The sequence below is a fragment of the Rana temporaria genome, chromosome 10 (genome assembly GCF_905171775.1).
Source record: "Rana temporaria chromosome 10, aRanTem1.1, whole genome shotgun sequence".
NCBI lineage: Eukaryota > Metazoa > Chordata > Amphibia > Anura > Ranidae > Rana > Rana temporaria.
This window is the reverse complement of record NC_053498.1, coordinates 89,329,713-89,401,801: the sequence shown is the minus strand read 5'-3', so window position 1 is coordinate 89,401,801 and position 72,089 is coordinate 89,329,713. Positions and strand designations below refer to the sequence as shown.

At 46.2% G+C, this 72,089-nt stretch overlaps 1 protein-coding gene and 1 pseudogene across 1 annotated transcript; both read left to right on the top strand.

The window, feature by feature from the left end:
• The first annotated feature begins 3,389 nt into the window (after nt 1-3,389).
• LOC120915842 lies at nt 3,390-5,649 on the top strand (annotated as a pseudogene).
• Nucleotides 5,650-17,846: 12,197 nt separating this feature from the next.
• KDELR1 (KDEL endoplasmic reticulum protein retention receptor 1) lies at nt 17,847-66,169 on the top strand. Its single transcript, XM_040325679.1, has 5 exons — nt 17,847-18,024; nt 55,121-55,221; nt 58,738-58,896; nt 63,172-63,424; nt 65,430-66,169. Exons 1-5 carry the CDS (start codon nt 17,934-17,936, stop codon nt 65,462-65,464), a joined length of 639 nt encoding a protein of 212 aa, XP_040181613.1. The 5' UTR covers nt 17,847-17,933; the 3' UTR covers nt 65,465-66,169.
• Nucleotides 66,170-72,089: the final 5,920 nt, after the last annotated feature.

Genomic DNA, 72,089 nt, shown 5'->3' with positions numbered 1-72,089 from the left:
GGCACCTGCGCAGCCAGGTCCTGGTCTGAGTCTGAACATTCCCCTGGGGATAGCGGAGGGAGGGGGCACTTTTCACCCCCTTTACTGCCACATGCCGCTTCCACCCTGGCCACAAATGTCTCCAGGACTGCCGACAAGGAGTCTATAGTGAGTGCAGAAGCAGAGGTACCAGCTGCCTCTGCCAACTAGATACTGACTCCTTTAAACCTGAGGAAAAAAGCTCCCAGGGCCCAGTTCAGAATGAACACAAAAGCCACCCACCACTCCTGCTGCGCTGACCGGGGGGGGGAGGTGTACAGGGGACTCACCACCGGAGAAGAACTGCTCCGCGCCGCTGCCTGTGTCCCGCACACAGCGTGTGTGATGTGTGGAGAAGTCGTGAGGTAGTGGAATGCTGTGAGGAGAACGGCGTTGCGCGCCGTGAAAACCACCGCTAGAGGCCGATAGACTCAAGCAAGATGGCCGCCGAGCGTCCACGTGGAGCCTGGTGCGGCTACAGCAAAATGGCCGCCAATGAGATTTTCAATGCTAATTGAAAAACCAGGTGTCCCCACCCCCGCCCCATCCCGACAGCATGCACAGCAGAGGGAAAAAAGGGGGAGCAGGGAAGGGAGGATACCCAAACCCCAGGAATGCCCAGCCGTACCACCCCACCTCAGAGGAAGGGACTGTACTTACCTGTCCTTGCGACGACTCACTGGTGCATTCCAGACAGGCATACAACCGCAATGGAGGTAGCCGTCAGCCCGGTCCACTGTGAGTGAGACAACACTACAGCTCAGTCATGTGCGGACCTCGGAGCAAAGCTCACTGGCCACCCCAGGAGTCATGGGGCATGTCGTGGCAGACCCAGCCTCTTTGCAATGGTGAGCCCACGCTCGCTGGCCGAACTGAGAAGACTACAAGGATCTATAATATCCAGCCTGTCTCTCAGCCGACGGTTGTAGAAAAATACAAATAAATAGAAAAATAAAACAAAATCCTTCTTCGGGCGTTGGGCCCAAAGGGAGCCATACGTCCTTCTCCTTTGCTAGGCAGAACGAAACTGAGGCTGCATGCTGCTGGGAGGAGGGTTATGTCCGGAGGGACCGCCCCCTGGGCGGGGCTGTTCAGCTCTCGTTTTAAAATGACATGTATATGTATCTAACATGTTCTGCCTAGTCCTCTCCTGTGAACAGGGAACATAACCCACTTTGTCATGAATGAAGAGGCTGTGTCCGTCCATGGACGACAAGAGAAATACTATTACCAAAGCTCATAAAAGCATTAAACAGAGCGGCCACGGAAGGAAGACTCCCTGCGTCAATGCTGGAGCTATTATAGTTATACCAAAAGAAGGGAAGGACCCCTTCGATCCTGCAGCATATAGACCAATTTCCCTCTTATGCTCCGATGCCAAGATAGTTGCTAAGGTTTTGGCATCGAGGCCTAATAGGTTTATTTCAAAATTGATCCATCCAGATCAGACGGGATTCATAGCTAATAGATCTATCAGTATGAATATCAGAAGGACATTTTTAAACTTACAAACCCTTACGAAGATTGAGGGAACAAGAGCTGTATTGTCACTGGACGTGACCAAAGCGTTTGACAGTGTAGAATGGGGCTATATCTGGAGGGTGCTGGGGAAATTCGGATTTGGTCCGATATTCATCGGCTGGATAAAAATGCTTTATGATAATCCTAGCGCCAAACTTAGAATTAATAATGAACTCTCAAAAAAGATTCTCCTGGAGAGGGGGACGAGACAGGGGTGCCCTTTGTCACCCCTGCTCTTCGCTCTAGTGATGGAACCTTTGGCGATAGCCATAAGGTCAAGCACTGAGATAACCGGATTTCAAAGGAAGACGAGAGATGAAAGAATCACGCTATATGCCGATGATATTCTCCTTTAACTGGGAGATACGGAACAATCATTGGTAAAACCAATGAGTATAGTAGAGGAATTTGGTAGCTTTATGGGCCTAGAGATAAATTGGGAGAAATCTGATCCATTACCGGTAGATCCAATTGGAGAAGTTGTGGCACTGGGAATGCCACAACTGACGGTGGTGGACACACTGAGATACTTAGGGATATTGGTGACGAAAGATCCCAATCAATATATAAACAAAAATGTAACCCCCCTACTGGCTAAATTTAAACAAAAAATTTATATTTGGAAACGGCTCCCCCTGTCAGTGGCTGGTAGATGTAGCTTAATTAAGATGATTTGGCAGCCACAATATAATGCATAACTCTCCAGTTTGTATCTGCAGAAAATGGTTTAATAAAATCGAAATGCTTTTCAGGGAGCTAATATGGAAAGGGGGACAAGCCAGGATTTGACTTCGTACATTACAGCTCCCGGTAGGGGAAGGAGGTCTTGCAGTTCCCCACCCTGAGAGTTACTATTTATCGGCACAATTGCAACAACTAATGGGTTGTAATACCCCGGGGAGGGGGGCACCCCTAATGGTAGAATACAGGCATACCCCGCTTTGCGGACACTCACTTTACGTACACTAGTGAGTACGGACATGCCCGCGAGTGTACGTAAAGTGCCTCACAATTACGGACATTCCCGCGCCGCCGCAGTATGATCTGGAGGGACGGAGCTGCCGCCCAGAGTTGTGAGGGAAGAGACAAAAGTTCCTGTGAGTTGCCAGCAAGCCAGCCCAGCATTGCCCTTCGGCACGAGGTACCCGCCAGCCAGCCCGGCATTGCCTGTCGGCCCACCGGCCAGCCAGCCTAGCATTGCCTGTCGGCCCAGAGGTGCCCAGCATTGCCTGTCAGCAATCCCAGCGTTGCTCAGAGGTGCCGCCAGCCCAGAGCTGTTCACCAGCCACAGTCTGCATAAACGTAAGTACAGTACTGTACAGCCCCCCCCTGCTATTGGCCCTGACCCCCCCCCACTACCAGCCCTGGACCCACATTACAGCCCCTGACCCCCCCCACTGTTCTTTTCATTGTTACAGGTACCTATCGTGCCTGCCAGCCCAGAGGTGTCCGCCAGCCAGCACCAAGGCCCAGAGGTGCCCGCCAGCCAGCACCAAGGCCCAGAGGTGCCCGCCAGCCAGCACCAAGGCCCAAAGGTGCCCTCCAGCCAGCACCAAGGCCCAGAGGTACCCACCAGCCAGCACCAAGGCCCAGAGGTACCCACCAGCCAGCACCAAGACCCAGAGGTGCCCGCCAGCCAGTACCAAGGCCCAGAGGTGTCTGCCAGCCAGCACCAAGGCCCAGAGGTACCCACCAGCCAGCACCAAGACCCAGAGGTGCCAGCCCAGCATTGCCCAGAGGTGTCCGCCAGCCAGCCCAGCATTGCCCGCCAGCCCAGAGTTGTTTGCCAGCCAGCCCAGAATTGCAGTCTGCATAATCTTGTTTGGATTGTTGCAGGTACACATTGAATAATGGCAGATAGTACCAAAAAAAGCCGTAAATCAATTAACTTGGATATGAAGGCTAAAATGATTAAATTGTATGATGAAGGTGTAACTCAAGCTGAAATAGGCCGAAGGCTAGGCTACACTCGGACTACAGTTAACACCGTCATGAAAAACAGAGAAAAACTTCTTGCAGAAATCAAGAGTGCTACACCTGTTAACACAACAACAATTCGAAAAAGGGATAGCATTGTTGCAGACATAGAGAGAATCTTAATACTTTGGATAGAAAATCAGACTACACGTCATGTTCCTGTCAACCAGGCAATTATACAAACTAAAGCCTTAAGTCTATTCAATGACCTGAAGGCTAAGAAAGGTGAGACAGCAAAGAATGCAGAATTTTCTGCAAGCCGTGGATGGTTTGATAGGTTCAAGAAAAGGTCTAACCTACATAACATTAAAATACAAGGAGAGGCAGCTGCTGCAGATCATAAGGCTGCAGAAAGCTATCCAAGCGATCTTGCCAAAATTATTCAAGATGGAGGCTACTCCATGGATCAGATTTTTAATGTGGATGAGACTGGTCTATTCTGGAAGAAGATGCCTGCAAGAACCTTCATCGCAATACAGGAAAGATCAATGTCAGGCTACAAGCCAGCTAAAGATAGAATAACCCTTCTGTTAGGTGGCAATGCTTCTGGTACCTTAAAGCTAAAGCCTTTGCTAATTTACAGATGGGAAAATCCAAGAGCTTTGAAGAACTATGTTAAAACTAGGCTTCCAGTGCATCGGAGAGCTAACAAAAAAGCATGGGTTACTGCAGCCCTTTTTGAAGATTGGTTTGACACCTGCTTTGTTCCAGAGGTGAAAGCCTATTGCAAGGACAACAATATCCCTTTCCACATTTTGCTGCTTGTTGATAATGCCCCTGGACACCCTCGAACACTAGATGAGCTGAACCCTAACATTCAAGTGCAGTTCCTACCACCAAATACTACCTCACTACTGCAGCAAATGGATCAATGCGTCATTGCCACCTTCAAGTTAAACTACTTAAAAAGAACATTCATTAAGTGTATTGCAGCAATAGACAAAGAAGAAGGAGAAGGTAAAGAAGTCCTATCCAAATTCTGGAAAAGCTACAACATCTTGGATTGCATTAAAACTGTGAGGCCCCGTACACACGTCCGAGGAACTCGACGTGCCAAACACATCGAGTTCCTCGTCGAGTTCAGTGTGGAAGCCGCCGAGATCTCGGCGGGCTGACTTTCCTCATTGAACAACGAGGAAATAGAGAACATGTTCTCATTTCGGCCCGACGAGTTCCTCGTCGGCTTCCTCGCTGAAAAGTGTACACACGACCGAGTTTCTCGGCAGAATCCAGCTCCGACCGAGTTTCTGGCTGAATTCTGCCGAGAAACTCGGTCGTGTGTACGGGGCCTAAGAGATGCTTGGAATGACATGAAGGAAACCACAATGAAAAGGGCCTGGAAAAAAATATGCCCACAGTTAGTTGATGATTCAGAAGGCTGTGACGATCATGTAGCTACTGTTACTGAAAATATTGTAGATATGGCAAGGCAGTTAGAGCTGGAAGTGGAGCCAGAAGATGTTGCTGAACTGCTTGCGTCCCACACTGAGTCCCTCAGCAATGAAGATCTTCTAGAACTTGAAGAGGAGAGAGAAGAAGGATGGGGTTGAGATCATTCATCAGCCTGAAGGTTTAACTTCAAAAATTCTCTTTGAAGCTTTCCGTCATCTTGATAGCGCCATGGCTCTATATGAAAAGCATGATAGGGATTTTGAAAGAAGTTCCAAAGTCAATGCTAACATCTCAGGGGCGTATGCCTGCTACAAAGAAATCTACAGGGAGAAAAAGAGAGCTACACTTCAAACCTCCATAGAAACATACTTTTCTAAAAGTCCATCAGCACGCAGATCATCAACATTGACTGACAGTCATTTGGATCCCAGATCATCATCAACTGACAGTCTGTTTCCAGCTCTGACATCACCACTGTGTCCTGCTCCTATTGCTACTTGTAGTACACCCAATTCTCCAGCAAGAAAGCGCCTAGTTTTTGAAGACTTGACTTGTGAAACAGAAGATACCTGCATACCTGACAGTCCATTTCCAGCTCTGACATCACCATCAAGTCCTGCTCCTACTCTGATTTCTTCTTGTAGTACACCCATTTCGCCAGCAAGAAAGCATCTCACCTTTGAAGATTTGACTAGTGAAACAGAAGATACCTGTATGCCTTCACCGTTCCTACCACAATGAATTCTCTCAGCTGCTCTGGCCTTGCAACAACAATGAGATGGGGTAAGCTTACAATTTGTATTTGAATATTGTGTTTATTTTAGTTATCAATGCATTATTCAAATCAGTTATGCTTGTAAATGACTATTGCAATGCAGTGCACACATTTAGAAGTGAAAAAAGGTATTGCTTCACTTTAAGTACATTTTCGCTTTACATACATGCCCCGGTCCCATTGTGTACTTAAAAGTGGGGTATGCCTGTAATGCTGAATGGAGCTGCACATGATACTATTATTGAAGTATTAGAGGCAGATTCCTTTAGATATAGGAACCCAACAATAAAAATGATAACTAAAATATGGAAAACCTGCGGGAAATCCTCCAGATAGGAAAGGTGGGGGAATGGGAAATGCATGGTATTAAAAGGCTGAGACAACTGTATAAGGGTGATAGGTATAGGAGGTTCCTGGACTTGAGGGAGAATTTTAATAGAGCTTATTATACGCCTAAGCGCCTGTTCAAGTACGGAAGAAGACCAGACGATAAATGTCCTAGGTGTCAGGGGCCTGGAGACCTAGTACACATGATGTGGCGCTGCCCAAAGCTGTTTCGGTACTGGGAGGGAGTGCTTAATATTTTGAGCGGCACATTTGGAACACCTTTGGAGATGGAGGCCACACTGTGTGTACTGGGATACCGGAAGGAACGGGAGGAGAAGAGGAGTATAACAGTTGCAATTTTGAGATGTTTGTTTCAAGCCAGAAAATTAATAGACATGAGATGACAGGCGACAACGCCCCCGGCAGTAAGAGAATGGATCAGGGTAATAAATGAGTCAATCTGCAAAGAAAGAGCAGTCTACATAAAAAGAGGTAATCTTAAGGACTTTGAAGAGATGTGGAAGCCATGGTTGGAGAAAGGGGGTGCTCCTCTCTAGGGGGTAAGAACCACAGTAGGGGTGGAGAATAACCAAAATATAATATCTGATTGAAAAGCCAAATGCGTGATATTCCAGTAGAGTCATGGTTATTGTAGTCTCGGGACTTAGATGGGGGGGGAGACAACCGGACGAGGTAACTGCCCTATGAAACCAACGGTAAAGAGACTAATGGAGTAGCACTAAGTGGGGAGGAATAAACAGTGGGGAGGGATGAGAAAGAGTATAATTATAATTTCGAAAGTGGGTAAAATAATATATAGACCTCCTAGCCCGGTAGGCTCTTCTACTCCAGTAAATGCTATTTCTTGTTTTCCCCTTTTTTGTTTTTTCTCTCTCCCAATATGCCAATTAAGGTGATCTCACTTTCTGTATCTGTACTAAGATTATGATACACCTGACCATGTTTGAAGTATATATCTCAGTGGGCATTATACTGTGGGCACGAGAGTTTACATTAATGGTGGGAAGTGGTTCTGAATGTTTGGGCAGACTGTGGAATGCAGGATTTCAGATGTGGCCCGTTGGCCTAGTGTTTGATTGTGTTGGGGGGTGAGGCGGTTTCTCGCCTACCCGGCACTGTGTAAACTTTGTCATTGACAGTATATGGTTTCTGTAATCTTCTGGTGCCTCTGTTCTAGCATATGTAAGGTACTTGTATCCCTGTGATGATATTTTGTAATTGTCATATGTTCTGATCTATATTCCTGTATCTTATTTTTTTTGGCACAATAAACCATTTTTCTGATTTAAAAAAAAAAGATTATGATACATATAAGGAATACTTTTTTCCTGTTTTTAACGAATTGTTAAATGCTCGTAGGAGATTAAAAAAAGAATAAAGAATGAAAAAAAAATAGAGTAAAGGGGGCTAAATACAAATGCAGGCCACACTTTTCAGATATCTATTTGTAAAATATTTTGAAAACTATTTATCATTTTCCTTCCACTTCACAATTATGTGCCACTTTGTGTTGGTCTATCACATAAAATCCCAATAAAATACAAAATGTGGAAAATTTCAAGGGGTGTGAATACTTTTTCAAGGCACTGTATAGGTGCTGTGTGGGAAACGCAGCAAAATCCTGTGCGTTTCCTTCCTTGCGCCTTTTATTTGTATGATTTGATGTAAATGAATAGCTCAAATCTCACCACACAGACATCACAAGTGATTTGAATGCAATGCGATTCTTATTCGAATCACATGGGTTGTCCTGCACCGCATATATGTGAACTGAGCCTTAAACGTTCATATCAGGGGTTGTGCTTTTGGTTTTCTTTCGGCAAATTGCCTGTTGAGAGGACTACAAATCAGTTTCCAGTAAGAGCTATCATGTATCGTATTTTCTGGATTAAAGAGGAGTTCCACCCAAATTTGGAACTTCCTCTTAACCCACTCCTCTCCCCCTTACATGCCACATTTGGCATGTAATTTTTTTGGGGGGGGAGTGGGGGCTTCAGCACGAGTGGGACTTCCTGTCCCACTTCCTCCTTCCTGTTGGCGACTAAGCTTAGTCGCCTTCAGGAAGTGGCTGCTGTAGGCGATCGCCTAGGACACGTCACAGGTCCTAGGCGATCTCCTGGCCAATTACAGGGCGCGGCGCCGGGCCGCGCCGCTCGCGCATGCGCAGTGCCGCGCCGCTCGCGCATGTGCAGTGGGTGCCCGGCCGTGAAGCCGAAAGCTGTCACGGCCGGGTGCCCACACTGAAGATGAAGACGCCGGCCGGGGAGGGGGGGAGAGGAGCGGAGCCTCGGCCGGCGCGTCGCTGGAGCAGGTAAGTGCCTGGTTATTAACCACTTACCCCCCGGACCATATTGCTGCCCAAAGACCAGAGTACTTTTTGCGATTCGGGACTGCGTCGCTTTAACAGACAATTGCGCGGTCGTGCAACGTGGCTCCCAAACAAAATTGGCGTCCTTTTTTTCCCACAAATAGAGCTTTCTTTTGGTGGTATTTGATCACCTCTGCGTTTTTTATTTTTTGCGCTATAAACAAAAATAGAGCGACAATTTTGAAAAAAATGAATATTTTTTACTTTTTGCTGTAATAAATATCCCCCAAAAATATATAAAAAAACATTTTTTTTCCTCAGTTTAGGCCGATACGTATTCTTCTACATATTTTTCGTAAAAAAAATCGCAATAAGCGTTTATTGATTGGTTTGCGCAAAAGTTATAGCGTTTACAAAATAGGGGGTATTTTTATGGCATTTTTATTAATATTTTTTTTACTAGTAATGGCGGCGATCAGCATTTTTTTTTTCGGTATTGCGTCATTATGGCGGACACTTCGGACATTTTTGACACATTTTTGGGACCATTGGCATTTTTATAGCGATCAGTGCTATAAAAATGCATTAGATTACTATAAAAATGCCACTGGCAGTGAAGGGGTTAACACTAGGGGGCGGGGAAGGGGTTAAGTATGCCTGGGTGTGTTCTTACTGTGGGGGGGGGGTGGCCTCACTAGGGGAAACACTGATTTTCTGTTCATACATTGTATGAACAGAAAATCAGCATTTCCCCTGCTGACAGGAACGAGAGCTGTGTGTTTACACACACAGCTCCCGTTCCCCGACGTCCATTTACGTGGTCTCGCCTAGGAGAGCCACCTTGTGGACGTATAATGACGGTGCGGCGACGGCAAGTGGTTAAAAGCCAGCAGCTACACTTTTTGTTGCTGCTGACTTTTAATAAACATACAAATGGCTGGAATAAGCTACATTGTGTGCGATAGCCGCTTTATTGTTGATAACATAGGGAAGAAGAGTGTTTTATGTTAGAGGCTTCAGGCTCACGATGTTATGGAAATTGCTCATGGGAATGGACAGCAGACACAGGTAAATAGCTAAAAATCCTACTTATGTAGCAATTCATATTGTGTTATTCGTAGTGTTCTCTGATAGAAGAAAAGCTGCTAGTGTAAAATTGCTATATATAAATGTATATAAAATCCATTCTCAAAGCCTCTGTCTAAATGGTATTTCACATCCCGGGATCAGGTGATGGGGTCTTAAATCTCAGCTCTGTATTCACCTCACCAATCCCTGTTTATTCCAGGGGGAATTGTAATGGTGGAAAGGCTGCACCAAACTGTAGGATGAATTACCTTATCAATAAGCAGCATTCACCTGTATATACCTTTAATTGGTACGATCCATGCTGGCTGGTGTAATCCCCAAAATCTCTCATATACACTGGAGATCACAAGGGGGTTTTCATGACCACATGACATCATATAGATGGACAGCTTAATCCAAGTTATGGGAAAATTGGGGCTGTCTGAGGATGCTTTATGGCCCCAAAGGGGCTAATTTATCATGGTGCTACAGCATGGGTCACTAATCAATTTATACAGAGCTACTGAATGGTATGAGAACACTGGGGACTGGCGAATGCTTCAGGGACCAAAATACTGTTCCTGATTATGTGATCACCATGGTGAGCTAATCCTAATGCAGACAGGCACAAGTGTTCATGCTTTTAGTAATGTTTAGATCTTGGCTGCCATTTTTCTAGGCCAGGTGAGAAATGGAAACAAGTTCCTGGTTGGTAAAGACAACACAGACTCTGCCTTCCTACAAGACTTTAACCATTTGCCGATCAGCGATGTACCCGTACGTTACTGGACTTCAAGCGGGATGATGCCATTCAGCTGCAAGCATTACCCCAGTATGTTCTTTTAAAGCTGATGGTCGGCTCTCTTTTAAAAGCAATCCCACGGGATTGCTTTTACAAGCAGCACACCCCTCCCGAGGCTTTTTGTGTTCGATTAATTGTTTTGTTTTTTTAATCGATTAATCAACTTATTTCGATTAATTATAACGCACATACATTTTTCGGATCACCACCATATATAGTCCCCACTGTAATATCCACAGACATCTCCCCCACTGTAATATCCACAGACATCTCCCCACTGTAATATCCACAGACATCTCCCCACTGTAATATCCACAGACATCTCCCCACTGTAATATCCACAGACATCTCCCCCACTGTAATATCCACAGACATCCCCCCCACTGTAATATCCACAGACATCTCCCCCACTGTAATATCCACAGACATCTCTCCCACTGTAATATCCACAGACATCTCCCCACTGTAATATCCACAGACATCTCCCCCACTGTAATATCCACAGACATCTCCCCCACTGTAATATCCACAGACATCCCCCCACTGTAATATCCACAGACATCTCCCCACTGTAATATCCACAGACATCTCCTCACTGTAATCCACAGACATCTCCCCACTGTAATATCCACAGACATCCCCCCCACTGTAATATCCACAGACATCTCCCCACTGTAATATCCACAGACATCCCCCCCACTGTAATATCCACAGACATCTCCCCACTGTAATATCCACAGACATCTCCCCCACTGTAATATCCACAGACATCTCCCCACTGTAATCCACAGACATCTCCCCCACTGTAATCCACAGACATCTCCCCCACTGTTATATCCACAGACATATCCCCCACTGTAATCCACAGACATCTCCCCACTGTAATATCCACAATCACCCCACTGTAATATCCACAGACATCTCCCCCACTGTAATATCCACAGGCATCTCCCCCACTGTAATATGGTCCACATCTCCCCCACTGTATAGGAAGATCACAGCCCCCCCCCCCCTCCCCCCAAGTCAGTAAAAAAATAATAATAATAATAATTAAAAAAAAAATTATTTAAACATGTTCCTTTAAATAAAAAAAAATCGGAAAAAGGTCCTTATGTGCACCGGGCACAGTGCAGTATGAGTAGCGCCATGTCTGTGCAATCGGCGAAAATAGCGGCCGACATCCCCCCCGCGCTTATTAACTTGTTTTTTACCAGAGACTGCGGACATACTGCACAATATTACCAGAGACTGCGGACAAACTGCAAGAAATTACCAGAGACTGCGGACATACTGCTATTGTGCAGTATGTCCGCAGTCTCTGGTAATTTCGTGCAGTTTGTCCGCAGTCTCTGGTAATATCGTGCAGTATGTCCGCAGTCTCTGGTAATCTTGTGCAGTATGTCTGCAGTCTCTGGTAATCTTGTGCAGTATGTCCGCAGTCTCTGGTAATCTTGTGCAGTATGTCCGCAGTCTCTGGTAATCTTGTGCAGTATGTCCGCAGTCTCTGATAATCTAATGCCCATTTTGAGTCCTTCATTACTAACAGTGTAATTTTTTAGTTTGTTTGCACCAATCTGTAAGGCTGCGCTGTATACCATGATTTGTGATGCTGGGGCTATATACTCTGTCCTGTGATGCTGAGATGTATACTCCTGACACTATGGGTGGAAGCAAGTAGAATACAGGCGACAGAGTGGGTGGATTCTATGAGGTGTGGCTTATGAAAAGTGGGAGGGACCAAATGTGGAGGGTCGGGGTCTTGCGCCCCCCCATCCTAAAACGTCACCAGCCGTCACTGCTGGTGTAGCACCACCCCCGTAGGAGCTGCTGGTTTAGATTGGGTTTTGCACGTTACCTCTAGATTCGTAGTCAGGGGAGGAAAGTCTGTAGAAATTGTCCACATTGTCCATCTGGTCACCAGTCATCTCTATGCTTCCTGCTTGCGCAAGACGATTCCTTCTCCGGGCCCCCGATGGCACAGGAGAGCCCGGAGAAGCACCGGATGGCGGCGGGAGGGGGGATGTCCCTTCCCGCTGCCTATAAGAACGATCAAGCGGCGGAACCGCCGCTATGATCGTTCTTATGGTGCGCAGGATCGCCGGCTGAAGACATGGATATCTGAATGATGCCTCTAGCTGCAGGCATCATTCAGATATCCCCCGGCAAAGTCCAGGACGTTATATGACGTCCACCCAGGATGGGAGATCCCATCTGTGGACGTCATATGCCTATTGGCCGGTATTGAAGTGGTTAAATGACGCTTTTTAAAAACAACGTTTTTTTCATGCTGAAAAATGATCGTGTGTACGCGGCATTAGGTTTTAATTTTGCTGCATAAAACTTGCGAAGAAAGTGGAAGGTAGAAGGAGAGAAGGGGAAGGTTCAGGTACGTGGCTCAGAGCACACAAAATTGACTAAAGTTACAGTATTCACCACTCTCTCTGAAGTGGGTATTTCTCACCCGGATAGACCCCTCTCACATGGCCTAGCAGCCGGAGTGATGCACGGACAGTATAAGAACAGTCTCTGCCACAGACCGTCTGAGAACGAAAGATGGATAGTCAGGGATCCTCTGCCACAGGATTTAATTCCCGAACTTCCAGCCTTACAGTAAAAGAGCCTTTAAGCCGATTTGGCGAACTGTCAGGCCCCGTACACACGACCGAGTTTCTCGGCAGAATTCAGCCAGAAACTCGATCGGAGCTGAATTCTGCCGAGAAACCCGGCCGTGTGTACACTTTCGGCCGAGGAAGCCGACGAGTTCCTCGTCGAGCCAAATAGAGAACATGTGCTCTATTTCCTCATTGTTCAATGAGGAAAGTTGGCTCGCCGAGATCCTCGGCGGCTTCACACAGAACTCGACGAGCAAAACGATGAGTTTTGCCCGTCGAGTTCCTCGGACGTGTGTACGGGGCCTAAGACAAATAGAATAGTGGATCCCTTTACAACGACGTCACCAGGCCTATCCCGAGACATCAGCTTGCTTTGCTTGGTCTCCTCCAGGGCAGGCCCTCCCCCCGGTTTCCTTCGTTAGCAGCTTTCCCCACTTGGATGGACAGCTGGGGATCCCCTGTTAATTTGTAGGCACCAGCCAGCATAGCTGGGCCTACTCCATGGAAATGCGACCTCGGGCCAATGTGGTCCCGAATTCGAGAGGCGAAGGACCCCGAAAAACGGCGTCTGCCCCTTAAGTATCCGTTCCTGGCATGCACAGCGGGGCACCACTTCCACTGGGCTGCTGCCCGAGAAGGGTCACACACCATGGTTTGCTTGTGTTCCAACATGGGCCTGAGGTGGTAACGCCACCTACAGGCAACAGGGGCAAATTCTACCAAGCACAACCATAGCCAGAACAGAGGACAATTTCAATGGAATTCAACTAAGTCTGAGCCCAACTATTGACTCAGACGCCCTCTAAATTTAGAATAGCGTCCCAGTCATTGGGAGCGGGGCGCTACACTGGTATTGCAGTGTGTATACTGGTAGTACAGGGTGTGTGTATACTGGGAGTAAGGATGAGCTCCAGCGTGTTTGCATGGTACACATGCAGAGCCTGCCAGGAAGTCTGCACGGCGATGCGCTAATCACAGCCAGGGAGACACTGTCCCGATGCTCGGCTGCAGAGATCGGAAAATGTCTCCCTGGCTGTGATTAGTGCAGCGCCGTGCAGACTTCCTGGCGGGCTCTGCATGTGTACCATGCAAACACGCTGGAGCTCATCCTTAAAGCGGTGGTTCACCCATAAAAACGACTTCCCCCTATTACACTGCCCCCCCGCATTACAATACGAATATGCCATTAATTTTTTTTTGGCTGCTGTACATACCTGGGTACAGCTATTCACCCGTGTCCTCCGGGTTGCGAGTCCCGCGGGAGTGGGCGTTCCTACCATGGCGGTGATTGACGTTTTGACTAAAAAATGAGCTCCCCCCGTCGCGTAAGCCGCGTCACGACTGGCGAAAGGAGCCGAACTGCGATGCGCAGGCGCAGTATAGCGCCGACTCGCCGTTCGGCTCCTTCCGCCAATCGTGACGCTGCTTACGCGACGGGGGGAGCTTGTTTTATACTCAAAACGTCAATCACCGCCATGGTAGGAACGCCCACTCCCGCGGGACTGGCAACCCGGAGGACACGGGTGAATAGCTGTACCCAGGTATGTACAGCAGCCAAAAAAAAATGAATGGCATATTCGTATTGTAATGCGGGGGGGCAGTGTAATAGGGGGAAGTCGTTTTTATGGGTGAACCACCGCTTTAACTGGGAGTACAGTTTGTGTATACTGGTATTGCAGTGTGTATAGTGGGAGTACAGGGTGTGTGTATACTGGGAGTACAGTTTGTGTATACTGGTATTGCAGTGTGTACAGTGGGAGTGCAGTGTGTATAGTGGGAGTACAGGGTGTGTGTATACTGGGAGTACAGTTTGTGTATACTGGTATTGAAGTGTGTATAGTGGGAGTACAGGGTGTGTATACTGGGAGTGCTGGGTGTATACTGGGAGTACAGTGTGTGTATACTGGTATTGCAGTGTGTACACTGGTAGTACTGGGTGTGTATACTGGTATTGCAGTGTGTACACTGGTAGTGCTGGGTGTGTATACTGGTATTGCAGTGTGTACACTGGTAGTACTGGGTGTGTATATTGGTATTGCAGTGTGTACACTGGTAGTACTGGGTGTGTATACTGGTATTGCAGTGTGTACATTGGTAGTACTGGGTGTGTATACTGGTATTGCAGTGTGTACACTGGTAGTACTGGGTGTGTATACTGGTATTGCAGTGTGTACATTGGTAGTACTGGGTGTGTATACTCGTATTGCAGTGTGTACACTGGTAGTACTGGGTGTATATACTGGTATTGCAGTGTGTACATTGGTAGTACTGGGTGTGTATACTGGTATTGCAGTGTGTACACTGGTAGTACTGGGTGTGTATACTGGTATTGCAATGTGTACACTGGTAGTGCTGGGTGTGTATACTGGTATTGCAGTGTGCACACTGGTAGTACTGGGTGTATATACTGGTATTGCAGTGTGTACACTGGTAGTACTGGGTGTATATACTGGTATTGCAGTGTGTACACTGGTAGTACAGTGTGTGTATACTGGTATTGCAGTGTGTACACTGGTAGTACTGGGTGTGTATACTGGTATTGCAGTGTGTACACTGGTAGTACAGTGTGTGTATACTGGTATTGCAGTGTGTATACTGGTAGTACTGGGTGTGTATACTGGTATTGCAGTGTGTACATTGGTAGTACTGGGTGTGTATACTGGTATTGCAGTGTGTACACTGGTAGTGCTGGGTGTGTATACTGGTATTGCAGTGTGTACACTGGTAGTACTGGGTGTGTATACTGGTATTGCAGTGTGTACACTGGTAGTACTGGGTGTGTATACTGGTATTGCAGTGTGTACACTGGTAGTACTGGGTGTGTATACTGGTATTGCAGTGTGTACACTGGTAGTACTGGGAGTGTATACTGGTATCGCAGTGTGTACACTGGTAGTACTGGGTGTGTATACTGGTATTGCAGTGTGTACATTGGTAGTACTGGGTGTGTATACTGGTATCGCAGTGTGTACACTGGTAGTACTGGGTGTGTATACTGGTATTGCAGTGTGTACACTGGTAGTACTGGGTGTGTATACTGGTATTGCAGTGTGTACACTGGTAGTACTGGGTGTGTGTACTGGTATTGCAGTGTGTACACTGGTAGTACTGGGAGTGTATACTGGTATTGCAGTGTGTACACTGGTAGTACTGGGTGTGTATACTGGTATTGCAGTGTGTACACTGGTAGTACTGGGTGTGTATACTGGTATTGCAGTGTGTACACTGGTAGTACTGGGTGTGTATACTGGTATTGCAGTGTGTACACTGGTAGTACTGGGAGTGTATACTGGTATTGCAGTGTGTACACTGGTAGTACTGGGTGTGTATACTGGTATTGCAGTGTGTACACTGGTAGTACTGGGTGTGTATACTGGTATTGCAGTGTGTACACTGGTAGTACTGGGTGTGTATACTGGTATTGCAGTGTGTACACTGGTAGTACTGGGTGTGTGTACTGGTATTGCAGTGTGCACACTGGTAGTACTGGGTGTGTATACTGGTATTGCAGTGTGTACACTGGTAGTACTGGGTGTGTATACTGGTATTGCAGTGTGTACACTGGTAGTACTGGGTGTGTGTACTGGTATTGCAGTGTGCACACTGGTAGTACTTGCAGTGTCATCTTAAGAGCATTATAGGCCCCCGGGCAATACAGTGCACTGGGGCCCTGTCTACACAATTACGCACGAGAATTACTGACAAAAATCATAACATTTACTGGCAGAACCACATTTTTTACTGCCACTGCAAAAAAAAGTACCTAAAATTACAGTTTTCAGTGCCCAACAATGCAAATGTCAGTATTTAAACTATAAACATATAGCTAGTGCTATTAGAAATGTGTTAAAGTTAAACAAAAGTAAAAAAAAAAAAATGTCTTCATTGACATGAAGGTCAGGTTACTATAACCCAGCCAGCACAGAGTTTCCTCTTACATCCGAGTCTGCAGGATTCCCCCTTACAGTGAAAGGGAACTCCTTTGTAAAGGGGAACGCTGCAGATCACGATCTAAGGGGGGAACTCCGATGTGGAGGGGGGCTATGGTGACCAGAGACAACCTTATATCAGAGTCCACTGCTTTCTCTTTCCCACTTACATCAGGGTCCGCAGACTGAGTTCCCCCTTGCATTGTAAGGGGGAATCCTGCAGACTCTGATGTGGGGGGTACTCTGGTGACCAGAGACCACCTTCCTTAGATTAAATACACTAAGGTAAGGGGGGTCACTAATATAGGAGGGGGAACCTTAATATCAGTGCCCCCTTACATTTTTGCATTCACTCCCCCCTTACATCAGCAACCCCCCCGCACTCGTGGAGGACCGGATCTTCTCTGTGATTTCCGCAAACTGGGCATGGGCAGTTCTAACCCGTCACTCTCCATAATTTTTTACTGGGGTTGCTGGGCAGCCGGTGGGGCCCCCCAGGCAAGCGGGGCCCCCGGGCAACTGCCCAGCGTGCCCAATGGAAAAGATGGCCCTGAGTACTTGGTGTGTATACTGGTATTGAAGTGTGTACACTGGTAGTACTGGGTGTGTATACTGGTATTGCAGTGTGTACACTGGTAGTACTGGGTGTGTATACTGGTATTGCAGTGTGTACACTGGTAGTACTGGGTGTGTGTACTGGTATTGCAGTGTGCACACTGGTAGTACTGGGTGTGTGTACTGGTATTGCAGTGTGCACACTGGTAGTACTGGGTGTGTATACTGGTATTGCAGTGTGTACACTGGTAGTGCTGGGTGTGTATACTGGTATTGCAGTGTGTATACTGGTAGTACTGGGTGTGTATACTGGTATTGCAGTGTGTACACTGGTAGTACTGGGAGTGTATACTGGTATTGCAGTGTGTACACTGGTAGTACTGGGTGTGTATACTGGTATTGCAGTGTGTACACTGGTAGTACTGGGTGTGTGTACTGGTATCGCAGTGTGTACGTACAGGGTGTGTGGTATGAGTTGAGTTGTTCCTGGTTCCTGTAGGGGCAGAGAGTATCCCGGCAGGCAGTCGTATATCTCCCCTCCTCTCTCTCTCTCTCTCTCCTCCCTCACAGACGAGGCCTAGTCGCACACAGTACACACCGATCCCCGGCCCATCCTTTCCCTATCACAATGAACATCTTCAGGTTCCTGGGGGATATCTCCCATCTGTCCGCCATCATCATCCTTCTACTGAAGATATGGAAGTCTCGCTCCTGCGCTGGTAAGAGCTCACCCACTCCCCGCAATGTTACCCGCTCCGCCCGGTGGGAACTACAACTCCCAGCATGCCGTGCGTGCAGAGCTTAGCACTTCCACATCATCAGAGGGTCCTGGGCTGGCCAGCATTGCTGTGATCTCCCTGGGATGGGGGCAGGGATGGGGGGATAGTGTGATCAGATGGTGGGGGTGATGTGGGTGACATGAAGTATATACATGAATATATGGACACTGGGAGGGCTGTGATTTCTGTCCATCCAGCCCTGAGAATCACACAGCTCAGTCATCTCTGTCAGGACAAGGGGACCTGATCTTTTGTTTCTGCTGCAGTCAGATAACACTGACAGGCCATGTCCCTCCCCTGGATGGTGATTGGATCAGGAAAGAAGCAGCAGACTGGTGGGCTCTGTCACTCTGCTCTCTCCTCCCATTGGCCTGTTCCTTGTAGTGCAGCACACCAGATTGGCTCCTTGTACTGCTTCTTCCTCCCCCAAGTCTGAGCTCTGCTGTACATACACAGCAAGATTCTGACACTTGTATGTGATGAAATACATTGGAGTAATGTCTGTATAAATGTTTACAGAGCTGAATTATTATTGTGTCTGGAGTTCCGCTGTGAAGCGCTAATAAACCTGAAATCAGAAACGTAATATATTTCCACTTTCACCTTCCCGGAATGATGGCCGCATTTGTTTTCTTTTTCTTACCCCTGGTGATCTGGCCAGCAATCTGTTATTTTTTAGCATCCTTAATCTGGGAGGGTATACTTGTCAGACTATGGGGGGGGGGGTATACTTGTCAGACTATGGGGGGGGGGGGTATACTTCCCAGACTATGGGGGGGGGGTATACTTGCCAGACTATGGGGGGGGGTATACTTCCCAGACTATGGGGGGGTATACTTGCCAGACTATGGGGGGGGGGGGGTATACTTCCCAGACTATGGGGGGGTATACTTCCCAGACTATGGGGAGGGTATACTTCCCAGACTATGGGGGGGGTATAATTCCCAGACTATGGGGGGGGGTATATTTCCCAGACTATGGGGAGGGTATACTTCCCAGACTATGGGAGGGTATACTTCCCAGACTATGGGGGGGTATACTTCCCAGACTATGGGAGGGTATACTTCCCAGACTATGGGGAGGGTATACTTCCCAGACTATGGGGAGGGTATACTTCCCAGACTATGGGGAGGGTATACTTCCCAGACTATGGGGAGGGTATACTTCCCAGACTATGGGGGGGTATACTTCCCAGACTATGGGGGGGGGTATACTTCCCAGACTATGGGGGGGGGGTATACTTCCCAGACTATGGGGAGGGTATACTTCCCAGACTATGGGGAGGGTATACTTCCCAGACTATGGGGGGGTATACTTCCCAGACTATGGGGAGGGTATACTTCCCAGACTATGGGGGGGGTATACTTCCCAGACTATGGGGGGGGGTATACTTCCCAGACTATGGGGAGGGTATACTTCCCAGACTATGGGAGGGTATACTTCCCAGACTATGGGGAGGGTATACTTCCCAGACTATGGGGAGGGTATACTTCCCAGACTATGGGGAGGGTATACTTCCCAGACTATGGGGAGGGTATACTTCCCAGACTATGGGGAGGGTATACTTCCCAGACTATGGGGAGGGTATACTTCCCAGACTTCCGATCCTCTGATGTGTGGCAGGTATGTGGCACTCAGCGGCATTACTGTTACTAGTGTAGGTCCTCAAAGGGGCAGGGGTGAGCAGCTGCACTCTATGACTGTGTGGCGTTAGTGGAGGTGCTTCTTCTCCTGGATCCTTCTACTTCTTCTGGATCCTTCTACTTCTCCTGGATCCTTCTACTTCTCCTGGATCCTTCTACTTCTTCTGGACCCTTCTACTTCTCCTGGATCCTTCTACTTCTCCTGGACCCTTCTACTTCTCCTGGATCCTTCTACTTCTCCTGGATCCTTCTACTTTTTCTGGATCCTTCTACTTTTTCTGGATCCTTCTACTTCTCCTGGATCCTTCTACTTCTCCTGGATCCTTCTACTTTTTCTGGATCCTTCTACTTCTTCTGGATCCTTCTACTTTTTCTGGATCCTTCTACTTCTTCCTGGACCCTTCTACTTCTCCTGGACCCTTCTACTTCTCCTGGACCCTTCTACTTCTTCTTCCTGGATCCTTCTACTTCTCCTGGACCCTTCTACTTCTTCTGGATCCTTCTACTTTTTTCTGGATCCTTCTACTTCTTCTTCCTGGATCCTTCTACTTCTTCTTCCTGGATCCTTCTACTTCTTCTTCCTGGATCCTTCTACTTCTTCTTCCTGGATCCTTCTACTTCTTCCCGGATCCTTCTACTTCTTCTTCCCGGATCCTTCTACTTCTTCTTCCCGGATCCTTCTACTTCTTCTTCCCGGATCCTTCTACTTTTTCTTCCCGGATCCTTCTACTTCTTCTTCCCGGATCCTTCTACTTCTTCTTCCCGGATCCTTCTACTTCTTCTTCCTGGATCCTTCTACTTCTTCTTCCTGGACCCTTCTACTTCTCCTGGACCCTTCTACTTTTTCTGGATCCTTCTACTTCTCCTGGATCCTTCTACTTCTCCTGGATCCTTCTACTTTTTCTGGATCCTTCTACTTCTTCTTCCCGGATCCTTCTACTTCTTCTTCCCGTATCCTTCTACTTCTTCTTCCCGGATCCTTCTACTTCTTCTTCCCGGATCCTTCTACTTCTTCTTCCCGGATCCTTCTACTTCTTCTTCCCGGATCCTTCTACTTCTTCTTCCCGGATCCTTCTACTTCTTCTTCCTGGATCCTTCTACTTCTTCTTCCTGGATCCTTCTACTTCTTCTTCCTGGATCCTTCTACTTCTTCTTCCTGGATCCTTCTACTTCTTCTTCTGGATCCTTCTACTTCTTCTTCTGGATCCTTCTACTTCTTCTTCTGGATCCTTCTACTTCTTCTTCTGGATCCTTCTACTACTTCTTCTTCTTCTTCTGGATCCTCCTACTTATTCTTCTTCTTCTTCTGGATCCTCCTACTTCTTCTGGATCCTTCTTCTTCTGGATCCTTCTTCTGGAAGAAGCACCTCCACTATCCAGCTTGCACGCCATACTCTAGTGCAGCTGCTCACCCCTGCCCCTTTGAGGACCTACACTAGGAACAGTAACGCCGCTGAGTGCCACATACCTGCCACACATCATAGGATCCTGCACAGCTCCACTTATGGTGCACGTCAGGATAGCACAGCGAGGATCCAGTTATCAAGCCACAGACTGTAACACAGGAGAGAGGCGGCAACACTATCAGTGACCAGAAGGTTTCTAAGACCAACAGATGACTGGACCTGTATACCCCCCCATGGTGCTGAGAGCGCTGTGATGTATAAGGAATATCCCTACAGCGAAAGAGAATCTGTCCTTAGGCCTCGTACACACAGAGGGTTTTCTCCGTGCGTGTGTATGATTTTTCGTCGAGAAAACTGCCGGGAATCTCGACGAGAAAAATAGAGAACCTGCTCTCTATTTTCTTGTCGGGATTCTCGGCAGTGTCAAGAAACCCGAGCGTGTGTATGCTTACCTGCCTCCTTGGAAACCTGCGCATGCTCGATGAGACTTTGACGCATGCGCGGTAGCTTCCAAGGCATAGGTAGGGTGAAGCAAGATGGCGGCGACGGCATCGAATGTGACGAACGTCAGAGTGAGAACAATAATTCTAGCACAAGCGCTCCTAGTTGACTCTAATGCCTTGTACACACGGCTGGGTTTTCCGTCAGGAAAACTGCGAGGAGAGCTTTTGGCCAGGAGTCCCGGCCGTGTGTATGCTCCCTCGCAGTTTTTCCGATGGGAAAACTGCCAAACCTGCTGGCAAAAAAAAGAGAACCAGCTCTCTTTTTTCCTGTCGGGATTCCCGGCGGACTTTTTCCCGTCACGAATCCCAGCCGTGTGTACGGGGCATTAGGCTCTGTTCACGTCTGAGCGATCCGAATTGTGGTAAAATCACGCACACAGAATCGCGGGAGGCCTGTACAAGTTCTTGTACTTATTTTGGGCAACAGGCTTCCCATGATTCCGTTTGCGCGATTTTTTGTCAATTAGTCAGGCGACAATTGCGGCAAAATCACGCTGCGATCGGGGGTGCCATTGGAAGTGACGGGAATCGCACGGGCATCCCACAGCGTTTCAGATCGCTCACATGTGAACGGAGCCTAAATTGATGAGCTGTATTGGCTTTTAAAGTGTTGTGTATGGTGATTTTTGGGCACCATTGTTTTTGCCGTTATCGCGGGCGCTCGCAATTTTAAAACATGGAATGTTGGGTATCTATTTACTCGATGCAACCTCATCTTTTATATTTTAACCAAAAATAGTTTTTTTCAGGTGTGATTTTGCACTAAAATTTATTTGATTATATTTTTCCAGGAAATTTGCGTTTAAAAAAAAAAACACGTGTAAAAATATCACGTGCAACAAAAATTTGCAAATGTCGCTTTTTTTTTCACAGGGCCAGAAAATATATAATGTTCTGGGGGGTTTATGTCATTTTATTGCCCAAAATTTGGATTTTTACATGTATGTGACAAAGAAAAATATTGCTCTGGAGCTGAATTGGGTAAACATCACAAAGCTCTGTCCTGCTGGCGAGGATGTGCTGGCTTTGTTTACCTGCAAAGCTCATCCCTTAGTAAAAATGGCAAACAGTGAATGCACCAAGCACTGGTTGGGCACACATTTAACCCTTTGATCGCCCCTGATGTTAACCCTTTCTCAGCCAGTGTCATTAGTGCAATGACCTTGTATATTTTTAACATTGATCACTGTATTAGTGTCACCGGTTCCTACAAAACGTTATGCCGCGTACACACGATCATTTTTCGGCATGAAAAAAACGTTGTTTTAAAAAAATGTCATTTTAAATGATCGTGTGTGGGCTGCACATCATTTTTCGGGTTCTGAAAAACGACAATTTTTTTTCCGAACATGCTGCATTTTTTAAAAACGTTTTAAACTATGTCGTTTTTTGGGTTGTGTGTGGGCTAAAACGACGTTTTAAACCCGCGCATGCTCAGAAGCACAAGTTATGAGACGGAAGCGCTCGTTCTGGTAAAACTACCGTTTATAAAGGAGTAAGCACATTCATCACGCTGTAACAGACAGAAAAGCGCAAATCGTCTTTTACTAACACAGAATCAGCTAAAGCAGCCCCAAGGGTGGCGTCATCCACATGGAACTTCCCCTTTATAGTGCCGTCGTACGTGTTGTACGTCACCGCGCTTTGCTAGAGCATTTTTTTTAAAACGATGGTGTGTGGGCAACGTCGTTTTAATGATGAAGTTGGAAAAACTTGTTTTTTTCTACATGCCGAAAAACGATTGTGTGTACGTGGCATTAGTGTCGGATTGTCTGACGCAATATGAGGCCTCGTGCACACGACCAGACATGTCCGATGAAAACGGTCCGCGGACCGTTTTCATCGGACATGTCTGCTGGGATCATTTGGTCTGATGTGTGTACACACCATCAGACCAAATTCCCCACGGACAGAATACGCAGTGACGTGGCAGCGACGTGCGCGCACCAGGAAGTTTAATGCTTCCACGCATGCGTCAAATCACTTTGACGCATGCGTGGGATTTCGGGCCAGCGGACATGTCCGATGAGTCGTACTGACCATCGGACATGTCCGACGGACAGGCTTCCAGCGGACAAGTTTCTTAGCATGCTAAGAAACTTTTGTCCGCTGGAAACCAGTCCGCTAGGCAGGAAAACTGTCCGGTAGGCCCTACACACGGTCGGACATGTCCGCGGAAACTGGTCCGACGGACCAGTTTCAGCGGACATGTTCGGTCGTGTGTACAAGGCCTCACAGTCCTCTGCTATAAAAAAATAAAAATTCCAGTATATATCGTACAGTTTGTAGACGCTATATCTTTCACGCAAACCAATCAATATACGCTTATTAGGATTCATTTTACAAAATATATATAGCAGAATACATATTGGCCTACTTTTAATTTTTTTATTGGATTTGTTTTATAACAGAAAGTAAAATGTATTGTTTTTTTTTTTTTTTGTCTTTTGTTTGTTTTATAGCGTAAAAAATAACGCAAACGTGATCAAATACCACCAAAAGAAAGCTCGATTTGTGGGGGGAAAAAAATAATTTGGGTACAGTGTTGCATGACCGCACAATTGTCAGTTATGCCTTGTACACACGGTCAGACTTTTGACCGTGCAAAAGTCCTCCGTGACCTCGTTGGAAGTCCAATGGACAAAAAGAGAACAGGTTCCCTATCTAAGGTCCGTCGGAGTTCCGAGAAAAAAAGTCAGATGGTGGCTACACACAGCCGGACTTTCCGAGGAAAAAAAGTCTGTCTGACTTTTTTTTTTCGGAAAGTCTGGCCGTGTGTCCGAGGTATAAAAGTAGCGCAAAGGCAAAAAATTAACTGGTCATGAAGGGGGGTACATTTTCCAGCTTGCAAGTGGTTAAGATCTGAACACGCACTCTGAAAAGCAAAGCATCTAGAGGGGGGGCACATTGCTTGCATGGATCACTTCCAAGACTTTCTGAAGCATTTTATTGGGTTCTGACACCATTGTTTGTGGGGTTCACTTTCACAGAGTTCTGAAGCACTTTACTGGACTGTGATATAAAATATTGTGATATAATTATGATTAATATTAGATATTGTTTTATTTTAATGTATAATGCACTTTAGGAGGTGTATTGTACTTGTTTAAAGCAGGGGTCAGCAACCTTTTTCCACTTAAGGGCCAGATTCAATAGATGTGAATGTATGGAGGGACGCATTCAGCTGCTAATAAATGAAAATAATAATCCTAACATAGTAATAATAACAGTACATGTTTTCCTCATTTTAAGGTGCTTCACTAATACAAAGCCAGTTCACCCTGAGGGAGCATGAACTTTACTTCCCCCTCCATTCTGGCACCCAGGGGTGGGTGACACCAGCCAGCCTGGTCTGGAGATGGGGTTCCTGTCCCTGTGGGTGATGGTGTCTCTGTCGCCAGGTGAGACGGTGCCCCTGTCCCTAGGGGTGATGGGGTCCCTGTTGCCAGATGAGATGAGGTCCCTGTCCCCAGGAGTGATGTGGTCCCTGTCCCCAGGGGTGATGGAGTCCCTGTTGCCAGATGAGATGGGGTTCCTGTTGCCAGGTGAGATGGGGTTCCTGTTGCCAGGTGAGATGGGGTTCCTGTTGCCAGGTGAGATGGGGTTCCTGTCGCCAGGTGAGATGGGGTTCCTGTCGCCAGGTGAGATGGGGTCCCTGTCGCCAGGTGAGATGGGGTCCCTGTCGCCAGGTGAGATGGGGTCCCTGTCGCCAGGTGAGATGGGGTCCCTGTCGCCAGGTGAGATGGGGTCCCTGTCGCCAGGTGAGATGGGGTCCCTGTCCCCAGGAGTGATGTGGTCCCTGTCCTCAGGGGTGATGGGGTTCCTGTCGCCAGATGAGATGGGGTCCCTGTCGCCAGGTGAGATGGGGTCCCTGTCGCCAGGTGAGATGGGGTCCCTGTCCCCAGGAGTGATGTGGTCCCTGTCCTCAGGGGTGATGGGGTTCCTGTCGCCAGATGAGATGGGGTCCCTGTCGCCAGGTGAGATGGGGTCCCTGTCGCCAGGTGAGATGGGGTCCCTGTCCCCAGGAGTGATGTGGTCCCTGTCCTCAGGGGTGATGGGGTTCCTGTCGCCAGAAGAGATGGGGTCCCTGTCCCCAGGTGAGATGGGGTCCCTGTCGCCAGGTGAGATGGGGTCCCTGTCGCCAGGTGAGATGGGGTCCCTGTCGCCAGGTGAGATGGGGTCCCTGTCCCCAGGAGTGATGTGGTCCCTGTCCTCAGGGGTGATGGGGTTCCTGTCGCCAGGTGAGATGGGGTCCCTGTCGCCAGGTGAGATGGGGTCCCTGTCCCCAGGTGAGATGGGGTCCCTGTCGCCAGGTGAGATGGGGTCCCTGTCCCCAGGTGAGATGGGGTCCCTGTCCCCAGGTGAGATGGGGTCCCTGTCGCCAGGTGAGATGGGGTCCCTGTCGCCAGGTGAGATGGGGTCCCTGTCCCCAGGTGAGATGGGGTCCCTGTCCCCAGGAGTGATGTGGTCCCTGTCCTCAGGGGTGATGGGGTTCCTGTCGCCAGGTGAGATGGGGTCCCTGTCGCCAGGTGAGATGGGGTCCCTGTCGCCAGGTGAGATGGGGTCCCTGTCGCCAGGTGAGATGGGGTCCCTGTCGCCAGGTGAGATGGGGTCCCTGTCGCCAGGTGAGATGGGGTCCCTGTCCTCAGGGGTGATGGGGTCCCTGTCCCCAGGTGAGATGGGGTCCCTGTCGCCAGGTGAGATGGGGTCCCTGTCCCCAGGTGAGATGGGGTCCCTGTCCCCAGGTGAGATGGGGTCCCTGTCGCCAGGTGAGATGGGGTCCCTGTCGCCAGGTGAGATGGGGTCCCTGTCGCCAGGTGAGATGGGGTCCCTGTCCCCAGGTGAGATGGGGTCCCTGTCCCCAGGTGAGATGGGGTCCCTGTCGCCAGGTGAGATGGGGTCCCTGTCGCCAGGTGAGATGGGGTCCCTGTCGCCAGGTGAGATGGGGTCCCTGTCCCCAGGTGAGATGGGGTCCCTGTCCCCAGGAGTGATGTGGTCCCTGTCCTCAGGGGTGATGGGGTTCCTGTCGCCAGATGAGATGGGGTCCCTGTCGCCAGGTGAGATGGGGTCCCTGTCGCCAGGTGAGATGGGGTCCCTGTCCCCAGGAGTGATGTGGTCCCTGTCCTCAGGGGTGATGGGGTTCCTGTCGCCAGATGAGATGGGGTCCCTGTCCCCAGGTGAGATGGGGTCCCTGTCGCCAGGTGAGATGGGGTCCCTGTCGCCAGGTGAGATGGGGTCCCTGTCCCCAGGTGAGATGGGGTCCCTGTCCCCAGGAGTGATGTGGTCCCTGTCCTCAGGGGTGATGGGGTTCCTGTCGCCAGATGAGATGGGGTCCCTGTCGCCAGGTGAGATGGGGTCCCTGTCGCCAGGTGAGATGGGGTCCCTGTCGCCAGGTGAGATGGGGTCCCTGTCGCCAGGTGAGATGGGGTTCCTGTCGCCAGGTGAGATGGGGTCCCTGTCCCCCAAAGCAGTGTTCTCTGTGTGCACGTGAATTGTCTGACGGGCCGGACATCTATCGGTGGCGAGCCGTGTGCGGGCCGTTGGTTGCCGACCCTTGGTTTTAAGGGTAAATTCACGTTTTAGGGGAAAAAAAAATTGTCAGGCAGATACACTGACAGGAAGAAATCAATGAACTACAAGCCAACATCCGCATGGGATGCTGGGAGTTGTAGTTCATCCACACACATGGAGCTGTGTGAAGGAATGACACGGTTGTATGGCCACGCTGATTATAAAAAGTGACAGCTAGTACAGGAAACCTCTTCCCTTGTTCCCTTCTTCCCCTCTTCCCCTTCTTCCCATCTTCCCTTCTTCCCGTACTGCTGCCGGGGGGGATTTGGTGCATCTCTATTTTCCAGGATAGGTCAGCAGCGAGCACCCAGATATTTTTCCCATGACGGTTGTAATTTAATGTAGAGTATCTCTGCTTTGAATCCCTTCTTTTGGATCAATTTCACATTATAGGGGTAGCTGTGCACATTAATGGGGGCCCCATCCATTACATGTAGTGAAAGGAGAATTAATAGAAGTAATTAGTCTTTGATTTTGTGTTTTGTATTTCTTCATGTTGTAGCATCATTAGACATGCAGACTGATATGTGTGTTGTTGTTAGGGCTGCTATATACAAACTCATTATTTTACAAGACGTTGAGTTTTGACAGGATACAAACAAGTAAAATGGTGGGGATAATTGAATTCTTGTGTAAGAAAAACAATTACTGATAGAATTGACTGCTCTTTTTTAATTAAACAAGATGGAAAAGCAATACAAAGCCTCTCGAGTTCCAGATCATTATTGTTTTTATATCATTTGTTTTTTGTTTTGTTAAAGGTGAACTCCGGGGGAAATTTTAAGGTAACCCTGCAGGAGGAGTTAAATGCTTCTTTTTGTATCACGTAATCCCTTGCTGCTGGCGCTCTCCTCTTCCCTCCAATGCTGCATTTTATGAGCGGGCCCTTGGCATCCCATTACTTACAATACAAGATTGCATTAGACATGATGATGTCGGAATGCGACCGATGGGGCATCAAGGAGCAGAAGTTTTGGGGGATCGGTGATATAGAGAGGAGGAGACATGTAGAAGCGAGGGATATTGTAAGGACTCCTAATGTTGATGGTGCCCAACTCTAAAATAAGCAATTGCAGTGTGGGAGGGAGGGAGCTCCAGTGTAAGGGAAGTTTTGAATTTTCCCCAGAGTTCAGCTTTAAAGAACAAGTAAACATTTCAGTGGACATATAATTGCCATATAATATATATAAATGGCAATTGGGCCAATGTGTAAAAATTGGAGGAATGTTAAAATGGAGGAGTGGAAATGGTAGGTATCATACCTGACTGGTTACTCATGGCTTCAGTCTTTGATAAGTCAAAGTATAAGGTCAGTTGACATGGCTAGGTAGCAAGAATTTTGCAAAAGTGGTGTGAATGAAACTGTGCACCTATTGAGGCTTTTTCTCTCCTGTGTTTCGTTCCATTAGCCTTTCCTGCACATTGAAAGCTTTTAAGTACACCAGACCCCTGACCCCGAATTGAAGGCACAAACATAAATACTTATCACAGTGCGACTGCCTGGAGCCTATCACCCTTTCCACAACAAGGCCCTATCCACGCTTGGAGCCTCTCACCCTTTCCACAACAAGGCCCCATCCACGCCTGGAGCCTCTCACCCTTTCCACAACAAGGCCCCATCCACGCCTGGAGCATCTGACCCTTTCCACAACAAGGCCCCATCCACACCTGGAGCCTCTCACCCTTTCCACAACAAGGCCCCATCCATGCCTGGAGCGTCTCACCCTTTCCACAACAAGGCCCCATCCATGCCTGGAGCGTCTCACCCTTTCCACAACAAGGCCCCATCCATGCCTGGAGCGTCTCACCCTTTCCACAACAAGGCACCATCCATGCCTGGAGCCTCTCACGCTTTGCACAACAAGGCCCCATCCATGCCTGGAGCGTCTCACCCTTTCCACAACAAGGCCCCATCCATGCCTGGAGCCTCTCACGCTTTGCACAACAAGGCCCCATCCATGCCTGGAGCCTCTCACCCTTTCCACAACAAGGCCCCATCCATGCCTGGAGCCTCTCACCCTTTCCACAACAAGGCCCCATCCATGCCTGGAGCCTCTCACCCTTTTCCCAACAAGGCCCCATCCATGCTTGGAGCCCATAACCCTTTCCAGAACAAGGCCCCATCCACACTTGGAGCCTCTCACCCTTTCCACAACAAGGCCCCATCCATGCCTGGAGCCTCTCACCCTTTCCACAACAAGGCCCTATCCATGCCTGGAGCCTCTCACGCTTTCCACAACAAGGCCCAATCCATGCCTGGAGCCTCTCACGCTTTCCACAACAAGGCCCCATCCATGCTTGGAGCCTCTCACCCTTTCCACAACAAGGCCCCATCCACGCTTGGAGCCCATAACCCTTTCCACAACAAGGCCCCATCCACGCTTGGGGCCTCTCACCCTTTCCACAACAAGGCCCCATCCATGCCTGGAGCCTCTCACCCTTTCCACAACAAGGCCCCATCCACGCCTGGAGCCTCTCACCCTTTCCACAACAAAGCCCCATCCACGCCTGGAAACTCTTACCCTTTACACAAGGCCCCATCCACACCTGGAGCCTCTCACCCTTTCCACATTAAGGCCCCATTCACGCCTGGAGCCTCTCACCTTTTCCACAACAAGGCCCCATCCACACCTGGAGCCTCTCACCCTTTCCACAACAAGGCCCCATCCATGCCTGGAGCCTCTCACCCTTTACACAACAAGGCCCCATCCACGCTTGGAGTCTCTCACCCTTTCCACAAGGCCCCATCCACACCTGGAGCCTCTCACCCTTTCCACAACAAGGCCCCATCCACGCTTGGAGTCTCTCACCCTTTCCACAACAAGGCCCCATCCACGCCTGGAGCCTCTCACCCTTTCCACAACAAGGCCCCATCCACGCCTGGAGCCTCTCACCCTTTCCACAACAAGGCCCCATCCATGCCTGAAACCTCTCACCCTTTACACAACAAGGCCCCATCCACACCTGGAGCCTCTCACCCTTTCCACAACAAGGCCCCATCCACACCTGGAGCCTCTCACCCTTTCCACAACAAGGCCCCATCCACGCTTGGAGTCTCTCACCCTTTCCACAAGGCCCCATCCACACCTGGAGCCTCTCACCCTTTCCACAACAAGGCCCCATCCACGCTTGGAGTCTCTCACCCTTTCCACAACAAGGCCCCATCCACGCCTGGAGCCTCTCACCCTTTCCACAACAAGGCCCCATCCATGCCTGGAGCCTCTCACCCTCTACACAACAAGGCCCCATCCATGCCTGGAGTCTCTCACCCTTTCCACAACAAGGCTCCATCCATGCCTGGAGTCTCTCACCCTTTCCACAACAAGGCTCCATCCATGCCTGGAGTCTCTCACCCTTTCCACAACAAGGCCCCATCCATGCCTGGAGCCTCTCACCCTTTCCACAACAAGGCCCCATCCATGCCTGGAGCCTCTCACCCGTTTCACAGCAAAGCCCCATCCACGCTTGGAGCCCATAACCCTTTCCACAACAAGGCCCCATCCACGCTTGGAGCCTCTCACCCTTTCCACAACAAGGCCCCATCCATGCCTGGAGCCTCTCACCCTTTACACAACAAGGCCCCATCCACGCTTGGAGCCTCTCGCCCTTTCCACAACAAGGCCCCATCCATGCCTGGAGCCTCTCACCCTTTACACAACAAGGCCCCATCCACGCCTGGAGCCTCTCACCCTTTCCACAACAAGGCCTCATCCACGCCTGGAGCCTCTCACCCTCTACACAACAAGGCCCCATCCATGCCTGGAGCCTCTCGCCCTTTTCACAACAAGGCCCCATCCACGCTTGGAGCCCATAACCCTTTCCACAACAAGGCCCCATCCACGCTTGGAACCTCTCACCCTTTACACAACAAGGCCCCATCCACGCCTGGAGCGTCTCACCCTTTCCACAACAAGGCCCCATCGATGCCTGGAGCCTCTCACGCTTTCCACAACAAGGCCACATCCATGCCTGGAGCCTCTCACCCTTTACACAACAAGGCCCCATCCATGCCTGGAGCCTCTCACCCTTTACACAACAAGGCCCCATCCACGTTCGGAGTCTCTCACCCTTTCCACAACAAGGCCCCATCCACGCCTGGAGCCTCTCACCATTTACACAACAAAGCCCCATCCACGTCTGGAGCCTCTCACCCTTTCCACAACAAGGCCCCATCCATGCCTGGAGCCTCTCACCCTTTACACAACGAGGCCCCATCCACACCTGGAGCCTCTCACCCTTTCCACAACAAGGCCCCATCCACGCCTGGAGCCTCTCACCATTTACACAACAAAGCCCCATCCACGTCTGGAGCCTCTCACCCTTTCCACAACAAGGCACCATCCATGTCTGGACCCTCACACCCTTTACACAACGAGGCCCCATCCATGCCTGGAGCCTCTCACCCTTTACACAACAAGGCCCCATCCACGTCTGGAGCCTCTCACCATTTACACAACAAAGCCCCATCCACGTCTGGAGCTTCTCACCCTTTACACAACAAGGCCCCATCCACGCCTGGAGACTCTCACCCTTTAAAACAGGCTTATATTAGATCTGGGCGATTTTTGCCCCCCAAAAAAATCTGCGATTTAAAAAAAAAACTCGATTCACAATTCAAATCAAGTTTTTTTTTTCTGATGGACACCGCGTCGGTCCTAATGAGCTGCGGACACGAGTTATTAGGCAAGGCCGCGGCTTCGGCCTAGTCCGCCATGATCCTGGGTAAAGGCAGCGGACTAGGCTGAAGCCACAGCCTCGCCTAAAAAATCCTGCCTGCCTGCAGCTCGCCGCGATCCTGGGAAAAGGCAGCGAGGCTTCGGCTTAGTCAGCGGCGTCCAGCCTCGCGGCCTTTTCCCAGGATCGCGGCGAGCAGGATTTTTTGGGCCAGGCCGCGGCTTCCGCCTTGTCCACAGAGCGCCGGACCTATGGGAAAAAAAAATCGATTTGGTCAAAATCTGAATCGATTTGACCTCCCCAACTCGATTCAAATCGTTTTTTTTCCCCAGCCCTAGTTTATATTGTCCTGCGGGATTATATACTGTATGACTACAGTATATGTAAGTCATACTTGTAGTCTTCCATGACTGGCAGCTGCCATGTAGACGTGGTATAGTGTAGTTTATAATTGTGGCCAATAAACATCTGACCAACGACCGGAGAGCCTGATCCATTATATTGTTGAGGGACTCGGCTCCGCGTTATGTGCTTTGAATCAAAAAGTAAAAATGTTCTGCATTAGCTGGTGTACCGTAAAATATCTTAACTACTCGTAGCACATCATACGATGAAGTAGATGGACGGCGGAAGTACTGCAGCTGTGAATCTTATGAGATTTTTCCCAGAAAGGTTCCCTCTGGTGTCATTTAAGGATTGTCTAGGAGAGCTGTAATTTGACATTATTCACAGATGAAAGCTTTTCAGTACTACTAGCTGATTGTATCTCTCTGATTTACTGGGACCATAAATACGAGGGCAGTAGGGTGCTGTCAGCTCAAATCAGCCATTCTTTTAGGAATATATTGTTTATTTTTTTTAAAGAAATGCAATGACCTGTTTCTGATCAGTGTCCCATTGTCCTGTGTCGTATTAAAGAAGATATCCAGCTAAATTGTTTATATGGTTTTGGTAGGAGGGTGATATTTTGTGATTTTTGCCATTCTGAATGTTCAGCCCCTTACTGTTCCCAATGGCACCATTCTGTTATCCGGGGACAGAGAGGTCAATTGAAAAGCCTCTGCCAAACGTTGCCGTTTCTTCCGGGTCTGGGGCCACCCACTCCCACTGTGGATACGACACAGAGAGAGCCAATCAGCGGGTTTGGCGATCGTTGTCAGGAAAGGCAGAACGGTGGTCTGCCTATGTAAACCAGGCAGACCGCTGTTCTGTCAGAGAGGAAGATGGAGCAGGAACACAGATCTCTCTCTTCCTCTAGTTAAGCCATCCCCCACACAGTTAGAAAGCACTCCCTTGGAGTACACTTAACCACTTTCAGACCTTAGGTGTTTTTCAGATTTGGTGTTTGCAAGACTAAAACATTTTTTTCTGCTAGAAAATTACTTAAAACCCCCAAACATTATATATTTTTTTTTCTAACACCCTAGAGAAATAAATAGTGGTCATTCCAATACTTTTTGTCAAACCGTATTTGCGCAGCGGTCTTACAAGCGCACTTTTTTTGGAAAAAATTCACTTTTTTGAATTAAAAAATAAGACAACAATAAATTTGGCCCAATTTTTTTATATATTGTGAAAGATAATGTTACACCAAGTAAAATGATACCCAACATGTCACGCTTAAAAATTGCGCCCGCTCGTGGCATGGCGTCAAACTTTTACCCTTAAAAATCTCGATAGGCGATGTTTAAAAAATTCTAGAGATTGCATTTTTTGAGCTACAGAGTAGGCCTAGGGCTAGAATTATTGCTCTCGCTCTAACGATCGCGGCGATACCTCACTTGTGTCGTTTGAATACCGTTTTCATATGCGGACGCTACTCACGTATGCGTTCGCTTCTGCGCGCGAGCTCGTCGGGACAGGGCGCTTTAAAACTTTTTTTTTTTTCTTATTTATTTATTTTTATTTATTTTATTATTTTTTTACACTGGAAACATTTTTTTTTTATTGCTTTTATTCCTATTACAAGGAATGTAAACATCCCGTGTAATAGAAAAAAGCATGACAGGTCCTCTTAAATATGAGATCTGGGGTCAAAAAGACCTCAGATGCCATATTTAGACTTAAAAGCAAAAAAAAAAAAAAAAATGTAAATTTTGTCATTTAAAAAAATGACAACAAAAAAATTGTCTCTTTAAGACGCTGGGCGTGACTGACGTTTTGACGTCACTTCCGCCCAGAAATGCTATGGGGACGGGTGGGGGCCATCTTGCCCTCACTCGTATTCCCACAGAGCAGGCTGAAGCACCCGATCGCCTCCGCCGCTACCGACGGCTCCTGCCGCCGATAACGGTGATCTCGTGGCGAATCCGCCGCGGGGACCACCGTTATCTTTTACAGGATCGCTCACACTAAAGATGGATACCTCGGTTGTGGCAGCAGCTGCTGCCGTTACCGAGATATCCATCTTTAAAGTGCCGCCGTAAAAAGACGTAAGGCGGTCGGCAAGTGGTTAAATGTCCTTATTTCTTCTGAGAAATCCTCACTTCCTGTTTTTCTGTCTGTGAGGCTTTCTCCCTGATGTGGAGAAAGCCTCTTGAGGGGGCGAGCAGGAGTGTCAGGATGCCTACTAACACACAGCTCCTTTCTCTATCTGCAAAGTTGAGAGTGTCCTGACTTGCCTGCTTGCCCCCTCCCCCCTCACAAGGCTTTCTCCACACCAGGGAGAAAGCCTTGCGTTACTGTGTTGAGTTACAGACAGAAGAACAGGAAGTGAGTATTTCTCAGAAGAAAAAAGGACATTTAAAAGCAAAATGGAAGGATGAGGTAAGTGAAGGAGGACTGCACTAAGGTAAAGGAAGCTATTTAGGGGGAAAAAAATGACCTTTACAACCCCTTTAACCCTTTGATCGCCTCTGATGTTAACTAGAGGTCGACCGATATATCGGTCGGCCGATATATCGGCCGATATTTTGCGTTTTTAAAGATATCGGCATCGGCCGATTATTTGGTAAATTAGGCCGATTGTCTAGGATCTGTGCTGGGTGGAATTCTTCCGCCTGCCTGCCCGCCCGCTCGTCGCTATCTGCTGACTTTATATTTGTTTCCGTTTAGGAAGTCTGCAGCCAACCAGCGGACCGGTAACAGCCAATCGGCGGCCGCCGCTGCAGACTTCCTCCACTGTAAAAAAAAATGTCCCCTGACGTGCTGCGCGCCCTGCCTCTGCCTACAAATTCCAGAATGCAGCACGGGCCGGTAACAACCAATCGGCGGCCGCCGCTGCCGTCATTCTCCACTCTGGAAAAAAATGTCCCCTGACGTGCTGCGCGCCCTGCCTACAAATTCCAGAATGCAGCACGGGCCGGTAACTGTCGGCCCGCGCTGCATTCTGGGGCTTGTAGGCAGAGCGCGCAGCACGTCAGGGGACGTTTTTTTCCAGAGTGGAGAATGACGGCAGCGGCGGCCTCGGATTGGTTGTTACCGGCCCGCTCTGCATTCTGGTGATTGTAGGCAGCACAACAGGGACGAATGGAGCTTTGTGGATAGAGTGCTAATATCGCCCTTCCTTCTGTTTTAGCACTGCTCAGCGCTCAGGACTCCTGAGCGCTGAGCAGTGCTAAAACAGAAGGAAGGGCGATATTAGTAGGCAATACAGAAATTTGGCCACAAGAAATGAGACAATGCTGCAAAAAAAATGTAAACATCAAAACAAAGTAGCAACTATTGAAAGTCCCAAAGTCCAATATAATACTGCAGCAGCGCCATTTCCAAACAAACGTTTGAAAAACGAAACAAACTTCTATATAATCAATATAGAAGTTTGTTTCGTTTTTCAAACGTTTGTTTGGAAATGGCGCTGCTGCAGTATTATATTGGACTTTGGGACTTTCAATAGTTGCTACTTTGTTTTACTGTCTGTTTTGACGAATGGAGCTTTCTTGTGCTAGGCTAGAAGATGCAACGGAGCAAGGAGCGCTCCGCTGGTGGGCATTGATGAGGTGGCAGTGAATGACATTGGGCTGTACTGGTGGGCACTGATGTGAGGCACTGATGTGGTGATGCACTGGTGGGCACTGATGTGGTGATGTACTGGTGGGCACTGATGTGAGGCACTGATGTGGTGATGCACTGGTGGGCACTGATGTGGTGATGTACTGGTGGGCACTGATGTGGTAATGCACTGATGTGGTGATGCACTGGTGGGCACTGATGTGGTGATGCACTGGTGGGCACTGATGTGGTGATGTACTGGTGGGCACTGATGTGGTGATGTACTGGTGGGCACTGATGTGGTAATGCACTGGTGGGCACTGATGTGGTAATGCACTGGTGGTATGCGCTGGTGGGCAATGATGGGATGCACTGGTGCATTGGTGGGCATTGATGAGGTGGCACTGATGGGCTGTACTGGTGGGCACTAACGTGGAACTTCTGGACACTGATAGGCTCCACTGGTGGGTACTGATGAGGTTGCACTGGTGGGCACTAATGGATACTGATAGGCTGCACTGATGGACTGCACCAGTGGTCACTGACAGGCTGCACCCCACCTCTCCACCCTAAACAATTATCTCCTCCCCACCTCTCCACCCTAGGTTTTTTGAGATGAAGGAAAAAAAAAAGAAAATCGGCCTAAAATATCGGCCTAAAATATCGGCCACACATATCGGCCATCGGCCACCCCGATTTCCAAATATCGGCATCGGCATCGGCCAGAGAAAAAACACATATCGGTCGACCTCTAATGTTAACCCCCTTCCCTTTCAGTGTCATTAGTACAGTGAGAGTCCATTTTTTTTTAGCACTGATCACTGTATTAGTGCCACTGGTCCCCAAAAAGTATCACTTGTCTGATTTGTCTGCCGCAATGTCGCAGTACCGCTAAAAATCGCTGCCATTACCTGTAGAGAATAAAAATATCCCACAGTTTGTAGACGCGATAACTTTTGCACAAACCAATCAATATAGTCTTTTACCAAGAATATGTAGCAGATTACATAGTGGCCTAAATTGGATTTTTTACAAAAAAAAATGTATTGGACATGTTTTATAGCAGAAAGTAAAAAAAATATATATATTTTTTCAAATTTTTCATTTTTTTATTTTTTTTTATAGCGCAAAAAATAAAAAACGCAAAGGTGGTCAAATACCACCAAAATAAAGCTCTATTTGTGAGGAAGAAAATACATATATTTTGTTTGGGTACAGTGTTGCATGAACGCGCAATTGTCAGTTAAAGCAACGCAGTGGCGTATCGCAAAAAATGGCCTGGTCATGAAGGGGGTGAAACCTTCCGGGACTGATATGGTTAATTGTACCTACAGGTAAGCCTATAATAAGGCTTGCCTATAGGTATGTACATATCTTTATATTTACTGTATATGCAGCTGATGATGTCATTGGCGCAAGCGCTCTGAAGGAACAGCCACCCGTGCTGTTCCTTCAGAGCCCTGTGCCGTGACCGGCGGTGATGAGGGCTTCGTTTGCAGATACGTTTCACATAATGTGCTAGTATGTGATGCATACTAGCACATTATGCCTTTACTTTGCAGGTCAGAATAAAATAAAATCAAGTGGTTTACTTCCTCTTTAGCCACTTCAATGCCAGGCATTTTCACCCCCTTCCTGCCCAGGCCAATTTTTAGCTTTCAGTGCTGTAACATTTTGAATGACAATTACGGGGTCTTGCGACATTGTACCCAAATTAAATTTTGATTATTTTTTTCCCCACATATAGAGATTTATTTTGGGGGTATTTGATCACCTCTGCGGTTTTTATTTTTTTGCGCTATAAACAAAAAAAAGAGCGCCAATATTTATTACTTTTTGCTATAATAAATATCCCAATATATATATTGTTTTCCTTTTCGTTTAGGCCGATATGTATTCCTCTACATATTTTTGGTAAAAAAAAATCGCAATAAGCGTTTATTGATTGGTTTGCGCAAACGTTATAGCGTTTACAAAATAGGGGGTAGTTTTATGGCATTTTTATTAATATTTTTTTTTTACTAGTAATGGCGGCGATCATCGATTTTTTTTTTCGGTACTGCGACATTATGGCGGACACTTTTGACACATTTTTGGGACCATTGGCATTTTTATAGCGATCAGTGCTATAAAAATGCATTGATTACTAAAAAAAATCACTGGCAGGGAAGGGGTTAACACTAGGGGCGGGGAAGGGGTTAAGTATATTCCCTGGGTGTGTTCGAACTGTAGGGGGGGGGGGTGGCCTCACTAGGAGAAATGACTGATCGCTGTTCATACATTATATGAACAGACAATCAGGCATTTCTCCTCTGACAGGACTGGGAGCACGCGTGCAACCGCCGGGCACGCGTGCGAGTCAGGGGCACTTTAGTGCAGCACAGAATTACGGATCGTCTGCTATGCAGGACTGGGTTTTGCTGTGTAAATCTCAGAATTGGAAAGAAACAAATCCAAAATCCTTTTTACGTATTTCATGTGTGTATTTAGCTGTTTTGCTTGAGGTTCATTTTTTAAAGCTGAACTCCAATCAGAAGAGCTGTACTGACATTGGCGTTGGATGGAAACGGACTGCAGAGAGTTCCAGATTTTGTTTTTCACAAACTCTAGCTTGAATTTGTATTTAGCCGCAGAAAGAGGAGACTGGGAAACAACGATTCCTTTCTTGGCACCGCTCACACTTCCATAAATAAATACTCAATTGTATTCCTGGTTTTGCATAGTTTATTTCCTACCCATCTTTCATTGTTTGGGAATTTCATTTGTCTTTCCTTGTAATTTTATTGATTTTTCCATTCTCACCTATTCTGTCTTCTGTTTATGTTCGTGTCGCAGCATGCTTTCATTGGAAATGCAATACATACACAAGTATGGAGCTAGGAGGTGCATATAGAATAACATGTTATTAGATTCTATACATTACATTTTTACAGCCCTTTGTGTGAGATGTGTGAGGGGATTGGATTTTTTACATTCAGTCTATTTTAGGATTGTCAAGTTTTTTCATTTGCAGAGTGAAAAAGTCACTGGCCCGGATTCTCGTAAGAGATACGACGTCGTATCTCTGAGTCTGAGGCGTCGTATCTTGGCGCCTGATTCAAAGAATCAGATACGCCAAAGTTTCTCTAAGATACGACCAGCGTAAGTCTCCTATGCCGTCGTATCTTAACTGCATATTTACGCTGGCCGCTAGGGGCGTGTACGCTGATTTACGCCTAGAAATATGTAAATCAGCTAGGTACACCTATTCACGAACGTACGCCCGGCCGACGCAGTACAGATACGCCGTTTACGTTCGGCTTTTTCCGGCGTAAAGTTGCCCCTGCTCTTGGAGGCGTACCAATGTTAAGTATGGACGTCGGAACAGCGTTGAATTTTTCACGTTTTACATTGTTTGCGTAAGTCGTTCGCGAATAGGGCTGGGCGTCATTTACTTTCACGTCGAAAGCATTGGCTTTTTGCGGGTTAATTTGGAGCATGCGCACTGGGATACTTTCACGGATGGCGCATGCACCGTTCAGAGAAAGCGTCATTTACGTGGGGTCACAATACATTTACATAATACACGCCCACATCTTCCACATTTGAATTAGGCGGGCTTACGCCGGCCTATTTACACTACGCCGCCGCAACTTTGCTTCGAGAAAACTGCACTTGCCTGTCAAAGTTGCGGAGGCGTAACGTAAATAGGATATGTTACGCCCACACAAAGATGCGCACAAAGATGCGCTCTCCTATCCGGGCCACTGTGTCATTCTCCAAGGTACGATGGACTCTTTAGTGATGCTCCTCCAGCTTGTGGTCCTTGTGTCATTGTACTGAATGGCCCCTATTACAGCGCTTATTCACAGCATAACATGTGTTGGCATAGGCGGGTGTTGGCATGTCCTCCCATGTGCTGAAAGACGATGCACCCAAAATGGCTTCATGCAGGATCTTCCATTGCATTGCAGGTCAAAGCATCGGTGTGAAGAGACTTTGTTGGAAACAATGACCGCGTACTTTGCCTACGCTGGAGAATAAAGTGTAGGGCAAGCTATTTGGTGGAAACGAACACTAAGCTTGTGCTGTATCAATCTGATGCACTGAACATCCTTGTGTTCAGTACTAACGTATGGCAGTTGTGTAATAGTTTCCAATACACCTCTGTGCAAACCTTGTGTTTAGCACCAACATATGGCACTTGTGTATTGATCTTTGACACACCCCTGTGCATTCCTTGTATTTAGCACTAATGTATAGTCTTTGGGTAGTCTCTGACATACCTCTGTGCAGACCTTGTGTTTTGTGCAACACCAACGTATAGAACTTGGGTATTAGTCTTTGATTTACCTTGTGGAGACCTTGTATTCAGCACTTGGGTATTGATCTTTGACAACCCTCTGTGCAGACCTTGTATTTAGCACTAAAGTATAGCCTTTGGGTAGTCTTTTGACATACCTATGTGCAGACTTTGTGTTTAGTTTAACACTAACGTATGGCGCTTGGGTATTAGTCTTTGACTTGCCTAGTGCAGACCTTGCGTTCAGCACCAACGTATGGTACTTGGGTGGTGGTCTTTGACTTAGCTTCTGCAGACCTTATGTTCAGCACCAACGTATGGTACTTGGGTGGTGGTCTTTGACTTGGCTTGTTCAGACCTTGCGTTCAGCACCAACGTATGGTACTTGGGTGGTGGTCTTTGACTTAGCTTGTTCAGACCTTGCGTTCAGCACCAACGTATGGTACTTGGGTGGTGGTCTTTGACTTGGCTTGTTCAGACCTTGCGTTCAGCACCAACGTATGGTACTTGGGTGGTGGTCTTTGACTTAGCTTGTGCAGACCTTGCGTTCAGCACCAACGTATGGTACTTGGGTGGTGGTCTTGGACTTACCTTGTGTTCAGCAGTGCACCAACATTTGGTACTTGGGTAGCGGTCTTCGACACACCTCTGTTCATACCTTGTGTTCAGCACTAACATATGGCACTTGGGTAATAGGTTCTATCAAACCTCTTTGCAGACCTTGTGTTCGGCACTAACATATGGGACTTGGGTAATAGTCTTTGACATATCTCTATGCAAACCTTGTGTTCATCTCTAAAACATAGCCCTTCGATATTGCTCTTTGACACATCTCTGTGAAGACCTTGTGTTCAACACCTATGTATGGCACTTAGGTAATAGTCTCTAACACTCCTCTGTTCACAGCTTGTGTTCAGCACCATCTTATGGCACTTGGGTAATAATCTGACACTTCTGTGTGCAGACCTCATGTTCAGCACTTACGTAAGTTGATGGATAGGGCAACTGTCACCACATTGCATTGGGTACTTTGAGGGTCAGAAGACAACAAGGAATTACAAGAAATTGCCAAGGCAAAATTGCTTAGGCAAGCAATCCTTTTCCCCAGAAGAGTGAGAATGTATTTTATCCTCTTGCCCTTTCCTGGTGAATATTGATGACCTAGCAAGGATTTAATGCACCTGACTGTACACAGTATGGAAGCAGTTTCATCATTTTTTTTTTTTTATACCCATATCACATTTTCGTGTGTGTGTGTGTAGCTTAAAGCGGTTGTATACCCATTATGCTCACTTTCCTTTAAATGAACAATTGCAGGTAAACAATTATTGTTCCAATGTTTGATCTCTTCTTACCTGCTTGCTGTTCCAATTAATCTTTCTTTTTCTTTTAAATTACGTCACCGGCGAATGCGCCGTTTGCCCTAATTTTCCAGAAAGCTTACGCTGCCAGAAAAATGCTGGGTCTATGCCAGGGCTGCAGAATTTCTAGTGTCGGCGTCAGCCCTGAGATCCCGCAATACTCCTTCTGCTTTCTGGAGTAAGGTAGCAACAGAATCGTCTCCGATTCGCTGCACAAGGTTTCCTTAGTATCCGGAAACAAAGATAATGCAAGTAATGCGCATGCGTGGGATTTTGGCCAGGCAAAGCTACTGAGGGCAGAAATAAAGTACTAGACAGATGTGGAAGACCAGAGTAGCAATGGCGGCGGCTAACCGCAAGCAGGAGCATTTACAAACTACCATATTTATCGCGTTATAGCGCACTCCCGCGTATACCGCGCACCCCTAAAGTTGCCCCCGAAATTCCTGTAAAAAAAAATGTTATATGATTTTATTACTTACAGTTTTGGTGTCTTCCCAGCGTCCATCGTCCGGTCCGGCGTCCGTCTGCGGCCTCGGTGGTGTCCTCCCGGCTTCTCCAGCGTGCGCCTCAGGTCGAGTCCCCGCTTCCCGCGCTCAGTTCGAACGCCTCCGCCGACATATACCGAGTGCAGTACATTCGGCAAGGCTCGGCTTCGCTCGCGCTCACGCTCTGTGACATTTATGCGTGAGCACGAGCAAAGCCGAGCCTAGCCGAATGTACTGCACTCGGTATATGTCGGCGCAGGATTTCAAACTGAGCGCGGGAAGCGGCTATCGGCGTATATCGCGCACCCACGATTTTCCCCTTATTTTAAGGGGAAAAAAGTGCGCGATATACGCCAACATATTTCTGAAAGTAAGAAACATTTTGAAAAAGAGTGTTTGTGGCTTGTTGATTGCAAACAACTAGTTGGATTTACATCATGCTTAAATGTTGTATCATCATCAGAGTTTACTAATGCTTTAACAAGTTATTAGAGCTTCATCTGGTGCTAAATGTACTTATTTATTTTACATATGAGATTTAGAACAGTGCCTATAAATGGGCAGAATGAGGAAGAGGGAGCGACACTGAAACTGGCACAGGAGCAGATAATTATGATGCAGACTTTGGCATTTTACAAGGAGTATATTGTGCAACCCAAGACCTTGTAAGACTTTGTTATCTTGGCTTGGAAAGGAAAAAAAACAAATGCGTACCTTTATGGAGACATGAGCAGAGCTATGATTTCAGCATGTCATTTGTAGCCGATATTGATTACCTTTTTATGGGGTCCTGCAGTGCTGCTTTAAAAACCTTTGTGCTCATTTTATATCTCAGTGCCGTGTATAGCACAATATTAATGTGTTTTCTTTTAGCCTTCTGGGGTCAGAACTACAGTAAAAAAATAAATAAAAATCTGGGGTGCGCAGTTTAGGTAGCTGTAAAATAAAATTGTGACCTGACAGCAAAGAAAGCAGAAAAAAATCTGTGGTGCATCGCTAGAAGGATTTCCAGCAGTAGGAATGAAGTCCTGATTCACTTTTATCAGTGGCGGTCAAGTTGAACATTATAGAGGGCCTCAAGTGCAGCCCCTTACACTTCTGGAGGGTTGCACAATAGTGGCATATTTGGGCATTTCGAGGTTCTGATTCCCCAATATAGATCTATATATAGAGGGAACCCCAGCAGGAGGAAGAAGGTTCTGATTCCCCAATATAGATCTTTATATAGAGGTAACCCCAGCAGGAGGAAGGAGGTTCTGATTCCCCAATATAGATCTTTATATAGAGCAGTGTTTCTCAATTCCAGTCCTCAGGCCCCCCCAACAGGTCAGGTTTTCAGGATTTCCCTCAGATGAAAAGGCTGTGGTGATTACTAAGGCAGTGAAACTGATCAAATCACCTGTGCAAAATAATGGAAATCCTGAAAACCTGACCTGTTGGGGGGGCCTGAGGACTGGAATTGAGAAACACTGATATAGAGGGAACCCCAGCAGGAGGAAGGAGGTTCTGATTCTACAATATAGATCTACATATAGAGGGAACCCCAGCAGGAGGAAGGAGGTTCTGATTCTACAATATAGATCTACATATAGAGGGAACCCCAGCAGGAGGAAGGAGGTTCTGATTCTACAATATAGATCTATATATAGAGGGAACCCCAGCAGGAGTAAGGAGGTTCTGATTCCCCAATATAGATCTATATATAGAGGGAACCCCAGCAGGAGGAAGGAGGTTCTGATTCCCCAATATAGATATTTAAATAGAGGGAACCCCAGCAGGAGGAAGGAGGTTCTGATTCCCCAATATAGATCTATATATAGAGGGAACTCCAGCAGGAGGAAGGTTCTGATTCCCCAATATAGATCTATATATATAGAGGGAACACCAGCAGGAGGAAGGAGGTTCTGATTCTCCAATATAGATCTATATATATAGAGGGAACACCAGCAGGAGGAAGGAGGTTCTGATTCTACAATATAGATCTATATATAGAGGAAACCCCAGCAGGAGGAAGGAGGTCCTGATTCTACAATATAGATTTATATATAGAGGGAACCCCAGCAGGAGGAAGGTTCTGATTCCCCAATATCGATTTATATATAGAGGGAACCCCAGCAGGAGGAAGGAGGTTCTGATTCCCCAATATAGATCTATATATAGAGGGAACCCCAGTACAGATCTATATATAGAGGGAACCCCAGCAGGAGGAAGGAGGTTCTGATTCCCCAATATAGATATTTATATAGAGGGAACCCCAGCAGGAGGAAGGGGGTTCTAATTCCCCAATATAGATCTATATATAGAGGGAACCCCAGCAGGAGGAAGGAGGTTCTGATTCCCCAATATATATTGTTATATAGAGGGAACCCCAGCAGGAGGAAGGAGGTTCTGATTCCCCAATATAGATCTATATATAGAGGGAACCCCAGCAATAGGAAGGAGGTTCTGATTCCGCAATATAGATTGTTATATAGAGGGAACCCCAGTACAGATCTATATATAGAAGGAACCCCAGCAGGAGGAAGGAGGTTCTGATTCCCCAATATAGATATTTATATAGAGGGAACCCCAGCAGGAGGAAGGAGGTTCTGATTCCCCAATAAAGATCTTTATATAGAGGGAACCCCAGCAGAAGGAAGGCGGTTCTGATTCCCCAATATAGATCTATATATAGAGGGAACCCCAGCAGGAGGAAGGTTCTGATTCCCCAATATAGATCTATATATAGAGGGAACCCCAGCAGGAGGAAGTAACTATGCAAAAAAAAAAAAAAAAAACATGTCTGGAATTCAGTGTTAAAGGTACTCTAGATCAGTGTTTTTCAAACTTTTTTCAACCAAGGCACACTTTAAAATCTGTCAGAATCTCGAGGCCCACCAAACCAAAAATTTGGAGAAAAAAAATTATGCCACTTTCTATTTGCACAGTGGTTCAATTAATTAAAACAACACACAATATAATACCCCAATTTGTGGGTATAGTGTGAAAGATGATGTTATGGCAGGTAAATGGATACCTAACATGTCATGCTTTAAAATTGCGCACACTCGTGGAATGATGACAAACTTTGGTACTTCAAAATCTCCATAAGCAACACCTTAAAACACCTTGTCTTATTTATTAAACTTTTTTTTTTCACTGTCCCTTTTGGATTGTTTCTCAGGCAAGACAGTGGAAGAGGGGGGACATCCCCTCCCGCCGCTTCTGAAAGCGTTCCAGTGGCTCAAAAACCACTCAGAACGCTTTTATGAGAAAGCCAGCCACTGGTTGTAAAAAAACTATACCAAGGTTATGGCTGATATTTTCATTTTAGGGCACTTTCACATTGACTAATTCCATTGCAAGCATGGTGATTTTATTTATTTTTTATATAATATACATGGGCTATGTGGGTTATTTTTGATAATGATAACTGTAAACTTCAATACTGCAGTTTGGCCGCAGCTCAGGATACCTGCGGTTTTCATGTGGTTTCTCTGAAACTTCTATTATGTAGTACATTTTTGGTACATTTTCTGAAAGCACACCAAAAATAAGGGACATAATAGAAGTCAATAAAAAAACACATGAAAACCGCAGGTACCCTTCGCTACATCTGAGCTGCGGCCAAACTGCAGGATTGAAGTATACAGTTATCATCATCAAAAATAACCCATATAGCCCATGTATATTATATTGCATTTAAAAAAATCACCATGCTTGCAATGAAAAGTGAGGCAATGAAAGTGCCAGCAAGTGTTATATAGTTTATTTTTTATTTTTAGAAACACCATGCCTGCAATAAAAACGAATCATACATTGAAAATGACAGGTACAAGTACTGTACCTGTGTCTCCTCGCTGTTTTGTTTCCTACTCGTGGTGTTCTTCTTCTCCTCCCCTCAGGGAAACGCGCGCCAGCCAGCATCTATTCCCGAGGCTCACACGTCACAGATATCAGTGCGTGCGCCCGACCCTCCCATAGCAACCGATGACGTAATCGGTTGGCAAGACGCGGTCGGAAAGGCCCGCACAGCTTCCAGAGTGCCTGTGGCAGCGGGAAGTGAGCTTTACACAGTGGACCAGCACCACTGTAATAACAAATATTAACCAAGTAGCCATCAGATAGCTGCCTATATTGGGGGTCATTTTGCCGCGGCACACCTGGGGACTATTCACGGCACACCAGTGCTCTGGATAACGCCTTATAAAACATAGACCAAAAATAAGCTCACTTGATGTTCCACTTAGTCTTTTTTAGCCATTATTCTTCTGTTTTTGATGATTACTCATAACTACAGACACACACAAGCATGTTTACTAAAGCTGAAGTTTAGTTTTTGACAGTTGTTGTCAGATTTAGCATACCTGTAAGAAAGTGTATCCCACGTCCTGCAGGCGGATGAATCCCATAATCATTTTCTCCCCAGTGATGCCTGGTCCTCTTCACGGCACTACGTTTCTGAGTACTGCAGGGGTTAATAGCTTTGGGTCTAACACAGGGCTCGACAAAACCCAGGCACCAGGTCGCAATGGCGACTGGAAATTGAGTCCTGGCGCCTGAAGTACACCGCAGCAGCTGGGACGTGGCCCCACTGTAGGTATTCGACTTCAGCCTGGGCTAGCCAAAATTGAGGCCATCGCTTTTTAGGAATCAGCGGCCTCTGGTAGACGGCTGTGATGATTGCAACTTGCTCTGGCTGCCTGCCAACTTCCGACATCATCTTCCCAGTTTGACAGCTGGGCAGGCATGTACTGCCCCCCCCCCCATGCTGCTCTGGTCCCCTCCGCTCCTCTGTTCTCCACCCAGCGCTCACCTCTCTCTGGCTTAGTTAAGCAGCGCAACTGAATGACATGCTCCTCGGGAGTCGGCACTGAGAAGCTCATACGATCCGGAAGGAGGGCTCAGGGCAGCTGCACACAGCCGTGATATAAGAGCAGCATGGGGGGGGGCAGAGGAGCACGGGGGACGGGAGCACGGGGGACAGAGGAGCATGGGGGAGGGGACAGATAGCTGACTCAACAGCTATGGCCTGGGGAGTTTCTCACTTTCCTGCCTATACTTGTCCCATAAGGGGGGGCGCCAAACAAATTCTTTGCCCTGGTTGAAATCTCTAGCAGATTCCCTACTGGTACTGCCTATAAGAGAAATAATGTAGAATGGCTAGTGAAGGGGGGGGGGCCTTGGGTGGCCGGCACGGGGTGGAGTGGGTTCATATTTCCCAATGGCCCAGACATGCAGTGCTGGGCAGCTGATTTGATAAACTGGCTCCTAACTTTTTCAGTTGGCTCCTAGATTCTAAGCAAATTTGTCAAGCCCTGGTCTAACATTGAAGTATATTGAAGTTTCTGATGGGTGTTGTCTTCTCCTCCATTGCCCAAAGTCTTTACATCGTTTTTACAGAATATAACATTCTCGTGGGGGGAGGGCAGATGAATGACAATCCTCTCCTCTATTCATAGAACAATTTCTATGGATAAGGATTTTTGTCAATGAAGAAGAGGACAGAAAGGGGTGGGTGCCGTCGGGACTTTCTTCAATGTACTGTTAGACCTGGAGCTATGAACCCTGTGAAGAAGACCGGGCATCGCTGGAGAGAAGATTTCTTCAGGAACCATCAGCCTGCAAGACATGACCTCCAGGCAAGTTGTGTGAATTCAGTTGTAGAAAATAAAAAATATTTTACTAACTGTCAGTGCTTTAAGCACTCGGATGCCTGGACTTGTGTGGGTTAGAAAGTTGGTTTTGGGCTGTGCCTGGGAAAATATAATTAGGTGCAGTTAAATTATGGGTTACCAATGTGAAACGGAAACAACACTGCAATGTTTTTCGAAAATGTCAGCGAAGTGTGACAATGCTAATTTTTGTTTGCCGGTAAACATGATTTGTATTTTTCATCTGTAGCAAAATCCATTGAGATGTGTTGAGGAGCCCGGCACGATTGCCTGTCCTTAGTCCCAGATGTGTGTAGCCCAGCATTGCATTGCACAGGAAGAAGCCGTTTTTTCTGTTCTATATACAACGCCTGAATCCTAGTACAAATGGTACTCCAGAGTCACATATGCAAAGTGGGCATTGAAATTCACACAGACGACACAGCTTACATGCCAACTACTGCTAATGATCATCCTGATATTTATCTTGTACAGGTGACTGTATTGCCACCGAATCCCTATGCTGGCCAGAGTCTTCTCTTTGGCCGTGGTCCCGTGTTCACATTCAGAGCACATCCCTTATTATGTCTGTGAAGGTTCTCATTCATCAAGGTCATGATATAGCTAGTAGTAGTCAGTCACATTCAACTGGACTTGTTCTGTAATGTTGAAGATGTTTTGTAGCACTCTATCCATTTGGACAAGCTCTGCAATAATGTCCCTTCTCTTACGATTGCTGGCCGATCTGCCCGGCTCTCCAGTAAGTCCTTGAGGGAAGAGAGCTTCAGCCATTCATACAGCGTCTCCATTGTCCAGTGTCCTTGTAGCCGTCCTTCTGATGATGGATTATATATACATATTCGCCAGCACACCAGGGATCATTTAAAAAAACGTCCAAAAATGTAATGCATATCTATTGATCCAAAAAAGCAACGTTTCGAGGCCACGCAGGACCTCTTCGTCAGGCAAAAGACGAAGAGGTCCTGCGCGGCCTCGAAACGTTGCTTTTTTGGATCAATAGATATGCATTCAATTTTTGGACGTTTTTTTAAATGATCCCTGGTGTGCTGGCGAATATGTATATATGATTTGCTTTCCGGTTCCCAGCCGGTGATCGTTTCGGCACCCTTTCACTTATTGGCCATTTCTCCGGAAGGTGTGCAATCGGAATATTTTTGAGACTTCTGATGATGGAATCATCCCACTGCTGTGCCACCACTGTAACGGTCACCACCGTTTACGATTTCCCTTCCATTAGTCACGACAGCTTATCTGACACTCCACAATCCAACAGACATCAGACTCGACCCAATCCATTCCATTCCCCAGAAATAACGAAACAAGCTCCGTTCCCTGAGTCAAAATGTATGAACACTTTTACTGGTAACTTAGCTTTCTTATATACAGTTTTAGAAACCAAGTGAACAATGAATCAACTCCACCCACACGGCACTTCAATTATATTCTTTTACATAATAACATTCAGAGGAGTTAATTATCCCCCAGACGTTACGTCTCCGACAAGTTCCCCTCACCTGCATAATACACATTCCTTAAGTAAGACGTCTGACCTTTAGACTGCTAACTCACAACACATATCTATCCTCAATAGCATCTTCACACAAAACAGTGGCGTAGCATCTCACAATGGACAATGGAATGCAATCAAAGCTTTCATCACTACAGTAGCAGACTTAGCATATCAACAGCCTAGGTTAAACAGAGGAATGAGTCATTATTGACCGGTTGTGGGTCAGCATGAAATCACTTGAATATCTCAAGCTATCCTGCAATATGAATTATCAGATATCAGTCACATCTCATGTACTTTATAATTAATATTTCCCAGTCACCCTATGCCCAAAATGGGCACAGGGTGACCCTAGACACAAGAGTCATTAGTGACGCTGGCAGAGGAGTACCCCCCCATCCTCCAAAAGTCCCTGGGTGTCATGGGTCATTCTGTTACACCTCGTACTTGCCGATAACCAACCAGTATCGGTGCAACCCTACCATTTACCACTGACAAGTATTTCTTAAAGTAGAAGTTCCACCCAAAAATGGAACTTCTACTTTTCGGAATCCTCCCCCTCCGGTGTCACATTTGGCACCTTTCAGGGGGGAGGGGGGCAGGTACCTGTGTAATACAGTATCCGCGGATATCTACGCCACGTCCGATGCCTCCTCCGTCCCCCCCTGCTGTCTTCTGGGAGACACAGGTCCCAGAAGACAGCAGTGACCATTCAGATCACACAGCGCAACTCGCACATTAGCGACTTGCAGTAGGGAACCAGGCTGTGAAGTCTCAAGGCTTCACTTCCCGATTCCCTTACGGAAGATGGTGGCGGCAGCACCCGAGAGCCGAGGGACGGATCGGCTTCGGGTGCCGACATTGCGGGCGCCCTGGACAGGTAAGTGTCCATATTTTAAAAGTCAGCAGCAAAATTTCAGTGGAACTTCAGTAAGGTTACACACGATGAGAAAATCGGAAGAAAAATTCTGTACGAGGAGCGATTGTTTGATTTTCGTATAGTGTGTTCACAACTTTCGACATACGATTCAGACTTTCCAAATGAAAATTTCCGAAGGGACAAATTTCTAAATTTTTCTCGTACGTAAACAGAACGAACGATTTTCGTTTCATGTGTACTATTTCCGTACGAGACAAATACGAAAGACTGCACATGATCAGACACAACAAAAAAAAAGCCTTTGTTGTATGAGAACTTTCGTATAATATGTACCATCCTTGATTTTGCGAACAATCGTTCGTCTGATTTTCTTATAGTGTGTACTGAGCGTTACAGTGGTAAGTATTTTGTTCATTTATGCAAAAACCTTTATCTTAAAAGAAAAAAAAAGAAAAATCTCTTGGAGGGCAGGGACTGATGTGAATGCACAATATGTAAAGTGCTGTGTAAATTGTCAGCGCAATATAAATACCCGTTATAAAAATATGTGCTGTAGTGGCTGTTGCAATAACTGGACGGTATGTACAGTATGTGCAGTAGCAAGCAATACAAAATGCCCAGCCAATTAAAATGTTTGCAACTTCTGAATTAAAAAGTCCTCAAGGTCCCTCATAGGCAGAAAGAAAAAGGCAGAGGAGTCACCGGTATTCAACTATGACATCAATACAAAGGAAAGAGAAAACCTGGCCAAGACTCTAACTCTGCCTACTAGACTAAATATTAATCATGTACTGTATATCAACACACCAAAATTGCATAGGCTAAAGTACCAATCCTTTAACCACTTAACCCCCGGACCATATTGCTGGTCAAAGACCAGGCCACTTTTTGCGATTCGCCACTATGTCGCTTTACTGACAATTGCGCTGTCATGCGACGTGGCTCCCAAACAAAATTGGCGTCCTTTTTTTCCCACAAATAGAGCTTTCTTTTGGTGGTATTTGATCACCTCTGCGACAGTTTTGAAAAAAATGAATATTTTTTACTTTTTGCTATAATAAATATCTCCCAAATATATATATATATATATATATATATATATATATATATAAACATTTTTTTTCCTCAGTTTAGGCCGATACGTATTCTTCTACATATTTTTCATAAAAAAAAATCGCAATAAGCATTTATTGATTGGTTTGCGCGAAAGTTATAGCGTTTACAAAATAGGGGATAGTTTTATGGCATTTTTATTAATATTTTTTTTTACTAGTAATGGCGGCGATCAGCGATTTTTATCGGTACTGCGACATTTTGGCGGACACTTCGGACACTTTTGACACATTTTTGGGACCATTGGCATTTTTATAGCGATCAGTGCTATAAAAATGCATTGATTACTATAAAAATGCCACTGGCAGGGAAGGAGTTAACACTAGGGGGCGAGGAAGGGGTTAAGTATCTTCCCTGGGTGTGTTCTAACTGAAGGGGGGGTGGGGGGTGTGTCCCTTCCCACCAATCAGCTCTCAGAGCTTTCCTCACTGATGTAACTTCAGGTTTCCGTCCTCTTCTTTTCAGAGCTGAGAGATCCCCTGTAAATTCGTCACTTTGAATGGATGTAGGGGAAAGTATCTGTAGTAAACAGGTACAACTACGTGAGGGGTTTCATCTCTGTGTATCACCAGTCACTTCACTGGGTATATGTGAGGGTTTACAACAACTTCAAATTGTACTTGCTGCAATTCTTTTTGGACAGAAAGTTAAAGATAATTATCCAAGGAACCATCCGTCTTCCGGTACATATAACTTCCGGTGTACTGGCAAGCACACTGTCCTAAGATCAGGACTGGCTCTACACCAGAAGATGGTCCATACGCACTGTGTATTGTGGAAATCAGTATCAGGTACCCACGCAATGGTTCAGTAATACAAGAATCCATCATCACATGTGTACAGTCATGGTCTACTGGCCAAAACATGGTCAGCAAGACTGGACTGACCTTGCATGCGGGCAGAGGAAGGAATCCCCGATGCCGCACATCCACACATGTGGTATGATGATAGAAGAGACAATCTCAGCCTGGGCTCCCACCAGGCTATGCCCCAATGCGTTTCGCTCCACATCCACCAGGGCTTAGCCATGGGGAACATGACTGCATGCACGCAGCTAACTATCCGGACTGTCCAATCTCCGGAACACTCCATTATATTGCACACTGTCCACATGTGGATGCTGCAGTATAAGTGGTATACAGGATAACCTAAGGCATATACATATCAGGCCGTGACGCCCTCTGTAAAGTCTCGTGCCCGCCAGGTGGTTGTTCTAGGCGGTGATGAGATCCGCCTGACTGGTTTTGCCGGTTTGATACTAGCTGCATCATGTTTTGCATATACCATTGAAAGGGCTTTGTTATATATGTTCAACAAGTGTAAAAAAAAAAACATAGCTGCTCAGCCAGCCAGAAATCTTCTGAGGTAATAACTTCCTCTTATTCTCGCCCTCTGGACTGTTATCTGTTAATATTTTCCAAAAATTGCTTGAGCTAGACTTGTGCGTTTTTTCAACCTGACTATGTTCCTTGTTATTTCCAAAGGCAGGGGTCTCCAAACTTTCTAAACAAGGGTCCAGTTTACTGTGCTTCAGACTTTAGGGGGCTGGACTGTGGCCAGTGGGAGTAGAAAATGTCTTGGTGTAAGTGGGTGTAAACAGCGTCACATCTTTAGTGGGAGGAATAGTGCCTCGTCGTTGGTGCCAGTGAGAGGAATAGTGCTCCATCGTTGGTGCCAGTGGGAGGAATAGTGCTCCATCATTGGTGCCAGTGGAAGGAATAGTGCTCCATCGTTGGTGTCAGTGGAAGGAATAGTGCTCCATCGTTGGTGCCAGTGGAAGGAATAGTGCTCCATCGTTGGTGTCAGTGGAAGGAATAGTGCTCCATCGTTGGTGCCAGTGGAAGGAATAGTGCTCCATCGTTGGTGTCAGTGGAAGGAATAGTGCTCCATCGTTGGTGCCAGTGGAAGAAATAGTGCTCCATCTTGGTGCCAGTGGAAGGAATAGTGCTCCATCGTTGGTGCCAGTGGAAGTAATGGTGCCCCATCATTGGTGCCAGTGGAAGGAATAGTGCTCCATCTTGGTGCCAGTGGAAGGAATAGTGCTCCATCGTTGGTGCCAGTGATAGGAATAGTGCTCCATCGTTGGTGCCAGTGGAAGGAATAGTGCTCCATCGTTGGTGCCAGTGGAAGGAATAGTGCTCCATCGTTGGTGCCAGTGATAGGAATAGTGCTCCATCGTTGGTGCCAGTGGAAGGAATAGTGCTCCATCGTTGGAGCCAGTGGAAGGAATAGTGCTCCATTGTTGGTGTCAGTAGAAGGAATAGTGCTCCATCGTTGGTGCCAGTGAGAGGAATAGTGCTCCATCGTTGGTGCCAGTGAGAGGAATAGTGCTCCATCGTTGGTGCCAGTGGGAGGAATAGTGCTTCATCGTTAGAGCCAGTGGGAGGAATAGTGCTCTATCATTGGTGCCACTGTGATGAAATAGTGCTCCATTGTTGGTGCCAGTGGAAGGAATAGTGCTCCATCGTTGGTGCCAGTGAGAGGAATAGTGCTCCATCGTTGGTGCCAGTGAGAGGAATAGTGCTCCATCGTTGGTGCCAGTGGGAGGAATAGTGCTTCATCGTTAGAGCCAGTGGGAGGAATAGTGCTCTATCATTGGTGCCACTGTGATGAAATAGTGCTCCATTGTTGGTGCCAGTGGAAGGAATAGTGCTCTATCATTGGTGCCAGTGGGAGGAGTAGTGTTCCATTGGTGTCAGTGAGGGGAATAGTGCTCCATCATTGGTGCCAGTGGAAGTGCCCCATCGTTGGTGTCAGTGGGAGGAACAGTGCTTAATTGTTGGTGTCAGTGGAAAGAATTATGCCCCTTTTGATGGTGTTAGTGGGAGAAATAGTGCCTCATTGTTGGTTTCGGTGGCAAGAATTATGCCCCCATTGTTGGTGTCAGTAAGTAAAAGGCTGCAGTTTGAAGACTACTGTCCTAGGGTCACAATGCTGCTTAGTATGATTGTCATAAGACAGATAGTGTGTTAATGGCAGGATAATCAGGTTAAAATGAAGAGAGAAAAAAGAAAACTAAGCTGAAATACTATAATTTTTTTGTCCTTGGGTTTAGCTATGCTTTAATAAATTCATATATATATATTTATTTTTAATAAACATTGCAAGTATTTGTTTTTTGTCTTGGTTATCATCTTGGGAGAGGTAGGGGCAGGTGAACTACATGCAGATGAAAGGAATAAGCTTACAGCAGGAGTGAGCAGAGAGATAACCTCATCAGTCTTCTGATGCTTCTTCACTGTCCCATTGTAACAGAGGAAGAGGTTTCCCTCTCCCGGCTGTGTAAATCTAAAGACCAAATGGATAAAAAAAAAAAATGTAAATTGTTTGTCAGGTAAAACAGCTGTCTTAGATGTTTGCGTGGCGTTTGTCTTTAATCATCGCCGTCGGTTTTCCACACATCAGGTTGTCTGATCTATGCACTCCTTGGTGAAAGTACTTTGTTATAAATTAGTTCTGCCTTACAGTCAGGCATTGGTGACACGTTCTCAGAATAATGATCGATTGAATTGCGAGCCATTAAATGCGCAGGCCGCATTCAGGCAGGAAACTGCAGAAGAGGAGGCTCTTGGGATATTAACACTAAAGATGCTTTGATAAAGAGGATCGCACTGCTAACAAAGTGAAATCTTTTCAAGGCGTCTTAATTGAAATTTATATTGACGGACAGGTTGTTGCATTTTATTTCAGATATTAAAGAAATGTTCTTAAACATGAAAGCATTTCCCTTCCCGTGTCTTGGTGAAATCCGCAAAGCACATAGAAAAGCTTTCATCCTGGCAGTGATCTAAAATATATTCTGTGTTGGGCAAATAGAATTCATGTGGAAGATCCATAAAGTACAAAAGATTTTTATTCCTTTTTATTACGCCGAGCAAAATCACTGCAGTTAGAGGATAATAAGGATTTGTTGTACTTTTGCATATGTGATTTTGGTGTTTCTTTCAATATAAAATGATAATATATGTAAATCTGGAAATGACCTCACTTTTTATGTTTTCATTTTCATTTTTTATTTCAGGTATCTCTGGGAAGAGTCAAATCCTGTTTGCTGTTGTATTCACTGCTCGATACCTAGATCTGTTCACTAACTATATCTCCTTCTATAATACCTCCATGAAGGTAATATTACAATTCATTTTCCATGTGTGTTTTCAAAATGGTTTAAAGTGTATTTAACCTCTTGACCACTGGGCACTTAAACCCCCTTCCTAACCAGACCAATTTTCAGCTTTCTGTGCTCTCACAATTTGAATGACAATAACTCAGTCATACAACATTGTGCCCATCGGAATTTTTTGTCCTTTTTTCCCCACAAATAGAGATTTCTTTTGGTGGTATTTGATCACCTCTGGGTTTTTTATTTTTTGCGCTATAAAAGAAAAAACACAGAAAATTCTGTAAAAATAAAAAATAAATACTCGTTTCTGTCATATTAGCAGGTATTGCGGAGTATGGGGGGGTTATTGCAGAGTATGGGGGGGTTATTGCAGAGTATGGGGGGGTTATTGCAGAGTATGGGGGGGTTATTGCAGAGTATGGGGGGTATTGCAGCGTATGGGGGGTATTGCAGAGTATGGGGGGGGGTATTGCAGAGTATTGGTGTTATTGCAGAGTATGGGGGGGGTATTGCAGAGTATGGGGGGGGTATTGCAGAGTATGGGGGGTATTGCAGGGTATGGGGGGTATTGCAGAGTATGGGGGGGGTATTGCAGAGTATGGGGGGTATTGCAGAGTATGGGGGGTATTGCAGAGTATTGCGCAGGGAGGGATGGCTGGATCTGTGACTGCATTTGTCACAGATCCAGCCCACAGCAGCTGCTGCTGCTGCCGCTCTCCCCCCTCTCCTCTCACACTGTACCGATCGGTACAGAGAGGAGAGGGAGGGACCGGCGTCATGACATGACGCCGGTTTGTTTACAAGTGATCGCTCCTTCATTTGACGGAGTGATCACGTGGTAAACGGCCGCTATCAGCGGCAATTTACCGCGATCTGTGATGCGCCGGGTCTTCTAGACCCGTCGCTCACTGATGATTCCGGGAGCGCACCCCAGGGGGGGCGCGAGTGAAGGATTCTGGGAGGACTCCCAGAATAACTCCACCGCGCTGTAGACGTCTTTTGTCTATGGCGCGGTGGGGAAGTGGTTAAACCCCAAACTTTTTTGTTTGTTTTGTAATACAGCAGGAAAGGGTTACACTATTTGCCAGCCTATAAGACGACCCCCTAATTTTCCAGCTAAAATGCTGGTTTTGGTATATACTCACTGTATAAGACGACCCCTCACTGTGCCATTATACATGCCTCACTGTGCCATTATACATGCCTCACTGTGCCAGTATGCCTGCCTCACTGTGTGCCAGTATGCCTGCCTCACTGTGCCAGTATGCCTGCCTCACTGTGCCAGTATGCCTGCCTCACTGTGCCAGTATGCCTGCCTCACTCTGTCAGTATGCCTGCCTCACTGTGCCAGTATGCCTGCCTCACTCTGCCAGTATGCCTGCCTCACTGTGCCAGTATGCCTGTCTCGACGATCTTCCTACCTTCTCCTGTTTGCAGAGTTTCTCAGGCTGCGGGCGTCCATCATTCAAAAGCCGCGCCTCCTCCTCAGGCTGTTCCGTGATAGGCGGAACACTAATTTTCCCAGCAGAGCCTCTGTTCAGTGTTCCGCCTATCACGGATGTCCTCTCGTCCGAGGCCGAGGATGAGAAGGCATCTGTGATAGGCGGAACACTGAACAGAGGCTCTGCTGGGAAAATTAGTGTTCCGCCTATCACGGAACAGTCTGAGTAGGAGGCGTGGCTTTTGAATAATGGATGGCCGCCGTCTGACAGATAAGACGACCCCCGACTTTTGGGGCATGATTTTAAATGCAAAAAGTCGTCTTATACGCCGGAAAATACGGTACACTATTTGTGCTAGTCAACATATCCCCACTGTACAGGAAGTCATGAGAAATCAGAAAGTAAACGTTTTCTGTTGTCACTTGAGCAGGAAGTGGTGAAAGTCACCTGTTCCCCTCGCTTTGGACACATTTTCTACCACTTCCTGTTGAGTCTCTGGGACAGAGAAAGTGAAGGGAAATCTCCTCAACTGGATAGAGGCAGAGAAACAAACTTGTAAATCGTATTCAGAAACCGTGCTAGTGCCAGTATTGTGTCCAGCATAATTTGTGCACAACGCAGCCATAGTAATTGCAAATACAAGAAAAACAAAGCTGTGCTTGCGCAATATATTAATGAGTTTAATAAACATCCAGTGAAGTATAACACTAAAATGTTATATAAATAAAGTCTTTGTGAATAGGTGAGTGAAAAAAATCTTCTTAAAAACTCATTGAAAGAGATCCAACACCAACAGTGATCTAAAGTCCTCACAGAAGTTGGTGTTGGATCTCTTTCAATGAGTTTTTAGGAAGATTTCTTCACTCACTTATTTACATAGACTTTATTTATATAACATTTTAGTGTTGTGCTTTACTAAGTGCCGGTTCACAATACAGCGACTTGGGATCCGACTTGTCAGACCTCAAGTTGCCCCAAGTGGCTGGAAATAAGAAATTCCATTGAAGTGAATGGGAGCCATCTTAATGTACACTACTGAAGTTGCTTCGACTTCAGAAAAAGTTTCTGTACTACTTCAAGGCGACTTCTAGGCAACTTGTACCCATAGATTTCAATGGAAGTTGCCTCCAAAGTCGGATCACTGTCTTAACTGAAGCAACTTTACAGGAAGAGAAAATAGTTTACTCAGGCAAACCCCTCCCTCCCACAGAACTGATAATTCTGTGATTGGCCACAAGCAAAGTCGCCTGTCCTGGAGGCGACTTGAAGTCGCCTCCAAGTCGTGCTGTAAGTCGTGTTGCCCCTGTGTGAACTGGCACTTATAGCCAGATTGAATGAGTTTACCAAAAATGTGAATATTGCAGAATATACAGCCTCATGCTACATAACTAAGCTCCATGTCATGCTGAATAAACCAAATTATTAATGTATCTTTAGATAGATAGATTTTTATTCCAAAAGCATTTTATTAAAATGTCATTTAAATAAACAAAATCTGATTTACATTAAAAAAAAAACATTTTTTATTTTTTTAAACCATTGATATATATCCACCATGGTCTTCAGGCCAGACGGCGGACGTGCCAGCTGGTGGCTCTGGTCTCCCAGTGGGACAAAGAGCCCTGGCCGAGTCCCCTCCCCTGCTTGTAAGAACACTTGAGCCACATCAGTTGTTATTACAAGAAAGCCGACTGTCCGCGCTAAAGAATGGTACCGGGTGATGCCTACAGCTACAGGCATCACCCTGGTACAACCCCTTGAAGCAATGTCGGTAAGTTTTGTGACCGATACTGATGCTTACAAAAAAGCAAGCGAACATTGGGTGCCGACAATTAGCCACACCGATAATCGGTCAACCCCTATTGCAGATTTCTCATGCCTTTGGTTGCCAGTTTGTCTCTAGACAAATTAAGGCAGAGTGCTTTGACTTTTGTTTTGGCATGAAAAAACCTACTTCTGCTATTTATGAATATCTCTTGCTGGAGCCCACCCATGTATTCCCCCCACTCTTTCATTTGAGTAGACAAGAAATTTTAGTATATATTTATTACAAGTTTTTCTGTTTTTTGTTTTCAGCTTGTATATGTTGCAAGTTCTTATGCCACAGTGTGGATGATCTACAGCAAATTCAAAGCCACATATGATGGGAACCATGACACCTTTCGAGTGGAGTTCCTCATTGTCCCGACCGCCATTTTGGCCTTTCTTGTCAACCATGACTTCACACCTCTAGAGGTAAGTAAAAATGATGAGTGTATGTCCTTCCAGATCTGGTAAGTCAGTGTTATATGGAAGACAATTTAAAGCGGGGGTTCACCCTAAAAAAAATATAGACTGTTATATCCAGCATACTGCTGACATCAACAGTATGCTGGATTTTTTTTTTTTTGGTCTGTACTTACGTTTTCTGTCGTTTTCATCCGGGTTCTCGCTCCCCCGGGGAGTAGGCGTTCCTAAGCTCTGCATAGATGATTGACGTGCGCGTCATCGCCTTCCAAAAATATCCGAGTGGGACTCGGCACTTTACGGCGCCTGCGCAGTCGGCTCTACACGGCAGGCGCCGTAAAGAGCCGAGTCCCCGTCGGATATTTTTGGAAGGCGATGACGCGCACGTCAATCATCTATGCAGAGCTCCCCGTCGGGGAAAAGGAGCGACACGCCCACTCCCCGCAAGGAAGAAGACCCGGAAGTGCGGCTGAAGACAGGTAAGTGTACACACAAAAAAAAAAAATGACAACACTACAAGCCTTTATTAAGGCTACAGATAGGTTAGCTAAAAAGTTCATTTTGAGGGTGAACCTCCACTTTAATTCAGTGCCCCACCAGCTTCTAAACACAGCAGTACACGGTCACCACTATCCTGTGGTGCCACATCAGGTCCTCTTTCCTTGTCAGAGGCCCATGTGCCCCGAATCTCAACATGCTCTGTGAACACAATATCAGCTCAACTTGTTGAAGCTCAGCCCCATTCACCTCCTTAACACCACTCTTGGCTGGTGAGGCTGCCCATCACAGAACCAGGCCAGTAGTTAGGTGTGGGAGGTAAAGGAGGGCAAGAACAGGCCTTGGCATAGCAAGCTGGGTCCATGTTTCCATACTAGTAGTTTGGCCTGGTATGCAAGGCATCTAAAAAAGGAAAGATGTCCTGGCATGAAGGAAGATTGCTCTATAGTAGAGTCCAGACGCATTTTTTAGGTCATGCGTTTCCTCAATATCCTCCTTCCCTCACTACTACGTACAGTCCAATGTCCCTACACCAGTCAGAGTCATGCCAATGACAGTGTTAGATAAAGAATCCTATTTATTTAGATTTTTGGATTGTGGGAGAAAGTCGCGTCACTCAGGGGAGACTATCATGTACACGGTAGAGAAATTCAATGTGGCTGATAGGCTTCTAGCTGTGCAAGAAAACAGCATTAACCAGTGAGCCACCATGCCTCATAAATAAACTGCCACGGAGAATCTCAAGCTGCTTTAGTCGCTAATGGTGTTCTCATTGAATTATGAAGGAGAAAAAGTCAAGCACATTTCCCTGTTTTATCCCATAAACGACTATGCAAGTGCAGAAGAATACATGTTGACCTACCATAAATGCACTCAAATCTGAAGTATATTGTGGGCTGACAACACACGGGGCCAGATTCTCAAAAGAATTACGCTGGTGTATCTACAGATACACCGGCGTAATTCGAATTTCCCGCCGGCGTATCATTGTTTTCTATCCAGAAAACATGATACGCCAGATTTACGCTAAGATCCGACTGGCGTAATAATCTTACACCGTCGGATCTTAAATGTAACGTTACACCGGCCGCGAGGTGGCGTTTAGGTCGATTTCTCATTTGACTATGCAAATGAGCCTGATACGCCGATTCCCGAACGTATTTGCGCCGCCTCGTCGTTGTTTCCGTAAGTGTAAACTTACCCCTGCTATATGAGGGGTAAGTTTACGAAGGTCTGTCGTATGCCATGTTAAGTATGGCCTCGGGACAGCGTCGTCTTTTTCCGCTGTTTACGTCGTTTTCCTAAGTCGTTCGCGCATAGGGATTTGCGGAAATGACGCTCACGTCGGCTTCATTGACATTTTCCGACGTGAGTTGGAGCATGCGCACTGGGCTATTTTTACGGCCGCTTAAATTAAATACAAGCCGCCCCCTTTGAATTACGCGGCCTTACGCTGGGCCATTTACACTACGCCGCCGAAAATTACGGAGCAAGTGCTTTGAGAATACGGCACTTGCTCCAGTAAGTTGCGGCGGCGTAGTGTAAATGGCTTACGCTACGCCGCCGCGGATTCTATGAGAATCTGGCCCACAGTATTTTGGTGGAGTGGTGTCAGCCCAGCCCAGTGTTCTTTTGCTAACCTACTTATCCATACCCCTTCTTCTCTTCTCCAAAACATAAAGACTAATTTATCTGTAGGAAATAATGGCAAAAACTGCGCTTGCAATACCGTCGAAAAAGGGTTAACCAGCTAATTTTTAATGCTTAGGTATTACAAACGTAAATACAAATGTGTTAATAAAAGACAGCGCTCTACCCCCAATATGCGATCAAATAAAAAAGTGAAAAAGTACAGTGGTCCACCATGAACCTTGCGCTTCTCCACTGTGCACAAAAGGCTTTTAATAATGGATTAGCAGTATACCATGACCATCAATATGTAAATGGTCATGAAAAGCAGGTGTATATATCTTCCAGTTACTCCATTCCACCGATATCCAGATGAGACGCAACACTCCACTCCCAAGTATAATGCAGTTACATGTATTCAGAAAACAGATAAGGTCACAATAGCATGAAATGCTTCAAGACTATAATAACCACTTCAATACCGGGCACTTTCCCCCCTTCCTGCCCAGGCCAATTTTCAGCTTTTAGCGCTGTCGCGTTTAAAAAAATAATTGCTCAGTCATGCAACGCTGTACCCAAACAAAGTTTTTAGAATTGTGTTCCCAAAAATAGCTATAAAATGTTATAAATAAGTTATCTCCTTCACTGATGAAGCACTGATATGCAGCACTGATGGGCACTCATGGGTGGCACTGATGGGCACTGAAAGGCCAAACTTATAGGCGGCACTGATGGACATTAATAGATGGCTCTGATAGGCAGCACTGATAAGGAGACACTGGCAGGCATTGCTGATGGGCACTGATTGGCAACCCTGGTGGTCCTGGGTGGGCATCCTCAGGGGGGCTGCACTGATAATCAATCAGCACAGACCACCCCTGTCAGGAGAGCAGCCAGTCGGCTCTCCTCTAACTCATGTCTGTCAGCTCGACTGGAGGAAAAGCCGATACATGGCTCTTCCTGTTTACACTGTGATCAGCTGTGATTGGACACAGCTGATCACATGGTAAAGCGCCTCTTTCAGAGGCTCTTTCCTGAGATCAGTGATGCGGTGTGTTAGACTGACACACCACACCAACGATCTCCGTGCTGCGTGCCCCCCCACGGGCCCGAGATCGCGCCTTATCCTGCTTGACGTCATATGATGTTTAGTCAGGATAAACTAACCATTCTGCACACGTCATTCTGTTATATGGCAGGCGGGAAGCGGTTAATCAAAAGAATGCACTTGCATGTTAAAATAAGATATCAGCACTCTAAAACACAATCTGGCCTGCATCCAACAGAGATTGTGATCAGTGTGCATGATGACGTCACCACTTAAAGCGGAGTTCCACCCTTTTTTTAGCTTATTAAAAGGCAGCAGCTACAAAAAGTGTAGCTCCTGACTTTTAATAAACAGACACTCACCTGTCCCACAGTCCAGTGATGTGGCAGCCCGGAGCCTCGCTTCTCTGCGTGGTGCCATCATAGCAATTGTGGGAACCCGGCCGTGACAGCTTGCGGCTTTACGGCTCGGCACACATTGCGCATTGCCTGTCCACTCTCCGAGTAAACAGGCAATCTTCTGGGACCTGTGACGTGTCCCAGAAGAGTGCTGGGGGGCGAGGAGGAGTCGTCTAGGCGGCTGAGTGAAGGAAGGAGGAAGTGGGACAGCAAGTCCCCCTCAAAAAAAGGTACCCACTACCCCCCTCCCCTAAAAAAAAAATTCCATGCCAAATGTGACATGTAAGGGGGTGAAGAGTGCTTAAAGTGGAAGTTTCACTTTTGGGTGGAACTCTGCTTTAAGGCCACTTAAACAAATTGTGATTCTCATTGTACAGGAGTTACAAATTAACGGCTCCTAACTGTATCCCTACCTGCCCCTTGTCACCTAGGATTATAATATGTTACCAGAATTATGTACCGGAGTATCTGGAGAATCTGGTTACTGTGTATTACAGCCAGTCCAATCCAATGCACAATCCAAGTTTTACTCTATGTGAGAATGTATCTGTTACATAATACTTTAAGGCTGAACGGCGGGTATGGATTTCATTGGCAAGTTACATTTTTTCAGCTTGGACTAATAAAAGTATACACATATATATCTATATCTGGAGTTCAGTTTAATAAATTCATTAACCAAGGCTGTGGTTTTTGTGATTTATTTTGCAGATCATGTGGACTTTCTCCATTTATCTGGAGTCTGTTGCTATCCTGCCACAGCTGTTCATGGTCAGCAAGACTGGAGAGGCAGAGACCATTACTAGCCATTATCTATTTGCTTTGGGAATCTACCGTACTTTGTATCTCTTCAACTGGATCTGGCGCTACGAATATGAGGGATTCTTTGATCTGATTGCAATTGTTGCTGGACTTGTGCAGACCATCCTGTATTGTGACTTCTTTTATCTATACATTACCAAAGGTAAGATATGCAGAGAATGGGCTACCATTGACTAGAGCTGGCCATATATTATATACTTTTCTTGTTCTATTTCCTTTAGATTTTTAGGTGTGACCGCATATTATATGTTTTTTGTAAATTTAAAGAAAAATTGTACAAACAAAATTATCTAAGCTTGGCTTATGGCCTCACTTAAAGTGGAGGTTCCCCTTAAAAAACTAAAAAATACATTGAGAAGACTGATTACACTGCGGTTATGCTGGGGTTTGTTTTGTTTTTTTTCGTACATACCTCGTTATCGCCGTTTCATCCCTCGGCTTCCGGGTATGATTCTTGCTGGACTGGGCGTTCCTAGTTGATTGACGTTCCTCCGACCGGCGCATACTGAGCGTCACGACTTTCCGACAGAAGCCGAACGTCATTGCGCAGGCGCCGTATAGAGTCGGCTCTATACGGCGCCTGCGCAGCGACGTTCGGCTTCTTTCGGAAAGTCGTGAAGTCAAGTATGCGTCGGTCAGAGGAACGTCAATCAACTAGGAACGCCCAGACCCGAAAGAATCATACCCGGAAGCCGAGGGATGAAACGGCGATAACGAGGTATGTACGGAAAAAAAAAAAAACCCCAGCATACCCGCAGTGTAATCAGTCTTCTCAATGTATTGTTAGAATTTTTTTTTAGGGGGAACCTCCACTTTAAAGTGGAAGTAAACCCTTCAATTTGATAGTTACAAAAACAGTTAACATTCCCGGCATGCCGGAAATGCTAGCTGTCACATTTGTTTGTGCTCTCAACCAAACTGCCAAACCATCCAATGGCTGGTTTCATAACAGGTCACATGTACAGCATCATGGCAGTTGCAAATTAAACAGAGGTCAAGATGGCCGCTTCCTTGGCTGAAAACGATAGGAGGGTTTACTTCCACTTTAAGCTGCAAGGGCAGCCAGATTACACATTGTGCAGCTGTAAAGCTTTGCTTCTGGCCACGGCAAAAAATATACCCCGTCATGTTCACTGGGCAGTACTGCCAACAATGCGACCAATTCAAGTGAATGGGGCTGCTCCACAACCGTGTGCAATGCATGCAATTCCTGCGCAGTGGTGGGAGATTTACAGTGTTAGATTGCGGCTCAAGGGCCTGGAGCAGTGGCGATCCATCGGCTGGAGGGTGGCCTTAATTAACCCCATTAGATGAACTAGATGCCGACCAGCCACCGCAGTTCTACGGCGGCAGGTCAGCTCTCCTGCACGAGAGCCTGTCGTATAACGTCGGTTCTCGACGCGGCCACTAGGGGCGCGTGCACGTGCTGCCCCCCGCTCGCTCCTGACTCCCGATGTTGCTGATACACAAAGAATTGTCTGTACAAAACTGCTTAGGACAGGAAAACAATGGTTATTTTTGCCCCCTTCCCCTGATGGAGCCTGATGCATCCTCCTGCTCCACAGATGCAAAGGTACCCCAATCCAATGGGTGCAGTTTGCTCGCATCCAGCAGGGTAAGTCTGAGGCCCCGTACACACGTCCGAGGAACTCGACGTGCCAAACACATCGAGTTCCTCGTCGAGTTCTGTGTTGAAGCCGCCGAGGATCTCGGCGAGCCAACTTTCCTCATTGAACAACGAGGAAATAGAGAACATGTTCTCTATTTGGCCCGACGAGTTCCTCGTCGGCTTCCTCGGTGAAAAGTGTACACACGACCGAGTTTCTCGGCAGAATCCAGCTCCGATCAAGTTTCAGGCTGAATTCTGCCGAGAAACTCGGTCGTGTGTACGGGGCCTCACTGTCCAGGCTGCCCGGTGATGTCAAGAATTTTGATCTATCAAAAAATTAAAGATTAATCGAGGAATTAATCTTTAATTTCCCCAGCTCTACTTCTTTCCACACATTTTCCACATTCACACATAATTAAATGTACTCTTACTAAGCAAATTTCTTATTAGTACACCCCTTGATGAGTTCCTTTTGAAAAAGTTGAATTGGCTGATTTATTTTTTTTAATTCTCTCCTTATTTTCTTTCTCCATTTCAGTTCTGAAGGGAAAGAAGCTCAGCTTACCAGCATAAGCCGATAATGCTCGCACGGTCCTCTTCTACGGTGTGAACTTGTCTAGTCTCCGCTAAGAGGAGAGGGATGATGCAGGGAAAAAAGGATTTGTACCACTTCAAGTACAAACTCCAGGGCGTTATGACACAAAAAAAGCTGAACAGAAGCCGCTTTCCACTTTCTACATCTCCGAAACACTAAGAGGAAGAGACTTCAAAAAGACAAGTGTCCCTATCACGCTGACCTCTGATCATTTCTTACCGAGAGCGGTCTCCATTACGCCCATTCTTTAAAGTTTGGGCCTTAAAAAAAAAAAAAATCGAACATAACACTTTCAGTATAGATTTCTTCTGTATTCCTTTCCTAATACACTTTGTTCTTCTTCTTATTTTCATCCCTTATCTTTTGCTGGCGATGTTAGGGTGTGAAAAAACACACAATAATATAACCTGGTTTTTACTTTTTTTTTATAGCAATTAAAGCATTCACAGCCAGTGTAACAGGCCTGGGTTTCCTTTAAAAAAAAGACACTTTTCCCTTTTTTTGCAAATTGCAGGTGTTTTTAAAAAATAGGCGATAAATGGAATTTCGAACTGTACATTGTTCCTAAAACAAAATCTGTATATTTTTTGCAGAAACATTGAAAATCGACATTTTGAAAAAAAAATTGAAAATCTTTCTATGCAATCTCAAGATTTGTATACATTAAATGATGTTGAATGTTAGAGATCTGTTTGTTTATTTATTTATTGTCCATAAACTTTTATGAAGAAGAAGTGTTCAAGTTGCTGGTGGAGGGGGGTTTAAAAGCCTACATTAAAGTTGAACTCTATGCACAACTTAAAGGGTCACTAAAGGAAAAACATTTTTTTGCTGAAATGACTGTTTACAGGGTATAGAGACATAAAAGTTAACTGCTTCCTTTTAAAAATGATTAAAAATAGATTAAATTCAGTCATATAATGTGCCTCTAGTTTCACTTTTGTTTTTAAACTGGTTTCATGTTTCTGTGAAGTAAAGAGACCAACAGAACAAAAACAAACAAATCCAGGGCAGTGTTTTGTTTTTAAAATGAATCTGATTGGTTCTGAGGAGTTTTAGACACACAGCTTGGACCACAGTGAAAAGCTGCCATGAGATTTTTCATAAGGAGCCAGACAAGCAGGAAGTGTGGAGATCACAGCAGAATTACAGCAACTTCAAAGCAAAAACAAACAATGAGGACATGAAACCAGTACTGCAGTAAGGTAAAGGAAGCTATTTAGCTAAAAAAAAAATCCTTTAGTGATCATTTAAGTGTTGTTGAACATAAAGTGGTATTAAAGGGGTTGTAAAGGTACAAATGTTTCCCCTAAATAGCTTCCTTTACCTTAGTGCAGTCCTCCTTCACTTACCTCATCCTTCCATTTTGCTTTTAAATGTCCTTATTTCTTCTGAGAAATCCTCACTTTCTCTTCTTCTGTCTGTAACTCCACACAGTAATGCAAGGCTTTCTCCCTGGTGTGGAGTGTCGTGCTCGCAGGAGAGTCAGGACGCCCACTAACACACAGCTCCTTTCTCTATCTGCAACGTAGAGAGCGTCCTGACTCTCCTGCTCGCCACCTCCCCCCTCAAGGGAGGGGGCGAGCACGACACTCCAGTTACAGACAGAAGAACAGGAAGTGAGGATTTCTCAGAAGAAATAAGGACATTTAAAAGCAAAATCAAAGGATGAGATAAGTGAAGGAGGACTGCACTAAGGTAAAGGAAGCTATTTAGGGGAAAAAAGTTGTACCTTTACAACCCCTTTAAGCCAAAACACAAAAATGTAATAAATTGCAGCTTACAAATTTTAAGATCCTATGGCTGCATTTGTTTTTTTCTTATGCTTTGTTCCTTTATTTTCACCTGGTGATCCGGCTAGTAAGGGCCCTTTCACACGGACAGATCCATTTTTAGACATCCCTTTGCTCAGCGGGGATCGCTGTCAGATCTCCGCTTTCCTCTTTGGGAGGATCGGATGAAAACAGACCGTCTGTCCGTTTTCATCCGATCCGCCAGACGGATGGAAAGTAGGGTTTCCATCCATCTGGATTTAGTGGAGCGGGTCGGATCGGATGTCAGCGGACGTGTCACCGCTGACATCCTTCGCTCCATAGAGATGTATGGCGCGTCCGTTCAGGTCCGCCTGAAAAACTGACAGGCGGATCTGAACGGTCCGCCCATGTAAAAGGGCCCAAAGTCTGGTATTTTTCAACTACCTTTAACAGACTAAGCTGTCCAGACAAAGTAGCAGCATTCTCCTTTAGGTCTACCAGCAAATATGTAGTGTATGGGTCTGCCTGATTAAAGCAGTCTGCCTGGAAGTGCATTTTTGCTTGTACATGATTGGATGATAAAATCAGCAGAGCTTCCCTTTTTTATGTGATTAAGTTCATTTTCATGGCAAAGAGGGACTTTGAAATTAATTGCAATTCATCGAATCACTCTTCTTAACATTCTGGAGTATATGCAAATTGCCATCATAAAATCAGAGGCAGCAGACTTTGTAAAAATAAAACGGAAAATTGTATCAAATACTTACCGTAATTTTCCTTTCCTAATGCCAAACAATGGCAGCATACTAGTGATAGAGCTCCGCCTCTTGACCACTCACTCGGGACCAGTGAAAAGCATAAATAAAGGCATAGTTAGCTGCCACCCCATTCTTTGTAACAAGCCACATACCGCAACGCACATAGGTGGGCTCATATGCTGCCATGGTTTGGCTTCAGGAAAGGAAAATTATGGTAAGTATTTGATATAATTTTCCTGACGCAAACATGGCAGCATACTAGTGATAAATAACTAGCTGACAGGGTAGGTACTGCTTGACAAAACCTCTTTCTGAAACCTACAGATGACAAAGAGCCTGGGTCGATTCTATAATGTCTTAGGGAAGTATTTTGAGAAGACCAAGATGCTGCTCTACAGATGGTTTCCATGGACACATTCAAGAGCGCTGCCCATGAAGCTGCCACCACCCTGGTGGAGTGTGCAGTCACCACTGCAGGAAGGTCGCCAACCCTCGCTCTGTACACTCTGTGTATGAGTTTTTACAATCCATCCTGCCAAGGTTCTTGCAGTGGCCTCCTTCCCCTGGTACCTTCTTGTTGGGATTATAAAGATCTTCTCCGAAGATCTGAATGGTGCAGTAACAGATTAACGTCCTAGAGCAGGGGTCTCCAAACTGGAAGTGACAAAAGCGGCTGTCACCATGTTTACTAAGCTCCATTGTCCTACCTGCGGGCCTGGTGCTGTAATGGTGGGTGTCACTGTGAAGGGAGGTGGGAGCTCAGCGCACACCCTGTCCACAAACTGGGAAGGGACATGTATCAGGTCACTTCCTGGACCTGAGCTGCCATTCTCTGGGATCAGTGCTAGGGAAAGCAGCTGATGGAACAGTCTGTGTTCCATCAGCTACGGTGGATTGGAGTGGAGACATTCAGGGTCTAATAAACCCTGGATGGCTCCATAAAGAGAACCTGTCATCTATACGCAATCACATAGGGTGCTATTGGTCCCCTATGTGAAAGCAATAAAAGTTATGTAAAAATAAATTTAAACCAAACATATTTTAGGCATAGACAAGGAGACATATTTAAAAAAAATTGGGATTTCTACTTCCAACAAGTGCCAACATTTACCTGACCTGCCTCAATGAAAACTCAGCTTAAATGTGTTTACAGGGCCCACATGAGCACTGTTTACCTCTTAATGCCCGGGGCTTTATTACCTAGGAGTAGCACGGCTTCTGTATTGTGAGCTCTGTGATTGGCTCTCAGGTCTACCCCTTCATCTCCCTGTCTGTAAATACTGTATAGCAGATTGCAAGGAGAAGCGATCAAGTCAAATTTGTAGTAATGTATTAATGAGTTCATGGCTATGATTCATATCTGCCTGGAGTACAACTATAATGGGGCTTCCGGCAGTACCTTTTCAACAGTCTTTAGATTATCTGCAGGCTTTCATACAATTTACCGCTGTTTAGGGACACTAAATGGTGACAGTACAAAAATAAATAAAAAATCTATATGTTTTTTTTTATTACATTATTTCTTTCTTTTTTTTTACGATCTTTTTTTTTTTTTTTTTTTTTTAAACACACTGTGACCAGTGCAATACAAATGTTACCACTATGTTACCATAGTAATATTGAACTATTCTGGGGAAGTAATCAGCATTTTATTTATTTTTTACACATTATGATTGCATTTAGCAGTTAATTACATTGCTATAAGCAAGCATTTTACAGAATGAAACTGTCTTATTCAGTTTGTTTTGTTATGATTAGCTGTGATTGGTCAAATCTAATCACATGGTATAGATGGGCTGTGATTGGCCCTGTCTGTACAATGTGATCACATTGACCAAAAAATGCATATAGAATGCAGTGCACGTGAGTTAAGAATGCACAACATCCAAGTCACAAGCACATCTGGAAATTGTAGTAGTACATAGAACCTTTAAGTATATCTAAACCCAACAGTGGTGGCTGGTGCACCATTTTTTGGGGTTGGGGGCGGCAAACAAACCACTCGACCTACCCGTTCGGCCGGGCAAAACCGCCTACCCCCCATCACTTGCCCGCTAGCCCCGCACTTACCCCATCCAGGTCGCAGGCAGCTTCCCCCTGTGTCTCCTCCTCTGCAATTTCCCCCCTGCTTTTTCTCCCGGCTGGTCAATATGGACGCTTCGCCTATCGGACAATCTAGTCTTAAGACCCCACTTACTGATTGGCCAGGTGGAGAAGCAGGGAGACCATAGCGAATATTAATTTGCCATTGTCACACAACTGGGTGGGCTAGTACTGTGGCCCAAGCCCAACTTTTTTTTAAGTGCTTCTAAAAAAAAAAAACATTGAAATTCATGCTTCCGGCGCTCCCTGCATGTAGATTAGGGGCAGGGTGCAGTGATTAGGGGGGTGGTGCCCCTGCACCCCAATGAAGCGGACCACCGCTTAAACCCAAGTACAAAAAATGTAATATGTTGCAGCTTACAGTCCATAGATGTGGTGATTGCATTCCTTTTATTTGATGCACAGCACGGATGGATGAATCTCCTTCTGTGCCTACTGTATTTTGACAGTTGGCACTGCTGGCTATACAAGTATCAGAAAAGTGGCTGCTTCTGATTGGATGTAGTCACTTTGTTGGGCAGCAATTTTCTGCCCAGCTCCTTCGATTTTTTTTGGATCAAGGCATGATAGGTGGAAGGTGGCTGACAGGGTCAACCACTGAGCAAATTTTAGCCCACATTTTGTCTGAAATTAGCCCTAATACGTCTTTGGGCCGGATTCACAAAGAGTTACGCCGGCGTATCAGTAGATACGCCGACGTAACTCGGAATCTAAGCCCGTCGTAAGTTTAAGTGTATGCTTAAACTGAGATACACTTAAACCTAGCTAAGATACGACGGCCTGCGCCGTCGTATCTTAGGGTGCAATTTTTCCGCTGTCCGCTAGATCGAGCTCTAGTCGATTTACGCAAAGAATATGCTAATTAGGTAGATACGCCGATTCACAAACGTACGTGCGCCCGGCGCTATTTTTTTACGTTGTTTACGTTAGGCTTTTTCGGCGTAGGGTTGCTCCTGCTTTTATGAGGCGTAAGCAATGTTAAGTATGGACGTTGTTCCCGCTTTGAATTTTGAAATTTTTACGTCGTTTCCGTAAGTCGTTCGCGAATAGGGCTGTACGTAAGTTCCGTTCACGTCTAAAGCACTGACGATTTGCGGCGGAATTTCGTAAAAAACGTCAATCACGTTGGGTCACCAATAATTTACATAAGACACGCCCCCTCATCCTCATTTGAATTAGGCGCGCTTACGCCGGCCCCATTTACGCTACGCCACCGTAACTTAGGAGGCAAGTGCTTTGTGAATACAGCACTTGCCTCTCTGACTTACGGTGGCATAGCGTAAATACGATACGCTATGCCGCCGTAAAAATTTGCGGATCTACCTGAATCCGGGCCTTTGTATTGAAGTGGTTATACCCGGATCATGGTTCAGGCTACAACCATGATCCCAGTATCATATTTTAGAGTTGGCGATTTCCTATGGTAAAAATAATCCTAGTGGCTATACAGCCACTAAATTACTTTTAGAGGCGGTGGAAGTCTTACTCCCCTCCCACCACTGCCGCCGCCTTTACTGGGCTCTCTTGTCTGATCAGGGAACCAGGTAGGGATGCGACTGGTGGCCTTTGCTTCCCTGGATACATTGAGAGGAACTGGTGTTGTTCCTCCCACTGTGCGAAGTCAGGATTTCATCACTTTTGGTTGCGGTCTGTTTGTTTATAAGCCGTTGCTGGCTTGTGAAGCAGCAGATTTGCTGCTTTGGAGATCAGAGGAGAGATCTCAGATCTCTCCATAAAGAGAACCTGTCATGGCCCATGTTCATCCCTTATGATGGCAAAAAAATCAATAGGTGTTATAAGTGATAAATAAATATATAAAGGTACACTGTAAAAATAAAAATAAATTGATAAAATAAATAATAAAATAGAATCACATTCTTTTAAATGCCCCCTTCTGCCTGTGCTCACATGCAGAATTGAACGCACACGTCTGTCCTGCAAACATATGTAAAGAGCGATCACTCCACACAGAAGGAAAGCAATTCTAG

What these genes read in the sequence shown, in the direction of transcription:
- KDELR1 (XM_040325679.1), top strand. Translation starts at nt 17,934, where the DNA reads ATGAACATCTTCAGGTTCCTGGGGGATATCTCCCATCTGTCCGCCATC. An exon ending in GAAGTCTCGCTCCTGCGCTG is followed by an intron (nt 18,025 to 55,120) that starts GTAAGAGCTCAC and finishes TTTTTATTTCAG; the next exon opens with GTATCTCTGGGAAGAGTCAA. An exon ending in TCTATAATACCTCCATGAAG is followed by an intron (nt 55,222 to 58,737) that starts GTAATATTACAA and finishes TTTTGTTTTCAG; the next exon opens with CTTGTATATGTTGCAAGTTC.